At 43.7% G+C, this 72,089-nt stretch overlaps 1 protein-coding gene across 1 annotated transcript; it reads left to right on the top strand.

The window, feature by feature from the left end:
- The first annotated feature begins 26,740 nt into the window (after nucleotides 1-26,740).
- NUDCD3 (NudC domain containing 3) lies at nucleotides 26,741-71,464 on the top strand. Its single transcript, XM_082254899.1, has 7 exons — nucleotides 26,741-26,821; nucleotides 41,114-41,314; nucleotides 41,390-41,661; nucleotides 50,753-50,885; nucleotides 56,466-56,609; nucleotides 58,630-58,818; nucleotides 71,006-71,464. Exons 2-7 carry the CDS (start codon nucleotides 41,123-41,125, stop codon nucleotides 71,114-71,116), a joined length of 1,041 nt encoding a protein of 346 aa, XP_082111025.1. The 5' UTR covers nucleotides 26,741-26,821; nucleotides 41,114-41,122; the 3' UTR covers nucleotides 71,117-71,464.
- The last annotated feature ends 625 nt before the right edge of the window (nucleotides 71,465-72,089 follow it).

The following is a 72,089-nucleotide window of genomic DNA, read 5'->3' as shown; positions in this document are numbered from 1 at the left end:
GTGACATTTGGCTCCTCCCAGGAAGAAGCCTTTACCTCCATGGGACTTGAACTTGGTTCTGTCCGTGTTGCAGCGTGCTCCCTTTGAGAATATCCGGGAGATATTGTTGCCTCTGCTGTCTAAGAAGGTTGCCTTTTTAGTGGCGATCACTTCGGCTCACAGAGTTTCAGAGCTGGCGGCGTTGTCCTGCTGCTCTCCTTACTTTGTAATTCACAAGGATAAGGTGGTCTTGCGTCCACATTCCTCTTTTCTTCCTAAGGTGGTCTCTGAGTTTCACCTTAATGAGGACATTGTCCTGCCTTCGATTTGTACGAAGCCTAAGCATCCTAAGGAGGTTGCTTTGCATTCCTTGGATGTTGTCAGGGCGATCAGGGTTTACCTGTCGTCTACGGAATCCTTTCGTAGGACGGATTCCCTCTTTGTCCTTCCTGAGGGACCTCGGAAGGGCATGCCTGCGTCTGCAGCGACTATTGCCAAATGGATCAGACAGACCATTGAACAGGCTTATGCTTTGAAGGAACGGGTTCCACCCTCCCCTGTTAAGGCGCACTCTACCAGATCTTTGAGTGCGTCCTGGGCCTATTGGCATCGTGCCTCAGTGGCCCAGGTGTGCAAGGCTGCGACTTGGTCGTCGGTGCACACCTTTTCCAAATTCTACAAGGTAGATGTTCTGGCATCAGCTGATGCCTCCTTTGGCCGCAAAGTTCTCAGTGCGGCAGTGCCATGAAGGACCCTTGTGTTTTTTTGTGGGTCCCTGGCTGTTGGTGCTTGCTTTCCTGGGCTGTTGCTCCTGTTGAGCCTTGTTTTTTCTGTTACCCAGAAGGTTCCCTTACTATGCTGGTAAGGTTCCTTTCTCTGATGTGGGTACTGCGTTGCCTTTTCTACAGTTGCGTCTTCCACTCCTCATGTCTACACTGCTTTGGGACATCCCAATAGTGATGACTTAGAGGAGGCGGCGACTGTCGGAGGACGTAAGAGAAAACTGAATTTTTGTAAAATCTTACCTGTAAAATTCCTTTCTCTGAGTCCTCCGACAGTCGCCGCCCCCCCCCCTCTTTTGGGGTTGTGTTCTTATTACCTCCTGCTATGCTACCAAACTGAGTTGGGAGTGGTCAATGCAGGGGGGTATTGACCAGTGGGACAGCCCCCATGGGTGTGTATATGCAAATGCCTTTGTTCTTTTGACTAAGTCTTATGCCTAGCTACTCCTGTGGAGCGGAAGTCAATACCCAATAGTGATGACTTAGAGGAGGCGGCGACTGTCGGAGGACTCAGAGAAAGGAATTTTACAGGTAAGATTTTACAAAAATTCAGTTTTTCCATCCGTCCAGCGGATGGGATCGGATGAGAATGGACCAACGGTCCGTTCCCATCCGATTTCCCCCATAGAGATGCATGGGGAACTGACAGCTGGGTCTCCGCACACAGCGCGAAGAACAGCTGTCATCCCTCCTGCTTAGCGGGGGATCGGCGGATCGATCCCCCGCTGAGAAAAACGGACTCCGTCCGACGGACGGATAGTGTGAAAGGGGCCTTAGATACTATGAAGTCATTTAAACCCACATACCTTTAAATGCAAGAGAAAATGATCTACAAGTATAACATTTGTTTATGTCTGTGATTATTTTCATACCATAAATAGAGTAGCACAGTTTAAAATAGCAGCTTCAGTTCAGAGAAGGATGACAACCTACAAATAAAGGCTGCTTTCACACTGCTTCAATGAAGAAAACATTGTAAAAACACACACATTTTTTGTCACATTTTTAATGCATTTCTGCCATGTTTTCGGGACTGACTTCAATCATGAAACTTGAACTAAAAAAACGGTGGGTGCATTTTTGATGCGTTTTCCATAGGAATAAATGGGAGAAATGCGTTTTTGGTGTGCTTTTGAAATGTGCACCAAGATGCAGACCCCAGGACTTTCAAAAATGCACCGCACCTGCAGCGCACTATTGTAAAGAGTTCCATAGGATTTAAAAGGATACACTTTTAATGCATTTTTCTTCTGCTTCTCTTACCCTAAAAAAAAACATAAAAAAACAGATCAGTGTGAAAGGGCTCTCAGGCAACTGAAATATGTCCATTTACAAATTCCACCATTATGTCCTCCAACAGACGAGAGTAAAGAGAGTAACGGGTTATTATTTTCTGCTAAAAAGACATTAAACTTTCATACTGAGTAACTATATGCAAGTAATATATAATTTCAAATCAATATTACATTTTCAGAGAAATGTTATTATGTGTACATTGCAATTTTTCTGCATCCTATTGTTATCATGCTGTTATTTTTGTAATAAAATATTACAATTGTCTATAAAGAAATACAGTAAACATAATGAACCATGAAATGTGCTTTATATAAACACACACCTGTCTGTGCCTTTTGCCAGTATCCTTGATCTATTTAAATTAGCTGGCATGGACTTTGTTTATCAACCTGACTTATATATTATTTATTCACATGCTTTGGCAGCAACCAAGTTGAGTCAAACTGTACTTCCAACTGAATGTGATAGGATGTTCTGAAGATGTAATCAGATCCTAAATATTTGTTTACAATATGTAGCACCGCCCCCTTGAGGACTGCTGGATAACACACTCTCGGGTCCCCCTGGGTTACCGTTAGCAACACTGGCATCCACAGATTAACACTTTACTTCTTGGCTCAGTCAATGATCAGTCCAGGGGTATGTCGTTTTTTTGGTGTTTTATTTTAAATAGGGATGGGAGAAGGGAAGAGTGGGATACTCCAGATCAAACTATTTACAATGGATGAAGATGCAGCCAGGCTGCAGATTCACCTTGCCACTAGATAAATTTAGGTTAAGTCTCTGTCCAGACGACTTAGTTGGGTAGATTATCTTCAGGATAACCACCTAGTATCCCCTTTCACTCCACAGATTGACACCCGTCCTCTGACCATCCTACACCGGAGTGGCCCCCCTCAGGTCAGGCCCCTAGACACAATGGCACGAGGCAGCCACCACCCTCCCCTCGGGACTCTGCTCACCAGCCAAAGAGCCCGCAGCACATGTGCTCCTGGCTTTTATACAGTATCCCATAATGCACCGAGACAGCCAGTCTCTACCATACACCGGGACTGTATCAAAGCCTGTGTACCCATTGATCAGGTTTCCTCCCACTGTCCAACATGCCAGTGTGAAACACTATGGACCAGTGTGAAACACTATCTAGACCCAATGAATCACACACTGAGCAGACCTAACTCACAGATCCTGCTCTCTAGTAGGCAGAAAGCAATATAGATTCTCCTGCTGCTCCTCTGAAAGGCAGACATAGCCAAAACTATACTCTCTCACTAGCACCTACCTAGGAGGGTGCTACAAATATAAAGAAAGATATTTTATAATACCTGGAAGAACTGAAAGTTTATGATGGCAGTAGCTTTATGTCTACATTCATTTTCTAACCTATTCTTAATGCATTGTGCAAAAATGAAAATCAGCGCAATCGATAATTAATAAATTATATATAAAAACACTAAGCTGCTACACCAAAACTTTTTCACTAAAAAGTAAAGAGAATAATAGTACGCGGGGGTACAGCGCTAAAGTGAAATGTGCCTAAATATAATAAAGTGCTAATAAAGTGCCTAATAAATATATGACAACATCCAAAAATATTTGATGTAAAGTGACAGGTGCTATTTAAAGTGCTTGACCATAAAGATAGCAATATATCAAATAAACAAACAATATGAAGCTGCAATCAGTATATTCATAATGATGCACAATTAGGTGCAAGTGCAAAAAGGTGCCAAGAGTGAGAATAAATTAATATAAATATGACAAGTCCATACAAAAAAGGTGCAAAATAAGCAAGATGAAGTGCTTGTCCACTCTCAGTGCTCGTGTGTCCACCACCACATCTAATGGATAGCCTCTCACCTTCCCACAGGTTCAGAATGCAGTGGTAATACCGGTGGTAGTAATCCTTGGTGGGGATATCCTTATTGAACTACTCATCCAGCAGATAATCAATATTCCCATTTAGCAGATAATCAATATTCCCAGGGAATATTGATTATCTGCTGGATGAGTAGTTCAATAAGGATATCCCCACCAAGGATGTTGTCATATATTTATTAGGCACTTTATTAGCACTGTATTATATTTAGGCACATTTCACTTTAGCGCTGTACCCCCGCGTACTATTATTCTTAATGCATATCTCAGCCCAAAAAATAAAAAAGTAATATATTGCAACAAATTAGTCCTTATTGTGGATGCATTCGTTTTCATTTTCCGTTTCAAAAAATGTTCTGCAGCTACTAAAAAAATGACAGTTTATCTTTTATGTAAAAATGCAGTGTCTGTTACTTCCTATGAACTAAATTAAATGTACAAACAATGTTATCTTCCTTCTGTAAATTATTAATCCCCCACCCACTTTGTGTAAAGAAGAAAAAAAAAAGACATGTCTGAAATCCAGCCTGGAAGACAACCATGGCTCCCTCTATAATTACAGTGGAGTAAGCATAGCCACCCAGGGACAGGAATTGTGTTATTCATGTTATTACAAGGTAAAGAAACAACTTGAAACAAGAAAACTTACAGTATGCTGCCTCCTCATCTAAAAACTGGTAAACAGTAATGTATTCAAATGTTTTGGGTTTAGGATATGCTTTAAGATCTGACTCTTAAAGGAGAAATATGGCCAAAGCTGTTTTGACTATACAGGGAGTGCAGAATTATTAGGCAAATGAGTATTTTTGAGGATTAATTTTATTATTGAACAACAACCATGTTCTCAATGAACCCAAAAAACTCATTAATATCAAAGCTGACTATTTTTGGAAGTAGTTTTTAGTTTGTTTTTAGTTTTAGCTATTTTAGGGGGATATCTGTGTGTGCAGGTGACTATTACTGTGCATAATTATTAGGCAACTTAACAAAAATCAAATATACAGTATACCCATTTCAATTATTTATTTTTACCAGTGAAACCAATATAACATCTCAACATTCACAAATATACATTTCTGACATTCAAAAACAAAACAAAAACAAATCAGTGACCAATATAGCCACCTTTCTTTGCAAGGACACTCAAAAGACTGCCATCCATGGATTCTGTCAGTGTTTTGATCTGTTCACCATCAACATTGCGTGCAGCAGCAACCACAGCCTCCCAGACACTGTTCAGAGAGGTGTACTGTTTTCCCTCCTTGTAAATCTCACATTTGATGATGGACCACAGGTTCTCAATGGGGTTCAGATCAGGTGAACAAGGAGGCCATGTCATTAGCTTTTCTTCTTTTATACCCTTTCTTGCCAGCCACGCTGTGGAGTACGTGGACACGTGTGATGGAGCATTGTCCTGCATGAAAATCATGTTTTCTTGAAGGATGCAGACTTCTTCCTGTACCACTGCTTGAAGAAGGTGTCTTCCAGAAACTGGCAGTAGGACTGGGAGTTGAGCTTGACTCCATTGTCAACCCGAAAAGGCCACACAAGCTCATCTTTGATGATACCAGCCCAAACCAGTACTCCACCTCCATCTTGCTGGCGTCTGAGTCGGACTGGAGCTCTCTGCCCTTTACCAATCCAGCCACGGGCCCATCCATCTGGCCCATCAAGACTCACTCTCATTTCATCAGTCCATAAAACCTTTGAAAAATCAGTCTTAAGATATTTCTTGGCCCAGTCTTGACGTTTCAGCTTGTGTGTCTTGTTCAGTGGTGGTCATCTTTCAGCCTTTTTTACCTTGGCCATGTCTCTGAGTATTGCACACCTTGTGCTTTTGGGCACTCCAGTGATGTTGCAGCTCTGAAATATGGCCAAACTGGTGGCAAGTGGCATCTTGGCAGCTGCACGCTTGACTTTTCTCAGTTCATGGGCTGTTATTTTGCGCCTTGGTTTTTCCACACGCTTCTTGCGACCCTGTTGACTATTTTGAATGAAATGCTTGATTGTTCGATGATCACGCTTCAGAAGCTTTGCAATTTTAAGAGTGCTGCATCCCTCTGCAAGATATCTCACTATTTTTGACTTTTCTGAGCCTGTCAAGTCCTTCGTTTGACCCATTTTGCCCAAGGAAAGGAAGTTGCCTAATAATTATGCACACCTGATATAGGGTGTTGATGTCATTAGACCACACCCCTTCTCATTACAGGGATGCAAATCACCTAATATGCTTAATTGGTAGTAGGCTTTCGAGCCTATACAGCTTGGAGTAAGACAACATGCATAAAGAGGATGATGTGGTCAAAATACTCATTTGCCTAATAATTCTGCACTCCCTGTACTTCTGTGGGTCACAGGAGTGCAATTATGCTAAAGACTGCTGTAAGCTGACATCACAGAGTGTTCCAAGCTCAGGAAAGATCCCTACTTTGCAGTTGGAATCCGCCCAGATGCCTGGACGGGCAGCTGGCCTAGCCTCTTAGGGAGCCAGTGAGAGCCTAAGCCAGTCACTTCCACCCCCTGCACAGCTCAGCACTCCAGTGAGCACTGGAGGGGCAGAGCAGAGATCCAATGACTGACAGTCATCGGCTCTCTGCAGGTTAAGGACCCCGAGCTGAGCGATCAGCAGTGTTTGATCGCTCTGTTCTCAATCTTAGAGGTGGCAGGGGACAGCTACAGCCATCTAGGTGAGTATGATTTTTTTTTGAGATTCCTGAACTTCTCTTTTAAAATCTTAAACTTTTGTTGACTAGTTGTTATGGGCAATGCAGACACATTTATTTCCCCTAGTTTTTTTTAATAAAACACATGAGAAATCCTCACTATTTTTAATATGTGCAGTAGTGAATGAGAGTAAATATCAGTCTCCTACAGCACACACTACTCTTTAACTTGGTTTACTTACTGACAGTATTGGCCCTTGTTTATTAGTGTCTAAAATCATGTTGGAAATCAGTCAATTGTGATCTACTGATAGAACAGAAATAGTTAGGGCCCTTTCACACGGGCTTCCTGATCAGGTCCTTCTGTCAGTTTTCCAGATGCTCCATACACTCCTATGGAGCAGCGGATGTCAACGGTGACATGCCTGCTGACACCCGCTGCTATCCGATCCAATCCTGTCCATGAAATCCAGACGGATGGAAACCCTATTTTCCATCCATTTGGAGGATCGAATCGGTTAGGATCGGATGAAAACGGATAGGCGGTCTGTTATCATCCGATATCCCATAGAGGAGAGCGGGGATCTGACAGGTCTGTCTCTGCAAAGAAAGCGGAGACGGAGCTGTCATCTGCCTGCTCAGCGGTGATCGGCGGATCAATCCCCGCTGAGCAAAACGGAGTCCACCGGGTGGAAAGCCTGTGTGAAAGGACCCTAAAGCAGGGGCAGACAGGCAACTTTTGGCCCAGGGGGCAAGTACAAACCTGAGGCCCACGGTGCAGCGACTCGGCTCCCCTCCACTCTCCCTCTTCCCGTCCTCCTCCTGACCCCCATTCCAAGCTGAAACCCTGCTCCAGATACTTTTTACTTACGTACTGAATTCTGGGTTCCTGACCTGGCCAGCAGGGGGTGTTTGGGGGGAGCTGGGACAGCTTGGTCATGGCTGGCTGGGGAAGAAGTGTGAGGCATGAAACCGGCCTCTGCTCAGACACAATTTACACCATCCATGCTGGGGGGGGGGGGGGGGCTGCGCTCTGTCCTTGTCTTCAACCCGCACTCAGTAGGTCAGTGGCTGGGACTTTTTACTTCTCTTCACAAGGAATCCTTTAGGCATGTCTGTGGCAGAAGCAGTGCAGCCTTTTTACGGGGCATCAGAGCGGCCCAGGGGGCAATTGCCCCCTTGCCCAGTCCTCCCCTTACCCTAAGGTAGCATAACACAAGGCCTTGGGGAGTTTCAGAACAGGGAATTAGGTAATTAAGCATAAATAACATACAGGCACCATCCAGAGAAGGAATCTGACACTGCGGCTTACTGGAACTCAGGGAGCCAAAGTGTATTGGGAATAGGGGGATGAAAATAGCACGCACAACAGGGGCATTTGTCAGCACAGGCAACCACTGCTCTAAATATTTCCTTTTACAGATAGTTTTTGTACAGCCAATATTGACTCTTGCCTATTATCTGATTTATGCCTACTGGCTGCTGATTTTCACATACTTAATGCCCAGTTGATGCCCACCTTTGCCTTATAACTAATTTTTGTCTCCTACATATCAGTTTTATACAGTGACCTGTCCTGCTGATAATAATCTTTGCCTGATAACTGACTTGCATCTCCTGCCTGCCCAATTACCATATTGACTGCCCTGCTGATACCGACCTTTTCCTGATGACTGATTTACATCTACTAGATCATTTTTGTTTTCCTTTTCCGATTCCGCTTTCGACTTTTAAATACTTTGAAACAGACATTTTTATCATTGGAGTTCTTGGAATGCAACAAATTTCAAGCCAATTTTTCTTTTTTTAAATTGTTAAAGTTTTAATTTCTGTCTGTGACCCCATTGGGGAGATCTTCCCAGCTTTTTGTCCCTGTGAAGCCTGTAACTCCATGAAATGGGAAGTGTGATCCACACAGGGATAGGAAGGCATAGAGAGCAATGAAGATATTGTCAAAGATTCTAATCCTCCCCCACTCTACTATCAATTTGATATTGTTTTTGTCTTTGTCCCTATTGAAGAGATTTCCCGACATTTCCTGTCCTCACAGGAAGTGAGAGCTAATCTCCCCAGCAAGGACACATATAGCAATATAAACCTTAACCACTTCAATACCGGGCACTTTTACCCCCTTCCTGCCCAGGCCAATTTTCAGCTTTCAGTGCTGTCGTACTTTGAATGACAATTGCGCGGTCATGCAACACTGTACCCATATGATATTTTTATCATTTTTTTTTCACACAAATAGAGCTTTCTTTTGGTTGTATTTAATCACCACTGTTTTTATTTTTTGCTAAATAAATGAAAAAAGCTTGTTTTTCTTCCTTTCTGTTAATACAATTTTGCAAATAAATAATCTTTCTTCATAAATGTAGGCCAAAATGTATTCTGCTACATTTCTTTGGTGAAAATAACCCAAATCAGTGTATATTATTTAGTCTGTAGGAAAGTTATACAATCCACAAACTATAGTATATATTTTGTAAAATTGATCAATTCTGATGTACCAATACTGACGGCCTATCTCATTTATTGAGACCAAAAAATGCTAGGACAGTGCAAATCTGGACTAGACAGTCTAAGGTGTCTAGTAAGAGGCATGGCACATTTTTTTAAGTTGTCATTTTTTTGTCACAATTTTTTGGAAAATAAAGAAAAAAACATTTTTTTTCCACATTTTTGCAGTGCAGTATAGTGGTATCATATAATTGGTGTGGCGGTGACCAGGGACACTAACTGGTGACAGTATGTAAAAATTTTAAAAAAGTATAATTTTAATACATTTTTTATAAATATATATATATTTTTTTACATTTTTTTTTAACATATTGTAAACTGTGTGATCATAGTAACACTGTATCACTCTGGGGGGCTTGATCAGGATTTTTGTTTACATACTATGATTGCTTATAGCAGGGAATTTCACTGCTATAAGCAAATACTTTTTACTGAATGACAGTGTGTAGGCACTGTGTATTGTTGTGATTAGCTGTGATTGGCCCTGTCTGTACCGTGTGATCACTGTGACCAATCAGAGCTAGCAACCCAATTGTATACAATGAATGGCATGAAAGGAAGCCAATCATTGTTTATAACTGTCACGTGATCTGCTGTGATTTGTCACAGTGATCACATGGTACTGGCAGTGGGCCGGTATACTGATCACTCATCAGGGTGACAGATTGCGCTGGAGCGCAAGGCGCATTCTAAGGAGGATGTCATATGGCATCCTCCGAGAACAATAGGGTTCCTGCCCACCCGTCATTTTACAATGGCGCAGACAGGAAGCAGTTAAAGAGGGACAAAGAGGCTTATTTATTAGGGCCCTTTCACACGGGCGTTCCGCATGTGCGTAAAACATCCGATTTTCTTCCTTTCAGTTCTGTTCCGTTTTTTGTAACGGAACAGAACCCTATTTTTGTTCCGTTTAAAAAAACGGAACGGATGCAAAATCGGATGTCAGCGGTGTCATCCGCTGACATCCGCAATGCCCATAGACATACATTATGTCCGTATATCATCCGCAAATGGATGGGATGATATGCGGACATACGGAGCGGATGACACAAGTGTCATCCGCTCCGTGAAAAAAAAAAAGCACCGGAGCGGAAAAAAAAAAACTGAACGGCCGTGTGAAAGAGGCCTAACAGAGATTGGATTTCACTTACTCAGTTATACTTCACAGTTGTACTGCATTCTTGGACCTGCCTGTATCAAAAGGTGAAAAACAACAAAATTTATAATGTAGGTATACTGGACAGCCACTGAAATATCTTGAGAATATTTAAAATGAAAGCAGACACCAAGAGCAGTTTTTTAAAAAAGCATAAAACAAAACTTTACTGGACATCATAATACATAAAGCTTCCTTACACATAAAAGTTACTATTAACAAATACACAAAATACCACATCTTAAACATACAACCCTTGTCCCAAGAATATTGAATAAATACTTAGCTCTGGTGGTGGACTCAGCAGCTTCCAATGGATCTCTGCAACAACAGGACAAAGAGGTCTTGGGCGCATGTTTCTCCAACTCCAAACAGCCAACCTTCCAAACGAACTAACAAGCAAGGCATTCAGAACTCCTGGCTACATCATGGCTGTCCTACAGTTCAGCCTCACAGAGGAGAGGGTGGGAGAGGGAGCCCCTTTCTCGTGCTAATTACTCCTTTTTATAGTCCTGTATACAAAAGACCACCCACAGGATGTGGTCATTCCTTTTGACCACTCCTCACTCATTACTCACTCGTTGAGGTCATCAACACATGGCTGCACATCCCCCACAACCACATTGCTCATTGAGTATGCAGCAGCCATTTTTTATATAATCACCTGTGGGTGAGAGAGATTATTACACATGTATGGGAACATTTGTAAAAAATCTACAACTGTTACACTGCCCATTTATTAAATGTGGGCTGTGCTATGAAGCCTGTAGCATTCTACGGAGTTCTCTCTGCTTAAAGTGTCACTAAACCCACATCATAAAAAACTGTCAGTAAATTGTGCATTACATGCTTTTAATGCTCACTCAGTCACTATAAGATTTGTTTTCTGTATTCTGCAAAAAATCTGGTTGATCCTGCTGTTCTCTATCCCCACCTTCTTTTCATGTTCCCAATTCAGCTAAGGATTTTGCAGCTGTAGTGGCAACTCTGCACAGGTTCAGTTTTCAGTAAATTTCTATGCTGAGCAATTCCTCCCTATCACATCTGAGCAGCCCATGTGACTATAGAGTGTGGGTGTATAGACAGTGGTAAATGACAGCCTACTCCATCCCTCCTCTTCCATGCCCACTAACCAGCTAAACACAATCAGGGCAGGATATTACATGTAGATTAAAGGAGGCTTCATCTCCCTCTTATTCTAAGACACAAGCTGGAGCGGCGTGACATAGCCTATGACTGGCATAAATCCACCCACACCATGTTATTCCCAAAAATAATAAAGATTTAATTTTGAATATACTGTATGACAATTTAAAAACAGTTTATTGATTACCGTATTTATCGGCATATAACATGCACTTTATCCTCCTGAAAATGGAGTGCAAAACATGTGTGTGTCTTATGCGCCAGCATTAAAAAAAAAAAAAAGAAGCCAATTGGGGGAGGGCACCAGGCAGGGCCGATCCTGGGCAGGTGCACAGAGTGCGTCGCGCCCAGAAGCAAAGGGGGGCGGGCCAAGCTGAGGGGAAATGAAGGCGAGTGCCGCCGGATTACTCCCGCTTACTCAGCGGTCGCTGTCATATAAAGTTCCGCCTTCTATGATAGACGGCACACTGGCCCAATGCTGGGACGTGTGATGTCTATCATAGGCGCCGGTGCAGGAGGCGGGACTTCAGATGACAGAGACCGCAGGGTAAGCGGGGGATCCCTGCTCTGTGTAATCTTACCTGCGTAATGGGTACTGCATTGATGGACACTGCACTGGCGAGGCTGCATTTATGGGCACTGGTGAGGCTTCATATGATTAAAAAAAAGTTTTGAGTTCAAAGTTCTTTATTTCAAATTTAAGATTTTTTCGTGAAACTCCCCTTTTAAAATTGAGCTGCGTGTTATACGCCGATGCGTGTCATATGCCGATAAATACAGCATTTATTTTTACTCTGTATTCCAAAGGCTTTTTTTTAATATGTGACCAGCAGCAGAGGACTAGAAGCTCCTCCTGCTTATGTTTCCCTGCAGACAGAGTGGGAAAAAGCTGGGTCATGTGACAGCTGTATATTGATTAGGAAAAAGGTCCTTGGATCTTTTGATTTTTTAATTAAAATAATTACAGTCCTCATAGTGCTTGGATCACATCCCCCTCTCTCTCCTCCCTCCCCATACTTTAGCCCACCTACCCATGTTTACTGGTTATTGCATCGTTTTTCAGACTTTTACACGTTTGTCTGGTTATGACCATACTTTTGTTATGTAAGCACCCGGTGAGAGTTTCCTTTTTGCTCTACTCGATGAAAGCCCTCTTCAGATGCTTCAGATGAAGGTCATTCAGTGTTTCCTATGCTGCTTTTATAGGCATACTATTAAAATGTCATCCTATGCAAGCGTTAGACGATTGCCTGTCTCTCACCCCACTTATTAGGGTGATTATGCTCCTTTTTTTTCTACCTATTGAGGATTTACCGTGTAGTACTTTGACTTGCCTTATGTACTAGTATATACATACTGTTATTGATATACTGTATGTACTGTATTGTTTACAGATCTAAGCCTAAACCTTGTGAACCTTCTGTTATCCTCTTTTTTGTTCCTTTTGTACTTGTATAACATTAAAAAACCCAAAAAACAACGATTAAACATAAAATAATTGCAGTACCAGCATCCATATACAGAAATAGAAGGGACAATGTTCAGATGAAGTGTTGACAATGAAAACTTTTGGCAGGGTGCTGTGAACTTTTCAGTTATTAAAATATGGAAGATTTATTTAAGATTTACATACGATTTAAAAAAAAATTGGAGAAAAGCATTAATATATGTGTATCTTGCATGAAAAATGCATTGCAACAGAAGAACATACAATAGTCACTTATCTTTGTAAAGTAAAATTTGTAAAAACATTACCTGTGAATGCCCTGGCTTTGAGAAAATGCCAAATTAATAAGACCTCCCATAACTGGTTGGTAATGCAGTTTCTTTTTTTTTTTTAACAGAAACGTTTTTATTTATGCGAAAAACATAGGACATACAGAAACAAGGTACATCCAATCAAAAACAAAACACAAACTTCGGGGTTAGAAAATCAAAAGGTGCTGGAACAAAGGTAATAAACAATTATTCACTGAAGCGTATCAAGATTCAAATACATCAGTAGTGCAACCATTGCATGTCACAGTGCTGAGAAGGAGGGGGGGGGGAGGGGAGCGGGAGGGGGGGGGGGAAGGTCGAGGCAGTGAAGAGGTGGCACACACAAGGCAACGAGTAGGTAGAGCGAGGGCATCGGGGAAGAGCAGAAAAGAAGGGGGGGGGAGGAGGAGGGTGGAGGGGAAAGGAGGGGAAGAGAGGGGCCAGAGAGAGACAGGGATAAGGGTCAGAGGGCCAAACAGGTCTAGCGATCCAGCCAGGGTGCCCAGATCCTATCAAACTTAGTTGGACATTTTCTGGACATATAGGTCAGTTTATATAGGGGAAGGACCGCATCCACCACCTGCCGCCATTGGGACGGTCAGGTGGTGGATGCGGTCCTTCCCCTATATGTCCCCTTCCCTGGATCCTCCAGTGGGAGAATCAGCCTTTTTCCAGTTGGCAAGTAGAGTTTTCCTTGCATAAAAAGCAGCGTAAAAACCCAAAAGTTTAGCATGTTTCCCCGTAGGGAGGTCATCGGTAATACCCAGGAGGAAAACCTTAGGGTCCAACGGGACATCTAGGGATAACATAGCGGACAGCTCCCCAGCAACCACCCTCCAGAAGTCCTGGATCAAAGGGCAAGACCAAGTTACATGGATAAAAGAGCCTAAGGCCTTCTGGCACTTGGGGCAACGGTCAGACCTAGAGGGATATATCCGGGCTAGCTTTTGCGGGGTATAGTACACACTATGCAGGAAGCAGAGTTGTGTGTAACGATCCCTAGCTGAAATGACCAGCGGAATGTAATTCCGCAGGCCTTCCTCCCAGTCATCCGACGACAAGGAAGGAATGTCCCCCCGCCAGGCATCGAAGAGTCGGGTCAAGGCTACAGGGTCATGGGTCGATATTCTGAGGTATATGGAGGAAAGCAGCCTATCTGCATTCTTGGTAATAAGAAAACGTTCCACCGTATGAGGAACTACCTGGGGTGGAGTGGGAAATTGCTGCAGGTAAGCATGTCGAAGCTGAAGAAAGCGGAAAAACATAGACGTGGGAAGTGCAAAGGTGGACTTAAGGTCATCAAACGAGCGCAGAGTACCGTCCGGCATAACATGTTCCAATTTCTTAATTCCATACCTGGCCCAAAGAGCTGGATCAGGAATGGAATGAAAATGAGGGAGACGAGGGTTACCCCAGAGGGGAGTGTGGGGGGAGACATCCCCAGTGCCTGAAACCACCTCCGACACCTGCCTCCAGACCAGAACCGTGGTGTGCATCGGGACAATCACATTAGGGTGTGCCTTAGGGCCTCTATATACCAGGTTACTGAGCGCCGCATAGGAGCCCAGGATGACCGCCTCGAGGTTGACAGACGGGTTGGAGTGAGTTTGGGCAAACCACCATCGCACCGTCACCAGGACCACCGCCCAGTAGTACTGGCGGAACGAGGGCAACGGCAATCCCCCCTGCAGTTTCTAATAAAGGCTTACATTACAGCAAATCCTCTTGAATCAGCCGAAATTCGAAATATGGTTGGTGCTGTCAAGGAGTCAGATGGAAAACTGTCAGGCAAGATAGTTGTGAGATATTAGCAATCTTCCTCCTCTGAGCCCACAGAAATCTTTGTGTCTGACGTCTCAGAGGCAGCAAGGTCAACATGAAACATTGAAGAATTTCTATGCACTTTTTGGAAATGGAAATGTGGCAGAATACAATGTAACACAAAATCCAAACATCGGGGTAGATTTACTAAAGACAATTAGACTGTGCCCTTTCCAAGTGCAGTTTTGTTTATTTTCCCACAGCTTAGTGAATGTTGTGAAGCTTCACTTTGCAAAGCATACCCAATCAGGTGCAAGGAAAATAAAAAATAAAAAAATTGGATTTTTGTCTTACCGTAAAATTATTTTCTCTGAAGTTCATTGATGGACGCAGTCTCCGATTTCCATATCAGTACGGTTATGCTGCCCCCTACAGGAATAGGACACTAGGCAGAAAAAAGTTCTGGCTACGCATCTTAGCAGTCCCAGGGGATATACCCTGTGCCTTTCTGCTATAGGATGTCAGTTTTGTATCAAAGCAGTGTCAGAGAAAAATAATACCAACCCAACTCAAAATAGAGGGGAGGGTACTACGTCCGTCAATGAACTTCAGAGAAAAGAATTTTACGGTAAGACAAAAATCCAATTTTCTCTATCGTTCATAGACAGACACAGTCTCTGATCTCCATATCAGTAGGGACGTCCCAAAGCAGTGTCATAAAATGAAGGGTGGGAACAGCAGAACAATAAGTCCCCAAGGCCAAACATAGCCAACCAGGCAACATAGGACTCATTAGAGCAATAAGAGGAGGTCCACCTAAAAAAAAACATTAAACACCCTCAAGGAAGGCTAAGAAGCCCCCTAAACAACAGCCTGCAAAACTTTGTTTCCAAAAGAGGCATCTGCAGATGCCAGCACATCCACCTTATAAAATTTTGTGAAGGTATGAACAGATGACCAGGTAGCATCTTGCAATCCTGAAGCACAGATGCCTGATGGCGAAAAGCCCAGGAAGCACTAAGCGCCTGAGTAGAATGCTCCTTAACAGGGAAAGGAGGAACCTGACCCTTAATGGAATAAGCCTGCACAACCGTCTGTCTGATCCATCTGGAAATAGTCGTAGCAGATGCAGGCAGCCCTTTCTTAGGGCCATTCTGTGAGTATAAAGAGCGAATCTGACTTCCGAAATGACTCAGTAGTCGCCAAGTACACCCTGATTGCCCGAACCACATCCAGAGTATGCAGTGCAAATTCCTTAGGATGTTTTGGCTTAGGACACAAAGAGGGTAACACAATGTCCTCATTTAAGTGAAAACTGGAAACCACCTTTGGAAGGAAGGATGGATCTGGATGAAGTACCACTTTATCCCTGTGAACCACGAGATAGGGAGAACGACAGGACAACGCCGCCAGTTCCGACACCCTGCGCGCAGAAGTGATAGCCACCAAGAAGGCCACCTTCTGGGATAAGGTAAGCAGAGGATTCGCCCAAATACTTTCAAAAGGAGGTTTCTGAAGAACTAAATTAAGGTCCCAAGGTGGCAACGGAGGATGTACAGAAGGTACCAAGTCTCGCACCCCCTGGATGAAGTTATGCACCAGGTAATGGGTGATTAATGGCCTTTGGAAAAAAATTGCCAAGGCCAGGATCTGACACTTGATAGTACTCAAGACCAACTTTTGGTCAACACCTCGTTGAAGGAAAGCCAAGATCCGAGCCACCGAGTAAGAGCGCGGGGGAGCCCCAAGAGACTCACACCATACAATGTACGACTTCCACATACGATGATAGATCTTCCTAGAAGTCGCTTTCCTCGCTCTAAGCAGAGTGGGAATAACTGAAGCACACAAACCTCTGTCCTTCAGCACCTGGCTTTCAACAGCCAAGCCGTCAAAGCCAGCGACCGTAAAGCAGGATGGAAGATTGGCCCCTGAGACAGTAAATCCTCCCTGAGAGGAAGTCTCCAAGGAGCGTCTGCGACCAGCCTGATCAGGTCGGTGTACCAAGCTCGGCGAGGGCCAGTATGGAGCCACAAGAATGACCGGAATCCCTTCCGCCTCGATCCTGTGAGGAGGTCTTGGCAGTAACTTGAGAGGAGGAAAGGCATTTATCAGCGGATACTGACCCCACGGGGCCACCAGCGCGTCTGTGGCATCTGCCAGAGGGTCCCGGGAGCGGGCCACAAACCTCTGCACTTTCCTGTTGATCCAAGACGCCAATAGATCAACATCTGGAGTGCCCCAACAAAGGCACAACTGCTGGAACACCTCCGGATGGAGGGACCATTCCCCTGCATCCAATGCCTGTCGACTGAGGTAATCCGCCTGCCAATTTTACAATCCTGGAATGTGAACAGCGGAGAGAGCTGGAACAAAGCGTTCTGCCCATCGAAGGATGCCTGCCACTTCCAAGGCCACAAGGACACTTTTGGTGCCCCCTTGGTGATTGACATAAGCCATAGCCATGGCATTGTCCGATTGAATGCGCACTCGACTACCCTGCAGGTCCAGTGGACTAGGCAAAGCCGGATTGCTTTCAGCTCCAGAACATTGATCGGTAACCTGGATTCCTCCGGGGACCAGACTCCTTGAGCAAACAACCTGCAGAGAAAACCTCCCCACCCGGACAGACTTGCATCCATGGTGACAATTAGGGATGTACCGAAATTTCGGCCACCGAAATTATCGGCCGAAAATGAGCCTCTCTCATTTCGGCCGATAATGGGTTAACGGTGCCGAAATTAATATGGCCGCCGTGAGGAAGGAGGAGGGCGCAGCGCAGGGCAGGTTTTAAAAGCCCCGCCTCTGGCCGGCCTCCCGCCTCTCAATGACGTCCCTGTTACTATGATCTCTGCATTAGTGAATGGACATACCAGGCAGGAGGGCGGGGCGAGCGGCCGTTAATACATAGTACTATGTGATCCTTCCTGTCAGCTCAGCGGGACTATGACTATGTGTGAATGAGATCTGATCTGACCTGACACCGGGCGGGGGGGCGGGTTGGAGCGGCCGCTATTAGCTGTAACTATGTGAGCCTTTCACTTCCTTGTCAGCGGAGATACATGCCTGACAAGGAAGTGAAGCGCTTGCATAGTTACAGCTAATAGCGGACGCTCTAACCCGCCCCCCCGCCCGGTGTCAGGTCAGATCAGATCTCATTCACACATAGTCATAGTCCCGCTGAGCTGACAGGAAGGATCACATAGTACTATGTATTAGCGGCCGCCCGGACTGTCAGGGAATTGAAGAGAAGTGAACGGCTCATAGTGACAGCTATTAGAGGCCGCTCGCCCGCCCGGTGTGTCAGTTCATTCATGGACAGATCCTAGTAGTAGTGACATCACCGGGAGGCGGGCGGCCGGCCAGAGGCGGGACTTTTGAATAATGGACACAGTGACCGGAGGAGCTGAGTGAGTTGGAGAGGGACGCTGAGGCTGAGAGAGGAGGGGGGAGGGAGGAGGGAGGAGGGGGGAGGGGGGGGTGATAGCTGAGGCAGCTTACCATTGGTATTTGTATTAATTATGCAGCATGAGGGGGTTAATGTATTGTCACTGATGCATTAGTGACCGACCAGTGGCAGTTAATTAACCCCTTTGTGCTGCATTAGTGCAACCAGTATCAGTGCAACCAGTGTTAATTAACACTGATAATGGTTGCACTAATGCAGCACAAAAGGGTTAATTACCTGCCACTGGTCGGTCACTAATGCATCAGTGACAATACATTAACCCCCTCATGCTGCATAATACAAATACCATTGGTAATTAAATGAACCTCTTGCCAACCCGTCACAGTACATATACTGTGACAGGGTGGCAGCGACAGGTGTACGTTGCTGCCTGTTTTTTGGTGTATGCCCCTGTTCTATCTATTTTAATTTTTTTGGGGGGAAAGTCATTTTCGGTTTCGGTTTTCGGCCAATGGCATCCTGCATTTTCGGTTTCGATTTCGGCCCAAAATTTTCATTTCGGTGCATCCCTAGTGACAATTGTCCAATATATAGGGAGGAAGGATTTCCCTTGCTTGAGCATTAGAGACCGAAGCCACCAGATCAGGGACTCCCTGGTCACCTGGCTCAGCTGGATCTGATTGTCCAGGGAATTTGGATTCTTTTTCCATTTGAGAAGGATTTCCTTTTGGAGGATCCTAGTGTGGAATTGAGCGAGAGGGACTGCCTCGAAGGACAACACCATCAGTCCCAGGACTCTCATACAGGTCCGAAGGGATGACCATTTGCTGGACAGCAACAGCTGAATCACAGTCTGAAGTTTTTGGAGTTTTTCCGGAGGGAGACACATGAGTCCAAAGTCAGGCCCAGGTAGTCCAGTCTCATGGAAGGGACCAGGGACAACTTCTGAAGGTTCAGAATCCATCCAAACTCCTCCAGAGTTCTCATGGTGATTTCCAGATTTGTCACCAACACCCTGGGAGACTCCGCACGTAGAAGCAGATCATCCAGGTAATCCAGGACCGAAATCCCCCGCTGCCGTAACATCACCAGGAGTGGAGCCAACACCTTTGTGAAGACCCGAGGAGCAGAGGCGAGACCAAAGGGCAACGCCACAAACTGATAGTGATCCTCTCTCACTGCAAAACGGAGAAACCGTTGGTGTCCTGCACAGATTGGGATGTGAAGGTAGGCATCTGTGATGTCTATGGAGGCCAGGAAATCCCCCTGATGTATGGAGGCCACCACCATGCGAGCAGATTCCATCTTAAATATTTGAACTCGCACGAAGTAATTCAGTGCTTTCAGGTCCAGGATCGGACGCACCTTGCCTTCCTTCCTGGGAACCAGGAACAGGTTTGAATAAAAGCCCTGAACACGTTCCGCACACCGGAACTATTACTCCCTGTTGTTCCAGGTCCTGTATTGCCCCAGAGAGTGCCAGCAAGCGATCCGGGGACATTCGCACATTGGAAGGGAAAAGCCTTACCGGCGGGATGGATCGAAACTCGATCTTGTAACCGTACCGTATGGCCTCTTGAACTCATTTGTCCGGTATTCGAGACAGAGACAGGTTTGGGAACCGACAAAGACATCCCCCCACCCCAGATACGGGTGAGGGCGCACCTTCAGGCTGAAGTGGCCTTGTCCTCAGGTCTGGAGAAACTAGATTTCTGTTTACCAGACCAGGGTAGCTTGGAACCACCCGAGGGAGTCTTGAAGGGCTTTGCCTCATCGACTCACCCTAAGGGACGAAAAAAACTTCTTGTGTGCTGAAAAGGAGGGACCCCGTCTGCGACGAGGGTCCTTACCCTTGTTAGCCTGCGGGAGAGAGGTACGCTTACCCCCTATGAGACCTTTGATAATGTCATCCTGGATAGCCCCAAACAGGCGATCTCCTTGAAAAGGTAAATTAGTCAAGTCCTTCTTTGAAGTCTGATCCGCAGACCAGCACTTCAACCAAAGTATACGCTGGAGTACCACTGCCAAAACCGACAGTCGGCCCAAGATGGGAGCAGTATCCAGCGCAGCATCACAAAAAAATTGCAGCCCCTGCACCAGTTGGTCCAACAGCTCCTCAAAGGCAGGAGGGAGACGTTTCCCCTATAATGTTTGCGAGACCAGGGCAACTGTAAACACCGGTCTGAGTGCAGACCCCGCCAGGGAGTACATATTGCAGGCCACAGACTCCGCCTTTCTATCCGCCAGATCCTTAAAGGATGGGGAATCCTCCACTGGGATCATAGTAGCTTTATTCAGTCTTGAGACGGGAGGTTCCACCGTAGGTGGCACAGTCCACTTCTTTACAAGGGACCCTTCAAAAGGGTAGCCTCTAGCAATCCGCTTAGGCACCCCAGGGTAGCGCTTTGGGCGGTCCCATTCTTTTTTGAGCATGGTGTCAAAATACGTGGTAAAGGGAAAAACTTTTGCCGCTCTGGATGGCTTGTGAGTGCCAAACGTAACTTGCGCCTCAGTCACAGTCATATCAGATATCAGATGAGGCAGGGGTAGGCGGAGGGCGTTTCTTAGCACCTTGCCCTTTAAAGGCCACCTCCAGTCGGGACACAAACGATTCCAGGACCGCTGAAAGTGCATCTATTGACAGCTGGGATCTGGAGGACCCTGCAGCTTCCCTGCGGGAGTCAGGTGGGGGCACATGGTCTGCAGGGTCCATGTTACACCAGGGGAACCGAACCCGTCAGCAAAAAGTTGACCACTGTGATATAACGCCCCCAAGAGGTCAGGCAGAGCGCACTAGAGACCCCCAGCAGAAAGAGATAGAGAGAGACCCCCCAGACTCACCACCCTACACCAAAGATGCACCAGGAGGCCCAGAAATACTGCACAGCACGTGTCAGCAGCGATCTCGATCCAAAATGGAGATCTGAAGATTAGCATCAGGGTATCAGGGGGAGCTCCACCTACAAAAAACACCACCAGGAACTCCCATTCAGTGATTCCTATTAGAAAAAACACAGAAAAATGGTGCCGGGTGTACCAAGATGGCCGCCGCTTCATGCAGAGCACACGGGCTACAAGAAAATGGCAGCCCCGTGTGGCCTGCAGAGCTACTGAGGACCCTCGTGGGGACCCCCCTGGCTCCTGAACGGGATTGATTGGTAGCCAGAACTTTTTTCTGCCTAGTGTCCTACTCCTGTAGGGATCAGCATAACCCTACTAATATGGAGATCAGATACTGCGTCCGTCAATGAACGATAGAGAAATGGCATTTTTGTATGCACATGATTGGATGATGAAAATCAGCATAGCTTCACCACAATCACCAAGTTCTGGGGAAAATGAGTGCAACTGCACATGTAAACTGCACAGTCTATTTTCGTTTAATAAATCCACCTCATTGTGTGGACCAAACAGTGACCCTGATTTGTAACTATAGTATATTAAACACAAAAGGAATAATCTACAGAAAGTATTTTTTTAATGTGACTATAATTCAAGGTTCTCACATGCAATATAATATTGTGATGGGTTCATATGTATTTCTCAACACATATATAAATGTTGCTGTTTGTTTGGAAATAAAGATTACAATTTTATTTTGTACCGACGGGAGAAAGTTGATTAATTATTTGTCATAAATGTATTTGTATATTTAGTCACTAAAATCTCATATAAACTTTAAGATGTATACAGAGTTTAAAAAGTCATTTTAAATAGTATTATAATACCTGATGATCCTGCCATGCAAGTCCTCGTTCAGGTTCTTGCTATTATAGGGTGACCACATTCAGTCCTTGTCTCTCAGTGCTCCTGCATTGTCACCCTGTCATATGGGAAGATTGGAGGGGGGTAGTGACAGTGTACTGTGGCCCCATGGGGGCTCATCATGGACTGGTCAGATATAAAGAGGTGCTTTAAGTGCAGGATTCAGTTGTAAATAATGGCAAATTTAGAGGTCATTACTATGTACAGTATCTCACTGTAGACAAGACACACTTATCTTTGTACTCCTCACCTAGTTGCAGCCACAAACGCTTGACACCATCTAAACCAAATACGTTTATCTTGGTCCCATCAGACCACAGGAAATGGTTCCAGTAACCCATGTCCTTAGTCTGCTTGTCTTCAGCAAACTGTTTGCAGCCTTTCTTGTGCATCATCTTTAGAAGAGGCTTCCTTCTGGGATGACAGACATGCAGACCAATTTGATGCAGTGTGCGGCGTATGGTCTGAGCACTGACAGGCTGACCTCCTTCCCCTGCAACCTCTGCAGCAATGCTAGCAGCACTCAACCATCTATACCCCAAAGACAACCTCTGGATATGACGCTGAGCACGTGAACTCAACTCCTTTGGTCGACCATGGCTGTTCTGAGTGGAACCTGTCCTGTTAAACTGCTGTATGGTCTTGGCCACCATGCTGCAGCTCAGTTTCAGGGTTTTGGCAATCTTCTTACAGCCCAGGCCATCTTTATGTAGCGCAACAATTTTTTTTTTCAGGTCCTCAGAGAGTTCTTTGCCATGAGGTGCCATGTTGAACTTCCAGTGACCATTATGAGAGAGTGAGAGTGATAACACCAAATTTAACACACCTGCTCCCCATTCACAGTTGAGACCTTGTAACACTAATGAGTCACATGACATGAGGAGGGAAAATAGCTAATTGGGCCCAATTTGGACATTTTTACCTAGGGGTGTACTCACTTTTGTTGAGGGCAGTTTAGACATTAATGGCTGTGTGTTGAGTTATTTTGAGGGGACAGCAAATTTACACTGTTAAACAATCTGTACACTCACTACATTACATTGTAGCAAAGTGTCATTTCTTCAGTGTTGTCACAATGAAAATATATTATAAAATTTTTACAAAAAATGTGAGGGGTGTACTCACTTTTGTGAGATACTGTATCATATGCAGGGGCAAGAGTAAGTAATGCAGAGGTCAGTACTATATAACAGAGAGTTCACAGACCAGTAGTAAGCAACACAGAGTGTACAGATCAGTAGTAAGCAATGCAGAGTTCAGGGATCAGTATATGTAAAGCAGAGTTTAGGGATCAGTATTAAAATGAAGTTCATGGAACACTATTAATGCAGAGCACAGGAATCAGTAGTGAGTAATGCAGAGTTCAGGGATCAGTAGTAAGAAACTTAAAGTTCAGGGATCAGTAGTAAATAGCACAACATTCAGGAATCAGTAGTAAATAGCACAACGTTCAGGGATCAGTAGTAACACAGAGTGCTGGCACCAGCAGTAAATAACAGAATGTAGGAGTCAAGGAGCCTCTAGCAAAGAGTGCAGAGGCCATTAGTATGTAGTGCAGAGTGTTGAGATTAGTAGTTAGTAACACAGAGTGCAGATGGCAGTAGTAAGACAAAGGTCAGTAGTAAGTTAGTGGCCAGAGGTCAGTTGAAAGAAATGCAGAGGTCACTAGTAGGTAAGGCAGAGGATGCAGTTCATTGGGAAGTAATGAACAGAACAGCAGTGGTCTGTAGTAAAGCAGAGGGCAGCAGAGATTATTACTAAGTAAGGCAGGGGGCAGCAGAGGTCTGTAGTAAGTATAGCAGAGGGCAGAGATCAGTAGTAGGGCAGAGGTTAGTAGTAAATAAGGCAGAGGATATAGGTAAGTAGTAAGTAAGGCAGAGGACAGCATAGGGCAGTAGTAAGGCAGAGGGAAGCAGAGGGCAGTAGTAAGGCAAAGTACAGCAGAGGGCAGTAGTAAGGCAGAGGGCAGCATAAGGCAGTAGTAAGGCCGAGGAGAGCAGAGGGCAGTAGTAAGGCAGAGTACAGCAGAGGGCAGTAGTAAGGCAGAGGATGGCATAGGGCAATAGTAAGGCAGAGGAGAGCAGAGGGTGGATGTAAGGCAGAGGACAGCAAATGGCAGTAGTAAGGCAGAGGAGAGCAGAGGGCGGATGTAAGGCAGAGAAAAGCATAGGTCAGTAGTAAGGCAGAGGACAGCATAGGTCAGTAGTAAGGCAGAGGACAGCATAGGTCAGTAGTAAGGCAGAGGACAGCATAGGTCAGAAGTAAGGCAGAGGACAGCATAGGGCAGTAGTAAGGCAGAGGACAGCAGTAGGGATGCACCGAAATTTCAGCCACCGAAATTATCGGCCGAAAATTAGCCTATCTCATTTCGGCCGATAATGGGTTAACAGTGCCGAAATTAATATGGCCGCCGTGAGGAAGGAGGAGGGCGCAGCGTAGCGCAGGGCAGGTTTTAAAAGTCCCGCCTTTGGCCGCCCGCCCGCCTCTCAATGACGTCCCTAATACGATCTGTGCATTAATCCAGGGACATACCAGGCGGGAGGGCGGGGCGAGCGGCCGCTAATAGATAGAACTATGTGATCCTTCCCTGTCAGCTCAGCAGGACTGTGTGTGAATGAGATCTGATCTGACACCGGGCGGGGGGGGGGGGCGGGGCCGCTAATAGCTGTAACTATGAGAGCGCTTCACTTCCCTGTCAGTGGAGATACAGGCTCACATAGTTACAGCTATTAGCGGCCGCTCTCCCCGCCCCCCTGCCCGGTGTCAGGTCAGATCAGATCTCATTCACACACAGTCACAGTCCCGCTGAGCTCACAGGGAAGGATCACATAGTTCTATCTATTAGCGGCCGCTCGCCCCGCCCGGACTGTCAGGGAATTGAAGAGAAGTGAAGGGCTCACATAGTGACAGATATTAGCGGCCGCTCGCCCGCCCGGTGTGCCAGTTCATTCATGGACAGATCGTAGTAGTGACATCACCGGGAGGCGGGCGGCCAGCCAGAGGCGGGACTTTTGAATAATGGACACCGTGACCGGAGGAGCTGAGTGAGTAGGAGAGGGACGCTGAGGCTGATGCGGGGGGGGGGGGGAGATAGCTGAGGCAGCTTACCATTGGTATTTGTATTAATTATGCAGCATGAGGGGGTTAATGTATTGTCACTGCTGCATTAGTGACCGACCAGTGGCAGTTAATTAACCCCTTTGTGCTGCATTAGTGCAACCAGTATCAGTGCAACCAGTGTTAATTAACACTGATACTGGTTGCACTAATGCAGCACAAAGGGGTTAATTAACTGCCACTGGTCGGTCACTAATGCATCAGTGACAATACATTAACCCCCTCATGCTGCATAATACAAATACCATTGGTAATTAACCTATTGCCAACCCGTCACAGTACACATACTGTGACAGGGTGGCAGCGACAGGTGTGCGTCGCTGCCTGTTTTTTGGCGTATGCCCCTGTTCTATCAATTTTAAAATTATTTGGGGGAAAAAGTAATTTTCGGTTTCGGTTTTCGGCCACTGGCATCCTGCATTTTCGGTTTCGGCCCAAAATTTTCATTTCGGTGCATCCCTAGACAGTAGTGTTGATGTCAGAGATCACTGCCCAGCACACAGTCACTGGCAGCACATGGGCACTGGTATCTTGTCCATCCTTAGGTACATTAGTTCTGGTGACACAACGAGCATTCTCTCATTTTGAGGGATTTCCTCTTACTTCCTGTTATGGATAAGTGACAGGAAGTGAAGAGAAATCTCCCCAATGGGACACAGAGGGCAGGAAACAAACTCACTGGGGTTATAACCCTCCCCTACTCTCTCCAGAATAAAAAACTAAGTGCTATCTTTAGTTCTGCCTAAAGCGGAGTTCCAGCCATTTTGTGTTTATTAAAAGTCAGCAGCTTCCAAAGTGTATCTGCTGACTTTTAATAAACACACACCCCCTGTCCCATGGTCCAGGGATGCGTGGGTAGGAGCCTCGGTTCTCTCCCTCTTCTCCCCACGGCGCTGGCATCACTAGTGTGGGCACCCGGCTGAGACAGCTTGCGACTTCACAGCCGGTTGCGCACTGCGCATGCGCGAGTCGAGCTGTGCTCCCTTGGAGGAAGAGCAATGTTCTTGATTCTGAGACGTGTCCCAGAAGATTGCAGGGAGGGAGGGGGAGAGAACTATTGCTCGAGCCGCCTAGGTTGTCCGAGCGGAAGTAAGAGCAGGTACTTGACAAAACTAGGTACCCACCCCCCCCCCCAAAAAAAAAAAAATGACATGCCAAATGTGGTATGTCAGGGGGTCAGGAGGCCTAAAAGCAGAAGTTCAATTTTTGGGGGAACTCCGCTTTAAATTGTACTCCATGCCCAAAGCTGGATGGCACCCAGTCACAGGGCAGAGTTTGTTCCCCTGTAGCCTCCTCATCCCGCTATAATGAAGAGATCTCCCCTATAACATGGCGGAATACACTGACATCCAGCTGAGTGCAAAGAAGATGAGTTCACCTCAGCAGTGACAGAAGACAAAGGCCATTCATCTCCCGCCCTCCCCATTGTTTCCACCTCTCTCTCTCTCTGTATTTCATTATCAGCACATCTCCATAGCAACAGCCGCTATGAATCTGGAAAATTCTCTCCATACTAGCAACAGAGTAAACCGGAAGCGGAAGTGCAACCTCGCCGGAAGTTTTTCTGTAGAGGAGAGAGCGGAGAGTGAAAACAGTGAGTGTCGGGAGGAATCCCATGTGATTTGTGGTGGTGGAGATCGGGCGGTATGTGGTGTGCTGTGACCGGGTATAGGAGGCAGTTCTCCTCTATGGTGCTCAGTGACACGAATACACAGCTGTGGAGTGTCCCCAGTAGGCTGAAAACGGCTGATGACAATATCTCTGACTACTCCTGAATGTGTATTTCTGTCTATGACAGGAGGGGTGATATGATGATAGGGGTGATGGGATGACAGGAGGGGTGATATGATGATAGGGGTGATGGGATGGCAGGAGGGGTGAGGGGATGACAGGAGGGGTGATATGATGATAGGGGGTGAGGGCATGACAGGAGGGGTGATGGGATGACACGGGGGGGGGGGGGGGTGATGGGATGACAGGAGGGATGATGGGATGACAGGGGGGGGTGATGGGATGACAGGGGGGGTTGATGGGATGACAGTAGGGGGTGATGGGATGACAGGGGGGGTGATGGGATGACAGGAGGGGGTGATGGGATGACAGGAGGGGGTGATGGGATGACAGGAGGGGGTGATGGGATGACAGGAGGGGGTGGTGGGATGACAGGAGGGGGTGATGGGATGACAGGAGGGGGTGGTGGGATGACAGGGGGGGGTGATGGGATGACAGGAGGGGGTGATGGGATGACAGGAGGGGGTGATGGGGTGACAGGAGGGGGTGGTGGGGTGACAGGAGGGGGTGGTGGGATGACAGGAGGGGGTGGTGGGATGACAGGAGGGATGATGGGATGACAGGGGGGGGTGATGGGATGACAGGGGGGGTTGATGGGATGACAGTAGGGGGTGATGGGATGACAGGGGGGGTGATGGGATGACAGGGGGGGTGATGGGATGACAGGAGGGGGTGATGGGATGACAGGAGGGGGTGATGGGGTGACAGGAGGGGGTGGTGGGATGACAGGAGGGGGTGGTGGGATGACAGGAGGGGGTGATGGGATGACAGTAGGGGGTGATGGGATGACAGGGGGGGTGATGGGATGACAGGAGGGGGTGATGGGATGACAGGAGGGGGTGATGGGATGACAGGAGGGGGTGATGGGGTGACAGGAGGGGGTGGTGGGATGACAGGAGGGGGTGATGGGATGACAGGAGGGATGATGGGATGACAGGGGGGGGTGATGGGATGACAGGGGGGGTTGATGGGATGACAGTAGGGGGTGATGGGATGACAGGGGGGGTGATGGGATGACAGGAGGGGGTGATGGGATGACAGGAGGGGGTGATGGGATGACAGGAGGGGGTGATGGGATGACAGGAGGGGGTGGTGGGATGACAGGAGGGGGTGATGGGATGACAGGAGGGGGTGGTGGGATGACAGGAGGGGGTGATGGGATGACAGGAGGGATGATGGGATGACAGGGGGGGGGTGATGGGATGACAGGGGGGGTTGATGGGATGACAGTAGGGGGTGATGGGATGAGGGGGTGGTGGGATGACAGGGGGGGGGGGGTTGGTAGGATGACAGGAGGGGGTGGTGGGATGAGAGGAGGGGGTGATATGGTGACAGGGTCTGGAGAACAAATGGCTGTAAAGCCTGCGACATACGACGAGAATATCGGACGAATGATTGATTGTTGTTGTTTTTTTTTTTCACATGCTAGTCTCATATGGAAAATAAATAGGTTACAGAGGTAAGACAGAATACTACCTCCCTCCTGCAATTATGTAATGTATTCTTTCATTTCCGAGCATGAACGTTCGTGGTCGCTCAATTTTTTTTCGGATGAATACTGTGTTGATTAAACAAAAATGATTTGTTCTGTTGTACAAGAAAAATGTTTTTGTTTGTCCCTTCTAAAATTTCACATGAAACTGTCATATTCGGCTCTGGAAAGCTGTGTACTAATGATCAGATTATCGGACAATCGCTCCAAAAGCGTTTTTTTTCCTCCGATTTTCTCATGGTGTGTACTACGCATCCTACAAACAAATGATTTCAGTTTAATCAGAACAGTATTTGTCCGTAAAATAAAAAAACAAGTCATCAGGACCACACATGCTTGGAAAAGAAAGAATACAATACAAGGTGGTATCAGAAGTTTTGAGACAAGCTCTGTTTACTAGAAAGTACTTAATGTATCTATATATACACACACACTATCACCTTCAAAATAGTCCCCTTGCACAGCAAAAAAGCCCTCCCAGCATTACTGCCACCCACTTCTGGAATGTGTCCTGGAAGTCTTCTTTTCCTTATGCTAATCACATTGGATCTCCACAATTGTATCAAAATTGGACCTTTGAGCTGGATCTTTAACGCATTGCAGCATCGCTGTAAACGTGCCAAGTCATGTCAAACGTTCACATTTGCTCTTTGTTCTAACTTGCCGTCTATGATGAAATAGCAAAGTGGTAAAGCACATGGTCAGAATAGCCCCAGTTGCACAGCTCCCAATGTACACAGGACGATGTCTTTTGGCACACTGACTTAGGTTGGTGCGGCCATCTGTTGGAGTGTTAAGCTGGATACACACTATCCAACTTTTGTGGTTAGATTTCCTTCAGATTTACCTTTTCTATGTAGTGCAAGGGCCTGCCAGATTGCATACATATTGAAAGTGTTTAGGTTTGACCTCATATTATATGGTTTTGGTAAGTCTAAAGGAAAAAGTCTTCAGAAAATCTTATAGTGTGTATGGCCCATTACAAAACTAGTCTGTAAACTTTTTGATACCACCTCGTACATTACAGTCAGGTCCATAAATATTGGGACATCAACATAATTCTAATCTTTTTGGCTCTATGCACCACCACAATTGATTTGAAATGAAAAAAACAAGATGTGCTTTAATTTGAGGGTATTTACATCCAAATCAGGTGAACGGTGTAGGAATTACAACAGTTTGTATATGTGCCTCCCACTTTTGAAGGGACCAAAAGTAATGGGACAGATTAACAATCCTAAATCAAACTTTCACTTTTTAATACTTGGTTGCAAATCCTTTGCAGTCAATTACAGCCTGAAGTCTGGAACACATAGACATCACCAGACGCTGGGTTTCATCCCTGGTGATGCTCTGCCAGGCCTCTACTGCAACTGTCTTCAGTTCCTGCTTGTTCTTGGGGCATTTTCCCTTCAGTTTTGTCTTCAGCAAATGAAATGCATGCTCAACCGGATTCAGGTCAGGTGATTGACTTGGCCATTGCATAACATTCCACTTCTTTCCCTTAAAAAGCTCTTTGGTTGCTTTCGCAGTATGCTTCGGGTCATTGTCCATCTGCACTGTGAAGCGCCGTCCAATGAGTTCTGAAGCATTTGGCTGAATATGAGCAGATAATATTGCCCGAAACACTTCAGAATTCATCCTGCTGCTTTTGTCAGCAGTCACATCATCAATAAATACAAGAGAACCAGTTCCATTGGCAGCCATACATGCCTACGCCATGACACTACCACCACCATGCTTCACTGATGAGGTGGTATGCTTTGGATCATGAGCAGTTCATTCTCCATACTCTTCTCTTCCCATCACTCTGGTACAAGTTGATCTTGGTCTCATCTGTCCATAGGATGTTGTTCCAGAACTGTGAAGGCTTTTTTAGATGTTGTTTGGCAAACTCTAATCTGACCTTCCTGTTTTTGAGGCTCACCAATGGTTTACATCTTGTGGTGAACCCTCTGTAGTCACTCTGGTGAAGTCTTCTCTTGATTGTTGACTTTGACACACATACACCTACCTCCCGGAGAGTGTTCTTGATCTGGCCAACTGTTGTGAAGGGTATTGCTGAGCTAACCGGTGCGTTCTTTCTTTTTAACCACTTGCCGACCGCCGCAAGTACATATACTGCGGCGGTCAGCCCCTCACAGGCAAAGTGGCGTATGGGTACGTCACTAGCCTGGGAGGCTCTGGGGAGCAAGCGCGCACCGCCAAATGCGCGCTCCCGCTCGGTCACGGACCCCCCCCCCCTCGCGCGTGTGCCCGGCGGACCTGATGTCCGCCGGGCACTCGCGATCGTCCATTAGAGCGGGTGAAAGGCAGGCGGCTAATGTAAACACAACTGCCTGTCATTCTCCCCTGTGTAAGAATAGTGATCATATGGTTCTACTATGTAGGACCATTGATCACTGTTCCTACACCTCAAGCCACAGCCAATCATAGTTAGAAGCACGCCCCTAGGGACACACTTAACCCCTGCCTCTCAAAAAAAAAAGTTAACCCCTTCACTGCCAGTGTCATTTTACAGTAACAGTGCATATGTATAGCACTGATTACTGTAGTAATGACACTGGTAACCCCAAAAGTGTCAAAAATGTCAGTCAAGGGTCCGATCTGTCCACCACAATGTCGCAGTCCCACAAAAAAAATCGCAGATCGCCGCCATTACTCGTTAAAAAAAAAAAAACAACAAAAATTACAAAAATCTTTCCCTTAGTTAGTAAACGCAATAACTTTTGCGTAAACCAATCAAAATACGCCTTTTGCAATTTATTTTTTACCAAAAATATGTAGCATAAAATAAATTGGCCTAAAATGTTAAACAATTTTGATTTTTACATTTTTTTGGGGGGGAATTTCGTATAAAAAAAATGTGAAAAATATTGTTATTTTTGCAAAATTGACGCTCTTTTTTTGTTTATAGCGCATGATCAAAAAATCGCACAGGTGATCAAATACCACCAAAAGAAAGCTCTGTTTGTGGAAAAAAAAGGACGTCAAATTAATTTAGGTACAGCGTCGCACGACCGCGTAATTGTCCGTTAAAGTCACACAGTGCCGAAACGCAAAATAGGCCCTGGTCAGGAAGGACAGTTGATTTGGCCACACCTAATGTTTTTGCTATCTCTCTGATGGGTTTGTTTTGTTTTTTTCAGCCTAATGATGGCTTGCTTCACTGATAGTGACAGCTCTTTGGATCTCATATTGAGAGTTGACAGCAAGAGATTTCCAAATGCAAATAGCACACTTGAAATTAACTCTGGACCTTCTATCTGCTCCTTGTAAATGGGATAATGAGGGAATAACACACACCTGGCCATGGAACAGCTGAGCAGCCAATTGTCCCATTACTTTTGTTCCCTAAAAAGTGGGAGGCACATATACAAACTGTTGTAATTCCTACACCTTTCACCTGATTTGGATGTAAATACCCTCAAATTAAAGCTGAAAGTCTGTAGTTAAAGCACATCTTATTTGTTTAATTTCAAATCCATTGTGGTGGTGTATAGAGCCAAAAAGATTAGAATTGTGTCGATGTCCCAATATTTATGGACCTGACTGTACATCACTTCCAAAGTTGTATATTCAGTCGTACGAGAATTTTCCTAAGTTTAGTAAACTCTTCATTTTCCATAGACTAGCATGCAAAAAAAAAAAAACGAACAAACATAGGTCTGATATTCTCATTGTGTGTACCAGGCATTAGGCCCTGTTCACACCTGTGCACTTGTGTCGCTCTAAAACGCACCTTCCCAGCGCGTCAAAAGTGCATGAAAAAGAGTCCACTTTAAAGCAGTAGTAAAGCGCAACCTATTCTATCTTTTTATTTATTTATTTATTTTTCCCATCCTCCAGGACGGTCACATGAGAGATAGGCTCCTCCTCCTGCAGGAAACACAAGCACAGATCGGTTTAAAAAGGCCATCCACCGGCTGCCCCTCAGTTTTTGTATTTCCTATCCTGCAAGCATGAGCTCTGAAGATGACATTCATCCCCCGTTTGTTATTTTTTTACCTTGTCCCTTGCAGGCGTCCCTTGATACCTCCCTCCCTCTGCCTGTATCCAACTGGTGAGGCAGCCAGTTCCAGGCTCCCTTGGGGGAGTGATGGAGGATACCCAGGGGAGAGCTCTGTGGTTTCCACAGGGCTCCCCCTCTCTTCTTTGGATTCCTCCTTGCCATTCCTGCACCAGGAGGTGTAGTAGTAGTGCTAGGCGAAAGTGGTGCTTGGCTACCCCTCAATGTTTTTTTCCACTCACCCCTACTTCAGACCAAGTGTGGAAGTGTGAAGAGCCCAGAGGCACTTACCAGCAAGCCGGAAGGTCCTGTGTTAGGCTGTCCGCCACACATCCTACTCGGGCTCGCATGAGGGGCTCCAGGGAGCTGGGTTTCTCTTGTGCAGCATGCCAGCATGTTGCCTTCCAATCAGCACAGTGGAATTGTTTTCAAGATGGCGCCACTACCGGATGTAATTCTGCGGCCATCTTGAGTAAGGGAAGAAGCCATGGACAGCATTGGGGAAGCTTCCCTTGCAGGGGTTTGCTGGTGGCTGAGTGAGGGGCGGATTGGGTCCCATCCCTCCATCTCTACTTCCACCTTCTATTGTTTATATAGGCCGTCCCCAGAATGGCGGCGGCGCTTTTCAGGAGGGGCTGGCGTGCTCCCTTCTCTCCAGGATCCTTATGGTGGAGGACTTAGCCCCCCTACCAGAGGCTGCAGAACAAGGCCCCAGACTTGCAGTGGTAAGTGTAAGGAATGATGTGGGTGAAGTGCTGCCTTTGGTGGGCAGCTGCTTCGGGGGGGGGGCCTTCCATGCATGTCTTAAGTCTGATAGATCCTCCCCTCTGTCTGTTTTTGTTTCTTGCTCTCAGTCCAAAACACAGGAAGCTGCAGAGGCGGTAGACAAAACAAAAAAGGAATACTGCCGCACTTGTGGCGTAAAGATCCCGCCCGGATACCGACAAGCTGTTGTGCCAAAGATGCTTAAAAAAGATTATCGAGGAGACTAAGTTATTGACAAAAGATTTCCTAGATTTCAAGAAGGAAATTACATCCACTCTAAAATCCCTTCAGGTATCCATTAGCGAAATCAAGAGTGCGTATCAACCATCAACATCATCCGCTAACCTAAGGAGTGCACTTCGAGAGAAGACTCGGAGATCTCCAGCTGCCCCTCAACCACAGTTGACCTCCTCTGACTCTGAAGAGCTAGGGGAGCTCCTCTTTCAAGATAGCTCTGATTCCGATGGTGAACCAGACCGGGCAGAGCCCCAAAAGATACCTAAACACCTGTTCCCAGCAGAAGAAATGGAGGAACTCCTTAACTATCTACATAATAGAGGATCTGCAGAAAGTTCAGACCACCGATTCCGTTTGTGACTGGTTATATAGGAGGGCTTACGAGGCAGGGGCGGCAGGATTTCAGCCTAACATGGCCAATACTTGTGTAGCCAGGAATGTGGCATTCTGGCTTGAACAACTCCGTGATCATCTAAAAAAAAGTCCCTGGCATGGAGGAAGCACTGGATTTCTTACTCTTGATAGAAAAGGGAGTGGAGTATATGGCTGACGCCTCTGCAGAAGTTGTTAGGGTTTCAGCTCGCACCACAGGCCCAATTAACGCGGCAAGAAGAGCCCTCTGGCTGAAGACCTTGGACAGGGACTACGCGTCAAAGAATAAGTTATGTCCCTTTGACTGTAGCTTACTGTTCGGTCCGGAGCTCGACAAAGTGTTGGCCAGGTCAGCTGACCTGTCCTAAGGATTCCCGTCCTAAAGAAAAGGGAAGCCGAAAAAGTTTTCACCCTAGAGGAGAAGCTCAATCCAAAGGGGAAAAGACAAATCATCAATGAAGATTGGTCTTTAACAAAAACAAGGGGAAGTCGAACATCCTCTTCCCCCAATTCCGGGCCCCACAGTAATGAACCCCAATGACACCAGCCTACCGGTGGGAGGAAGATTACAGCATTTTTTTCCATCAATGGCAAAGTTTCTGTGCAAACCCTTTCATCCTGCAAATAATCAAGGAAGGATACAGGATAGAATTCATGACAAAGCCACCAACCAGCTTCCGTGTCACATCTCTCCCAGATTCACTACACCTAAGGAAAGCCGTGGAGGTAGCTGTCACGGAGCTGCTAGAAGAAAGAGTGATCATAGAACTACATCCTTCTTGGCAAGTGTCGGGTTTCTACTCCCAAGTTTTGCTCAGGACAAAACCCAAACATTGCCTAATCCTAAACCTGAAGGGCCTCAACCGATCGATCCAATATAGGAAGTTCAAGATGGAAACCATCTTCACAGTGAGATCCTTACTTCAAGAGGCGGCCTTGCTGGTAACCCTCGACCTGAAGGACGCTTACCTCCATGTCCTGATCCATCCCAGCCATCTGAGATTTCTGAGGTTTGCTATCTGAGTGAAAAGGCAAACCAGTCTCTTCCAGTACCAGGCTCTTTCTTTTGGAATCTTGTCAGCTCCTCGCATATTCACAAAAATCGTGACGGAAGTCATGCAGGAGCTCAGATTTAAAGGAGTCCAGATAGCACCATATCTGGACAACTTTCTAATCTATAGTCAGACAAAAGCAGAAGTGTTGGCAAACCTTCAAACCACCAAAACTTTCCTTACCTCATTAGGCTGGAAAATCAACATACAAAAAAATCAAACAGAATCCCATCCAAGACAGTGGTATTTCTGGGTTACACTATCGATTCAGTAGCCCAAAGGATCTTCTTGCCGCAGGACAAAATAATAAAACTGATCAATGTGTCAAAACAGCTGATCACCGCAACCAGAGCGACAAGAAGGAACATAATGGTCCTCCTAGGCCTCATGTCGGCTTCCATTCCAGCAATTCAATGGGGCCAACTTGGCATGAGAGCACTACAGTGCATCTCATAAGCCATTGGGTTGGCAAGACAACCTTGCTGGAGAAGGAGATCTCCATCCCTCTTATCAGAAAGTTCTTAGCTTGGTGGCTAAAAAAGGACTCGCTGACAAAGGGAAGGCTCTGGTTTCCGCCTATCCAGGTCAAAGTCACCATGGACGCAAGTGCCCAAGGTTAGAGAGCCCACATAGGCCACCAGGTAAGACAGGGAGCCTGGAACTATACTGGGCCAGAAGTTTCCTCCAATTTAAGGGAGCTCGTGGCAGTATGGGAATCCCTGCACGCTTTCCAGAAAGAAACTACGACAGACACATCCAGGTGCTATTGGACAATGTCACGACGGTGGTGTACATCAACCACCAAGGGGGCATGCATTCAAAACCTCTCATGAGGGGGGGCTCACGGCCTACTATCTTGGGCAGAAACTCATCTGCTCTCCCTTTCAGCAGTCCACATAAAGGGGATGGTCAACTTTCTGGCAGCTCTTCTAAGTCACAGACAGCTGGATGCAACAGAATGGGAGCTGAACCTCAATCTTCTCAGAACTCACTCTAAGATGGGTTTTCCCAAAAGTGGACCTGTTCGCCACAACGAGCAACAAGAAAGTAGCAAATTGTCTCTAAAACGAGAAAAGGATTCTTTAGGGATAGGCTCCTTGGGATTTCCTTAGCGATACAACCTCGCCTACGAATTTCCACCAATTCCAAAGACAATTGTGGAGATAAGTGTGATTCTTCTAGCGCCTTACTGGCCAAAAAGGGCATGGTTCACGCCTCTGAAAAAGATGGCGGAAGAGGACCCTTGGGTCCCACCGAGCCAGAACGATCTATATCACAATCAGGAGCTTATCACCAACAAATCCAAACCTTGAAACTTTCAGCATGGATCCTGTATTGAGCACGCTGCTAGATACCGGACTCGCAACCAAGGTGGTAGATACCCTACTACATAGTAGGAAGCAAGTAACCTGAAAGATTAATGGCAAAGTGTGGACAGAAGAGATATACTTAAAAAAAAAAAATGCGGTCCAAAAATAGAATTCTGCAGAGCACAAGTACCATTCTAGACTTCCTCCTGAAGGGTGCAGAAGCCTGGCTAGCTGTGAGTACCCTCAAGGTTCAGGCGGCAGCGCTATCAGTATTCCTTGACATGCCGATCAACAGTAATCCGTTAGTCAAAAGACTTTTCAAATCCATCGAGAGAACCCATCCTAGCAAGTGCCTGAGGGAAGCCCCCTGGGACCTCTCATTGGTGCTCAAGGCCCTCACTGTAGACCCTTTTGAACCTCTCGCGGAAGCATCCCTTAGATCCCCTCACCCTAAATGTAGCATTACTGGTTGCCATCACATTGGTCAGGTGTGTAAGTGAGCTGCAAAAAAATAACCTTTCCTCGCGATCTTTCCAGATAAGCTGGCTCATCAGCATTTCATCGATCACAGGAGTCCTTATAACCAGGGAGAAGAAGTTTTTTGCTACACTGGATGTCAGGAGATGCGCCCTACGTTATTTGGAGGTCACTAAACCCTTCAGGGAGGCGTCCAACCTCTTCATATTGTGCATAGGCACTCACAGGGGAAAATCGGCATCTAAAAGTTCTATAGCTTGATTGATCAAGATGGCGAAAGATACAGCCTACTCGACCCAAATCCAGACCAGTCATCCAGATGTGAAGGCTCACTCCACTCGCTCTGTAGCTACTTACTGGGTGGAAAAGGCTGGGGCATCCATTTGAGCAAATTTGCCCAGCAGTCACCTGGTCCAGTGACTCCACTTTCATGAGACACTACAGGATTGTTCTGGTCTCTGCCCAAAATCTGACCTTTGGTCGTGAGATCTTGTAAGAGGTAGTCCCACCCTAGGTATGCATCGATGGGGTCTCATGTGACCGTCCTGGAGGACGACTTGGGAGTTATTACCTGATAATTCCCTCTCCAGGAATCCTCCAGGACGGTGGACCCCCCACCCTTACTACAGTAATAGGAAATTGTTAACTAGATATATCAGGCTATTATCCTTTGCTGGTGGGTGGCCATTTTAAATCTGTGCTTGTGTTTCCTGCAGGAGGAGGAGCCTATCTCTCATGTGACCGTCCTGCAGGATTCCTGGAAAGGGAGGTATCGGGTAATAACTCCGAATTTTTAACCTACAAGGTAAAGGCATAATGTGCTAGTATGCATCGCATACTAGCACATTATGAAATGCTTATCTTAGAATAAGGCCCTCCAGCAGCAAACTGTCACCGCTGTCACAAGGCTTCCATCTTCACCCGGTCTTCCTTCCGGGTACGCGTCCTGTGGCCTTCTGATTGGCCTTGCCGCAATGGCATCACCCCCACGCATGCACGCAGGAGTCACGGACTGCGGCCTGAAGCTCTGAAGGGACAGCACAGGTATGTTGTCCCTTCAGATCGCATGCGTCTGTGACGTCACCGGCTGCATGCAATGGGAATATCTCCTAAACTATGCAGGTTTAAGAGATATTCACTGTACCTACAGGTAAGCCGCCTTATAGGCTTACCAGTAGGTACAAGTTCAAAAACAGGGTTTACTTCCACTTTAACAGATTGTGGTGTAAATGAGCTCCTAATCCTATCTAACTGTTCAAATTGGAGGGCTGCATATTTAATATTTTTTTAAAGTGTGCTGCACTTTTGAAAAGTTCTACTTGTAGCATGTTCAGTGCCTTGCTTGAAAAACACACCTTCCATTATAGTGAATAGAAGCGTACCAAAAACGCACCGCACATTTATTTTATTTTTTTTGAGGCACGTGTCTATTTTGCTCAGGTAACCAGGAGGGAAAACGCATGTAAAATGTTTTATGGTCAAGACAGGAAGCGAGAAGAAATCCCTCCACAGTGAGCTAATCCTAGATTGTCACTGGAACCAGTGTCCCCATTGGAAGATTTCCCTTTTATTACTGTTCTGGCATCAACCCTAAATTTGGTATTTTCTTTTACCTTCAATGATACTGGTAAACAGGACAAATAGGGGGAATCTCCCTAATGGGGACAAAACCTGTTCTAATCCCTCCACTCTATCTAAAAATTTAAAAAAAAGGTTGCCTTTAACCCTGGTCCCATCAGGGCGCCTTTGAAATCGTGCTACTTTATGGGTATTTGGTTTTGACAGGTACCCGCTCCTGCCTCTGCCCAGATTGACTAGGCGATCTGAGCAGAAGTTTGGCCCCCTTCCCTCGCCCCCCAATCGCACCGGCCCTAGAAGGCTGCGAGACCATGCACACTGCGCAGTGGGAAGCCTGCTGTGAGGCTGCAAGGAGTCCTAACTGGCGTTCCACAGTTGGCATGGCAGCGCCGGGGACCCGAGCGCCGGCAAAGAACCGACCTGGGCGAAGACAACACTGGATCCCTGAACAGGTAAGTGTCCTTTTTATTAAAAGTCCGCAGCTACAGTATTTGTAGCTACTGACTTTTATTCATTTATGCCAGCATTGTCCTTGCGCGATACTCTGCTGGCCATGTCCTGTGCTGCCATCCTTCCTTCTTACATCATTGGGAGCTGAATGTCTTCAGGTTCTTGCAGTTGCCTTTGATGACGCATTGGCAAGTTTTTTTTTTTTGTAACGCAATGCACATTAGTGCATGATTATATGTTCTAGTGTGCTGTGGCGTACATCCATTGGAAACGTTTGTTATTGTGCCATTAAGAATGAATGGCATTGAAGCACACACAGCGCTACTGTGTGAACCCAGCCATAAAGTACCCCTTGCTTGTTTTTACTAGGTGATTAGTTCAGGAATTCTGATACTTGTTTACAGAATGTTTCCTCCTGGTCAATGACTGTAAAGTATGTGAAGCCATACATAGGCAGGCAAGTACCAAATTCATAAAAAAAGCAGTAAGTGCCGGTACACACGTATGTGATTCGCACTTCAATGCTATAAAAAAATCGATGTCTGTGCAATGCAAATTCAGCCATACAGATTGCATGGCTGAATTTGCATTGCATTTGGACCAAAGTCGCGCAGGACCCTTTTTTTGGGTCCGCACCAGAATTGGATCGCATGGGTGTGCACATCTATGCGATCCGATTCATGCCCGGACTGACCATTCGCACTGCGATATGTGAACCGATCTGGTGTTGTTAACTTTGTATTGATACTCCCAGCAGTTCGCATATGGCAGTGTGTGAACTGCCTGCGAGTCGGGTGCAATGCTGGAACCTGCGTTGGATTCGCAGGGTTCCCACATTGCACCAATGTCACCTGGCAGGCTGGCACTAATGGTCCGAGGACTCCCTACCTATGGGGCCAGTCTCTAAACAGTGCTGGCACGGTGGTGTGGGAGGATGGAGAATGTATCGCATGCTCCTTTATACATTAGGTTTGTAACTTTTTATTTTTCCATGTGAAGGAGTGTAGAAAAAGCATTAAGAAGCTTAGTAGAAGTACCTACAGACAGGGGCCAGAGTGGACGTCAACCTGTTGCTTTGCTCTGCAAGAGCAAAGCAGCATACCAAATCCCTCAAAAACTTCTTTTTTTTTTCTCTGGCTCATAAACATGGCCACATTTAGGCTCCTTTCACACTTGTACGACTCCAAAGTTGCACCGACTTTGGTGCAACTTTGATGCATCTTTGACGCAACTTTGGATGGGTGCAACATGGATACGACTTTGGCTTTGACCAGTTTTAATGGACAACTGTTGCACACAAGTTGCATAGTATAACAATTTGGTATGACTTTCATGCAACTTCTGAGGGTTAACATGGAAGTCTATGGCCCTGAAGTTGCATGAAAGTCAGACCAAAGTAGTGCGTGAACTACTTTGAAGTTGCTGCAACTTTAAGTTGCGCATATATGAATGGTTATTATTGGAAAACATGGGGAACGACATGTCGTGCAACTCTGATGTCCAAAGTTGCATGACAAGTTACACAAGTGTGAAAGGGGCCTTAGTGTTTAATGTAACATTCTGGCCTTTTTTTGCATATGGGAGGCCCGTGTGCTGCGTCCACCTGCCCATAGATATGAATAGCTCTGTGTAGGTATACACTGGTACTCACAAATATATACCAGCATATCCACTTGCTGACCAGGCCTTTTCTGTAACTTTTTGTTTTATATATATATATATATATATATATATATATATATATATATATATATATATATATATATATGTATATATTTTTTTTTTTTTTTTTTAGCAGAGTACCTACAATATAAAATGGCTATCGTTGCAATGTTTTATGTCACACTGTATTTGCGCAGTGGTCTTTCAGGTTTTTTTTTTTGGAAAAATACACTTCAATGAATTAAAACAAAACACAAAAGTTACCCCAATTTTTTTGTATAATGTGAATGATAATGTTACGCCAAGTAAATAGATATTTAACATCTCATACTTTAAAATTGCTCACGCTCCTGCAATTGCGACAAACTACGGTACTTAAAAATCTCCATAGGAGATGGTGTAAAAATGTTTTACAGGTTACCTGTTTAGAGCTACAGAGGAGGTCTAGCACTAGAATTATTGTTCTCATTCTAACAATCGCAGCAATACCTCTCACATGTGTGATTTGAACACCGTTTACATATGCGGGCATGACTTGCATATGCGTGCGTTCGTTTGTTCCTACAAAAGACGAGAGTTCTTAAGTGCTGGATAAATATGAGATCTCACATTTTCCTTTTTAAAATAAATGACAATATGTCTGCTGAGAAACACTGCAATGTAACCCCACCCCGTTACATTCTATCTGCAGGGTGCTGTCATGGAGTTGGAGATGTCAGACCGTTATGACCATGCTTTGCTGGGTATCCTGCAGCATGTGGGGAACATCCAGGAGTTTTTAAATGTTTACTTTGGGTTCCTGTACCGCAAGACAGACTTTTACCGGCTGTTACTGAGCCCTCAAGAGCGGATGGGTTTCCCCCCGGGTGTTGCCCAGAACATGGTGCTGCAGGTGAGTATTTGGCTTTTACAGTGTGCAGTACCGTGTAGACCGTGCTGGAGGTGAATCACACTTGTCCTCTCTCAGACATTCAAAAACTACGAGCAACTGGCCTTGAAGGACCATGAGCAGAGGGTGCGGGACTTGGAGGAGAAAATGAAGAAGCAGGACGAGAAGTTGGCTGAGATTGGCGAGGCACCTATGGCAACAGAAGAAATTGTATTGGAGACACCGGCAGATGAGTCACCTGGGGAGCAGGAGAAGTCAGAGGATCAGCCAGAAAATTCTGATTCACCAGAAAAATCTGCAGAGGCGGAGGCCAGCACCAGCAGTATGGACAGCTCAGCTTCTGCATCCAGGTAAATTGATCAATAAATTAGACACAGATGAAGTATTCTTTACTATGACCTTTGTTTGTTTGTCTACAAGAGGTATTTTATATATGGAAATTGGAAGAAAGTAAAATTTAAAGCTTTCTCCATAGCAACCAATCAGATTAGCTGTCATTTTTTAAAATCCATTTAGAGACACAAAGCTAGACATTACCCAGTCAAGTGTAGCATCTATTTCACATTTCAGGTGGAAGTCTAATGTGTCAATATTTTTTTATTAATTATGATGCAGAAGTGAGAGCATTATTATTATTATTTATTTATTTTTTATTATTATTATTTTTTTTTTATTAGGGGGGGACGTGACCGAATGCAGTGTTTTTTTTTTTGCATGAAAGTGCATTTATGCTTTAAATGAACTCGCCAGGGAAATCATTTTGCAAATGTTTGCCACTACAGACTCTATTCATTCAGCAACTGTATTTTCACGAAATACAAAGCTTTAGCTATATAAAATAAGCACTCATTCTTTTTTGTCACTGCTGATTTTACAGGTTTAAAAAATATAGAGATATTTGAGCGCACATTGACTTCCTGAACCCCTTCATGACAGAGGGTAAAACGCCTGAACACAATTTTGCTACTTTGACGTGTTTGTAAAACTGTACACATCATCAAAACTACTTTGTATACCTAGGTGAATTATACCGTGTTTTTTTCAGGACAAATTGGGCTTTCGTTTGGTGGTAAATGGTAATAGATATCTCCTACAGTGGGTACGGAAAGTATTCAGACCCCCTTAAATTTTTCACTCTTTGTTATATTGCAGCCATTTGCTAAAATCATTTAGGTTCATTCTTCTTCCTCATGAATGTACACATAGCACCCCATACTGACAGAAAAACACAGAATTGTTGACATTGTTGCAGATTTATTAAAAAAGAAAAACTGAAATATCACACGGTCCTAAGTATTCAGACCCTTTGCTGTGACACTCATATATTTAACTCAGGTGCTTTCCATTTCTTCTGATCATCCTTGAGATGGTTCTACACCTTCATTTGAGTCCAGCTGTGTTTGATTATACTGATTGGACTTGATTAGGAAAGCCACACATCTGTCTATACAAGACCTTCCAGATCACAATGCATGTCAGAGCAAATGAGAATCATGAGGTCAAAGGAACTGCCTGAAGAGCTCAGAGACAGAATTGTGGCAAGGCACAGATCTGGCCAAGGTTACAAAAAGATTTCTGCTGCACTTAAGGTTACTAAGAGCACAGTGGCCTCCATAATCCTCAAATGGAAGACGTTTGGGACGACCAGAACCCTTCCTAGAGCTGGCCGTCCGGCCAAACTGAGCTATCGGGGGAGAAGAGCCTTGGTGAGAGAGGTAAAGAAGAACCCAAAGATCACTGTGGCTGAGCTCCAGAGATGCAGTCAGGAGATGGGAGAAAGTTGTAGAAAGTCAACCATCACTGCAGCCCTCCACCAGTCGGGGCTTTATGGCAGAGTGGCCCGACGGAAGCCTCTCCTCAGTGTAAGACACATGAAAGCCTGCATGGAGTTTGCTAAAAAAACACCTGAAGGACTCCAAGATGGTGAGAAATAAGATTCTCTGGTCTGATGAGACCAAAATAGAACTTTTTGGCCTTAATTCTAAGCGGTATGTGTGGAGAAAACTAGGCACTGCTCATCACCTGTCCAATACAGTCCCAACAGTGGTGGTGCTGGCAGCATCATGCTGTGGGGGTGTTTTTCAGCTGAAGGGACAGGACGACTGGTTGCAATCGAGGGAAAGATGAATGCGGCCAAGTACAGGCATATCCTGGACAAAAACCTTCTCCAGAGTGCTCTGGACCTCAGACTGGGCCGAAGGTTTACCTTCCAACAAGACAATGATCCTAAGCACACAGCTAAAATAACGAAGGAGTGGCTTCACAACAACTCCGTGACTGTTCTTGAATGGCCCAGCCAGAGCCCTGACTTAAACCCAATTGAGCATCTCTGGAGAGACCTAAAAATGGCTGTCCACCAACGTTTACCATCCAACCTGACAGAACTGGAGAGGATCTGCAAGGAGGAATGGCAGAGGATCCCCAAATCCAGGTGTGAAAGACTTGTTGCATCTTTCCCAAAAAGACTCCTGGCTGTATTAGATCAAAAGGGGGCTTCTACTAAATACTGAGCAAAGGGTCTGAATACTTAGGACCATGTGATATTTCAGTTTTTCTTTTTTAATAAATCTGCAACAATGTCAACAATTCTGTGTTTTTCTGTCAGTATGGGGTGCTATGTGTACATTCATGAGGAAGAAGAAGGAACTTAAATGATTTTAGCAAATGGCTGCAATATAACAAAGAGTGAAAAATTTAAGGGGGTCTGAATACTTTCCATACCCACTGTATTTCTATTACCAAAGGAAAGCCAGACCAACATAGTAAAAAAAAAAAAAATTATTAAATTTAGCTGTATTTTTTTTTTTTTTTTATTTTGCTACTATAATAACCTAACAGCAAAGAACAACCCAAAATAAATTCTCCTGCTCCTGTTGATCTCAGTGATACCACATATGTGTGTTTTTTGTTGTTTGTACCTGTATTCCGGCCCAGAATCAATAGTGCTGCTTTTTATTTTTATTTTTTATCCTAATTAAAATTCTAACTTCAAATTCTAATCCTAACCAAAATATTTTGGATAATCCTACCCAAAATATACTGACGGTGACCTTTGACCCAGACCATTGACTCTGACTTTGACCCTAAGGCTCAGTTCACATATATGTAAATTGAATGTGTTTTGAACCCCATCAGATTCGTATGACATATAAAATAACATTGAGTTCTGAGCAAGACGGTGTGGTTCAGGTGCGAATTCCAGGTTAATTGAGTTCTATGGGAACGCTTCTGAATCGCACAATCATGTTCAGTTGTGTTCAGGATTCAAGCAGATTTCTCTCTTACTGCAGGAGTTGACACCCTTTATCTACTATGCATTGGCCAGCACTGAAACCGCAGCTGTGACAAAAATCCAGTCCTGAGCCTTGCAAATTTGCATCAGAATCGCACCTGAACCGCTCAACAAATGCTTTTTTTATTCACAGTGAAAATGAACGTACAATTTGCAGCAGACATGTGTGAGCCCAGCCTTACATGAGTCAGGCTTTACAGTGAGTGATTACTGTGACAGCCAATCAGAGGCTATCCTAGTGATCAGGTGATTGGAACCCGGGCTTCCTGGTTTCCGATTGTTCTTACGGGACCCGGGGCTCTCAGTGCCTGTGCTGAAAGCACACACAAACACGTACGCATATATGCGGCTTCACGGAAGAAGACCCACTTCAGTGAGGCTGCAATTACTGTATGTGTACAGTCGCAAGGGGTTAAACAGTATAAAAAAAACAGGCCCATTGATAGAAACTGAGTGTAATTTCACGTTTCGGATTCGAATATGAATAAAAATTAGCTTTTATGCAAAGGTGGGATATAATTGTACAAGGAAAGAGATTTTTTTAGGACACTATATGTTGACATGGAGAGAAATGTTTTAATTCTGGCCACTACAGAGCTCTGGTGCAGAGTAGGTGTTACCCAGTGTAGGTGCATGGAAAGGCTAGCGGTTAGCAATTTGCAGAGAGAGATTTACTGTGTTGATAAGGCAGTGCAGTTGTGCAATGCTAGACAGATACAGAGTGACTATATTGGAAAGGTAAAAGGTATCATGGTCCCTCTGTTCCAAGTAGTGATTGAGAGGAAGAGCAGGAAAAATCCCTTAGTGATATTACATTCAAGACAGATGATGCCACACTGATCAAAATAAAGAGGCAATATAAATAAACACTCTATATATAGAGTCGTACCGCTTATTCATGACGCAAGATATCATCTGTAAGAAATATATGTGTAGGATGGAATCAATTCTTCTCTTACACAGTTTTATAGCAGACCCCTAAGAACTAACAAGTGCGCTCATACGGGTATCTTGGCGTTTTGAATGCTTTTAAGTGCAGAGGAGGGGTTTGGGGTCTTATATACCCCAGATGCCTCCATCAAGAGTACCTGCTACTGCCTATTACTGTCAAAGGGATGTTTACATACCTCGTGACAAAAATACAAGTGATCAAAAAAAATTCAAAAGGACAGTGTAAAAATAAAAACTTTTCCTTTACAAAATTGTCCTATTTTGTGATCACCATATCTTTGCATGGTAAAGCTATATTTTGAATCTGGGGGGTAGTAAAACAAATGTTAACTTCTGGGTGGTTTTTGATATAGTATTATGCTGTGGAGGGGTTTTATAAGGGTTGTGTTTAAATGCTTCAAATGTTTTGTACAATGAAGGGGAAAGTATAAACTTGACATGGGACAGGTAACAAAGGAGTAAATACAATGGAACCATATATAAAAATATAGTACCATGTTTATTACGTAGTTGCATAATGACAACTACATACATGTGTACATAAAAATAGAAATAATTGGGTCCCTAAATGTACATAAAGGGGATATTGGGACTTTGCATGAGGCAATTGACAATAAATGAATCAAAATAGGTTACAACATGTTTATTACATAATTACATAAGTTATACCAACAATATACATGTGTAGAAAAAATATTTTAATTTATATATGTACATGGATAAGGGACACTTCATATATATAACACTTACAATACCTCTGCAGTACACTCCAGTATCCAATATATCAATGGGTAAACCATAAATGGTGATATTATATGAAATACAGTAGTTAAAGATGAAAATAAATAAAAACTGTAAATATGATATAAAAACATAGCTGCATCTTGAAAAACTCTACTTGTTTCATGATAAAATAACCACTTCTATAAATACATATAAGTACTGATATAAGCTTGTATAGTGACTCAACCATCAAAGAGCAAGTTAAATAGAAAAGGACGGGACTAGCCAGTCCAATGTACTTACATCAAATTAAAATACAAGCAGCATGCGGTGTTGCCAGACCTGGGCCACTGGGATAGTCTGAACGTCTGTATTACATATAATATCACCATTTATGGTTTACCTATTGATATATTGGGTACTGGATATGTACATATATGAATTATAATATTTTTATCTACACATGTATATTGTTGGTATAACTTATGTATATATAAAGGTGTGACAGAATCACTAATAAATAGATCAAACCTGTAACACTAGCAGTGCTAACACAAGACCAATAATCATAAAATTATCAGTAATCAATACAACATAAATATGTGGTATAGTAGATAATTCATAGAGTCCACAGAGAACAGCATGCAAACAAATGGAAATAAGCAAGCACACGACCCAATATTAGATGCAAATAGTCCAATTCCAGGTGTAGAGATCAAAAATTGGTGAGATAGATGTGCAGCTATCTGTAAATCAGTGCAACTCCACCATCCAGACGTGACACCCCCTCAAAATGGACACTCGCCAAACAGACGATCATTAAAAGCCTGTATACGCCAGATGGAATCTCCACCTATGGATCAGTGTGCAGCTGCGGCTTGGCTCACCAAAAGGACTCTGTCTCTCTAAAGGCAATCAGCTCATGCCCAAAACATCAAGCAAGTGAAAGCATATAACGGGGACACATAGTGTAATTCCGTACACTTTATTGTAAATATACATCAAGATCCCCGCTCCCATTAAAATGCTACTCACAAGCTAAGAAATTCAGGCGTTGCAAATGCATAGAAGAAAAATGCACATCCACCGCTGTCATCACGCGCCGACCGCCCGGTACCTAGCAAGCCGGAACTGGCAACGTGGCGTCTTGCGTTGCTATGGCGACCGCATACTCACGCTCTGACGCGTTTCGTCATCACAGACTTCAACTGAGGGCGTGAGTGCGCACGGTCATCCTATCTTGTACCTCCCCGGGCGCAGGCGCAGCTGATCACGCTCTGCAATTAAGAGAACGAAGAACAGCCAATACTTCCGCCCCTTACTACCCGGAGGAATCCGTTAGCCTATATGCAGCCTCTTCCATCAACGAGTAAGCCAATCATTGCACATACATGCAAAAACGAAAGGCTAACAAAGTTTCAAGTCATTAGAGGAATATCTTATCTACACAAAGCCTGTGCACATCCGAACCAAATTAATTTAGGCTATGCATTAGCACATGCCAGCATCTCCTAAATATAAAATATTGATAATCAATTAAACCAATATATACACAATATAGCTCATAACCGTACACATCTCTGCTTAACAGAAAATCATGCATAAGTATATTATGTAGGTATATTACCCATGCATAAGCACATAATGTGCACATCAAAAATAAAATATATCCAATACCTGTATGTAGGAAAATACGTTTGTATCAGATACAAATTTAAATATGTATTAAAATAATTTTATAATAAAAATAATTTAATCTACTAATTGTCAATAAATAAATAAATTAATTGCAAGTGAACTAGTATCAATGATAAGCATCAATTATGACCCCAATGAATTCGGAGAGTCTAGGTAAATAACAAACACCGTAAATGGCAACACAATCCAAACAAGATAAAATATAGATACACATATGAATATATGAAAAAAAAAAAAAATATATATATATATATAAAACCAGATTGAATAAATAGATACAAAATCAATAATTGCTGATAAAACAGTTATATCCAAGTCAATATTTAACCCTTTGGGATGTAAAGAGTCAGTCAGAAATATCCAATATGTCTCTCGTTTGGAGAGTTCCCTGACTCTATTAGACCCCCTCCATACAGGGTCTACCCTCTCTATACCCCAAAACTTGAGGTGAGAGGGGTCCCTATTATGGTATTTATGAAAGTGCAGGGATACGTTGTGACCTTTTGAAACCCTTTCGTAGCATCTTAGGGCCGCTGGTTGGCAGTCTGATTGATAGAGATGAATGGAGGTGATCACTAACCAACACTTCACTAAACCAACAGATGCCAAAGTGCAAGTGGAAATCCTCATCATGCCACATGCGCGTATGAGGACATTACCGCTGATTGCATTTTGGCCTAATGCCTCCATGAGCTCCTGCACTTTCTGAACTAAAGTGAACAAAAATAATAATACAAAGGAGGCTTCTGTCTCCAGTCATTGTCATGTCACATTAGTAACTCTGTTGCTGGCAGAAAACCGACAGTGACAGAATTGCTAAGAGTCCACTCCCTTTTCTCCGGTAATGTTGATCTTTTGCTGATAGGACCAGGGAGTTGGCAGCTCCTTTGCTGTGTTTTTTTTTTTTGGGGGGGGAGGCCCACAGTGTGCAAAAACAAAACACCAAAGTGACCCAAAAAACTTGAACACACACAAAACCTTCACTAGGGCTGCAGGCGGGGGCAAGGCATACTTTGGTCTTCCTAGCCAAAATGCATGAACCCCAGACCCCACTTCTCATGAACAGTAGAAACCAATCAAGTACTAGGTGGGGGCTCTCCCAAAGAGAGTCCATCCCAAGGCAGTGGAGAAAAGAACCTAATGGCCACATATCCTCCTGCTAGACTTTAGGGTAGACTTAAAGACCCACACCCCACTATCCATGAGTAAAGGAAACCAAATATAAATTGCAGTGAGAAAACATCTGGAGAGAATAAATAAGCAGGAAAAAAAATGTTCAAGACAATGGCTAGGCCTTGTGGCCTGGTAATAAAAACTGCCCCTGTCTCAGTCAAAAGGTCTAGGCAAGTGATGGTGAATCTTGGCACCCCAGATGTTTTGGAACTACATTTCCCGTGATGCTCATGCACTCTGCAGTGTAGTTGAGCATCATGGGAAGTGTAGTTCCAAAACATCTGGGGTGCCAAGGTTCGCCATCACTGGTCTAGGCTATGGTGCGATGTGCAGAAAAAATTAGGTGGTGTTTTGGCCGAGTGCTCCTTCTCACAGTGGGGTTCCAAACCCATGATAATACTAAGGGCACTCCTCTGTTGCCATTCCCAGGGGGCACTTAACACTGCAGGTTCTCTGCCTCCCTCACCCCTGGCTAAGCAAGGCAGCACCACTTGAATTAGGAGGCACTTGCCACCTCAGAATCCTCCACACCAGGGAAATATTCCTGACCTCCACCTTTATCCAGTAGATGTATATTCAGTTTCTTTCCATAGGGAAGATCCTTTGCTATTGCACACTAGCAATTGGGATTATACGGTGTTCCAGCCACTGAGGGAGCAATGTCTTTTAGGTATAGCAGAGTTTTACTTTAGCAATTCTGCTGCTGGCGAGGTGATTGGCAATTCTGCCGCTAGCAACAATGTAACATCAGCCTTCTAATGCCTCGTACACATGCATCGATTATTGGCCGGGAATTTTCAGCCAACGTCCGATCGGCCGATTTTCGGCTTGTTAGTATGATGCTTTCAACAACCGACTCCTACTTTTCGGCCGAATAAAATCTGGTGTGCAGGCTATAAAATTTTTGTTGGCCGTCAACAGAACGGCCGATTTTCCGTCAGTCAGTACAGATTTCGGCAGACAAAAATCTGATGAGCAAGACTGGGCATGCTCAGAGAAGAAAAAACACACGGAAAGTAAACCAGCACATGACATCACTTCTGAAGTAGATTTTTGTTGGCCGAGAAAATTCGTGTGCAGCCTAGAGCACATTCCAACCAACACAACAACACTGGACAAAAGACGGCCGATCGGTCGGCCGATAATCGTTGCGTGTGTACGAGGCATTAGACTTCAGCCTTCTGGTCCAAAATGGGTGTTGGCTGGGATCTGGACAGCAGTAATGTTCTGCTGGCAGGTGCCTTTTTAAATACAATTTAGATGTTAGGTTTTGAAAAATATCCTTAGTCAAACATGTGTAAGAGCTGCAGCAATGTTGAGTCATACTACTGAGTCACAAGCATAATGTATAATGTGATGAGGAAGGTTCAGTAAATGAGAGTAATCAATATAGCCTTCAAATACACTGGAGCTGAGCCCTACGGAATACATACAGAATAAAGAGTCTAAAACTAGGATTCCTAGTAGAAAATTTAGAAATGGGTTACGTTGTCTATAGTAACCATTCATTTGCTTGATTTAATTTTTGCTTTTAAACTTGACAAATGATAGCTCGAATCTGATTGGGCTAGTTTGTTTTTTCTAATGATTGTGTTTCAAATCAGGAGCCAGGATGATTCCCAGATGGACCCAGACAGTTACAATGGTGCGGTGAGGAAAAACTACATATGGTCCCAGGATTACAGTGACTTAGAAATTAAAGTACCAGTCTCCAAGGACGTGGTGAAAGGCAAACAGGTAACCAGGACTCATTACATAATACATAGTCTGTCAATTAAATGCATAAAGCTTGGATACATGAAGTAGAGTGTGTTTGGTATGCTAGGCTCCCAGCAGAGGGCATAGTTTACTAATTTAGTAAATAAATAAAAAGGAACTGGCTTTATCAGACACACAAGGAATATGAACAGTCTAATGGCTCGTTTCCACTGAGCTTTCTGGTACTGTTCGGTTCGGTACGGTACGCTATTTATGCCGTTTCCATTATGAATGGTACCCTAATTCCGAACCGTACCGTACCACTTTTTTGGTACCCTTTAGTTGGGGTACCAAGCACATTAGTACTGTACCAACAGGGTGGAGCTACACTCTGCAGAACTTTGATTGGTTGACAGAGAATCGTATATCACAGCTTTCCTGCTACACCACGCCTATAATGAAAGGGTACTATTGGCAGTGGAAACGCAATGTGTACCGTTCCGAACCGTACCGTACCACTCAGTGGAAACGAGGCATAAGTGGCCTGTGTGCTACTGCAGCTATTTAAATTGAACACATCCTACTTTGTAGTTTTGAAAGTGACTGCAAGAGGAACATTTGTATTTGTTTCTTCCGGTATTGAAGCTGACTCTTGCTTTTATTCGCCCAGAGGTGGAAATGCCGGAAAGTGTAGTTGCTACGAGCAATAAAAACTTTTCTTCCTTCAGATGCAACTAAAAATAAAAATGGAGCAGGAGATGGGGTGCCCTAAAATATGTTAGCAGTGCATTTTTTTTCCTCCCCGTTAATGAGTCACTGTGCCCCAAATAAGGTTTGATTTATAAAATGGCTTTGCAAACAATATTTTACCAAAATTTACAGATGTCTGTAAAACTTTCAGAAAATGATGACTGAGAGCCCATTCACGCCAGTCAGGTTTGCTTTGGTCTGTTAAATGTTGCATGTTAACCTGCATTGCATTAAAACATTTTAACTGACCAAAAATCGTGCATGCAGCATTTTCGGTAGAACACCACGAAAAATGAATGGCACCAAATCACACCACTGTGCGTTACCATCCCACACTGGTATGAACGGGACCTGAAACCAAGGTGGCATAGCGGGGAAATTTTTTTCCTACACACAGATGACTTCCTTCTAATCACATAGAAGTTAACCGCTGTAATTATGTTGGTTGTATTGAAGACTTGCATAAACCAATAAGCTGTGTAGGAAAGTAAAATATATCCATAAAGAAAAAACTCACAGTGCTATCCTAAAACTATGCACTGGAATAAATGGGTGAATTAATATGTTATTAAAATATTTTCTCGGTTATATATTCAAGTGCACAGTTTTAGGATAGCACTGTAAAAGGTTTTTTCTGTATTTGTTAAAGGGATATAATATCTTTGTAACAGCAGCTGCCCAAATAGGGGAACTTATTTGATTATACACTACAGTTAAACATACTTATATTTGAGTTTTAGCCCCGATTCACGTGTAATTCGGAGCGCACTGCTCCCAAATAACATGCGATCTCACGTGCGGTGCAAATTTCAGCCATACAGTTTGTATGGCTGAATTTGCACCGCATCCACACTAAACTCGCACCCGACTTTTTTTTTTTTTCGCAGCAGAATGGGATCGCATAGTGGTTCACACTAGTGCGATCCAATTCTGTACGAACTTGCAGATCGCACTGCGATATGCGATTGCAACTGGGGGTTGTCGTTAACTTTTGACACCCCCTGCGTACTGCATATGGCAGTGTGAACTGCCAGGGGTGCGGATGCGATGCGGGATCACGCTGCATATTCGCAGCGTTCCCGCATCGCACAAGTGTGAACCGGGACTTGCGGTATATCCATGTTTTGATATCTGTGCAAGTTTAGGAGCTTTATGTCAGAAAATGAAAATGTTATTAGTAGCTCTCTTGCACAACCCTTGTGACAACTTTGTCTAAAAGAATGTATGCTGACTGCATACATCAAACGTGTAAACTGAAGTGTATGTAATTTCTAAACAAATCTTTTTTTGGTGTCTGTGCCCTGTTAAGGAGATCTCTCTTCCCTTCCTGTCCCAGGGACACAGTAGGAAGTAGGAAAAAATGTATTAGAGGGGATATCTCCTCGTACACTATTGTCACCAGATACCTGGTGTTACCTTTTGGGAGACCCCCCCCCCCCCTCTCACGTTCCTGTGTTTAGTCAGAACTTTTGTATTTCCCATGACTTTCTCTACCAGAGACAAATAGAGAGATAATTGCAAGTTCTGACTTTTTATACAACCTCAGAAGCTTAGCCCTCATCTCTATCTATGACCATGCCCCCTTGGCGTAGATGTATGACAAATGGCAGTAATAAAAAAAAAAAAAAAAAGGCATTAGTGTCTTAGACATGTGGGCTTTGATTGACAACCTTTTTATCGACTTTTACCTTCTTTTTTTACTGCTTCTAAGCAAGAGGCAAGACAGCAGCTCCAAGGTAAAAGTAAAAGGGTCTTAGGATCCCTTCACATATAGGCGTTTCGGATCGTGGGCAGAATCACCACGATTTTGCCCGCAATCCCGAATCATTGCAAATTGCGGGACGCCCGTGCGATTCCCGTGACTTGCAATGGCACCCCAAACTTGACATGATTTTGCAGCGATTGTCGCCCGGCGAATCACAGTAAAATCGCACAAACAGATTAGCAGCACGCCTGTCGCCCAAAAGAAGTTCTTGTACTTTTTTTTTGGGGGGCGACAGGCATCCCGCGTTACTGTTTGCCCGATTTTACCGCGATTTGTCGGGCGACAATCGAGCCACATTTGGGGTTCCGTTGCAAGTCACGGGAATCGCATGGGCGGCCGACGGTTTGCAATGATTCGGGATTGCAGGCAGATTTTCGGCGATTCTGCTTCGGATCCAATACAGACTGGAGAAGAGTTTATATCCTGATTATGCATTTGTGTATTTTTCTTTTTAATATATTCATACATTGCAACAATGTATACCGTTTTCTAAACATTGGCAAATAGAAGGGTTACTTTAACAATGAGTATTACCTGTGTTTCTTGACCAATGTTCTGCATTTGCAAATTGAGAAAATGATGTAATAGTCCTCATGCTGTGGATGAGTGATATGGCATCTGTGGGGAAACTGCTTTGCCATATTGATCTGTCAGTGTTGCCAACCTACCGGATGGCAGTTTACTGACATGACACCCAAAATTTACTGGCATTTCCAAAAGTTACAAAATTGCAGTTTTAAGTGCAAATTTCTGTATTTAGGCTACAAACAAGTACAATATGCAATAGCTATGTGATTTAAGGTAGATGTTAAGGCAAAATCCATATTTCTTGTTTTATTTTCAATATACAAAGTAAGTAGCTCAGGGATAGGACTCAGGAGGGCAAGAAATTAAAATTGGCAGACACGTACACATGAAATTGGCTTTCACATTGACACTGACAGCAGTGTGCAGCAGCATTGAGTCACAGTGACAGTCTCTCTCCACGCCAGGTGGTCGGTTCAGTCCACTCCAGTCCAAACCACTGACAGTACCACACACGAGGCTCTGGCCGCTCGGCTCCCTTGCAATATGACATCAGATGACGCGCTCAGGCACCACCTTCGCCAGATCTGCCTCCTGCTGGTGCCACCCAAACACACTATACAGGTCCCTCTCAAAAAATTAGCATATTGTGATAAAGTTCATTATTTTCTGTAATGTACTGATAAACATTACTTTCATATATTTTAGATTCATTACACACAACTGAAGTAGTGCAAGCCTTTTATTGTTTTTAATATTGATGATTTTGGCATACAGCTCATGAAAAACCAAAATTCCTATCTCAAAAAATTAGCATATTTCATCCGACCAATAAAAGAAAAAGTGTTTTTAATACAAAAAAGTTAACCTTCAAATAATTATGTTCAGTTATGCACTCAATACTTGGTCGGGAATCCTTTTGCAGAAATGACTGCTTCAATGCGGCGTGGCATGGAGGCAATCAGCCTGTGGCACTGCTGAGGTGTTATGGAGGCCCAGGATGCTTCGATAGCGGCCTTGAGCTCATCCAGAGTGTTGGGTCTTGCGTCTCTCAACTTTCTCTCTTCACAACATCCCACAGATTCTCTATGGGGTTCAGGTCAGGAGAGTTGGCAGGCTAATTGAGCACAGTAATACCATGGTCAGTAAACCATTTACTAGTGGTTTTGGCACTGTGAGCAGGTGCCGGGTCGTGCTGAAAAATGAAATCTTCATCTCCATAAAGCTTTTCAGCAGATGGAAGCATGAAGTGCACCAAAATCTCCTGATAGCTAGCTGCATTGACCCTGCCCTTGATAAAACACAGTGGACCAACACCAGCAGCTGACATGGCACACCAGACCATCACTGACTGTGGGTACTTGACACTGGACTTCAGGCATTTTGGCATTTCCCTCTCCCCAGTCTTCCTCCAGACTCTGGCACCTTGATTTCCGAATGACATGCAAAATTTTGCTTTCATCCGAAAAAAGTACTTTGGACCACTGAGCAACAGTCCAGTGCTGCTTCTCTGTAGCCCAGGTCAGGCGCTTCTGCCGCTGTTTCTGGTTCAAAAGTGTCTTGACCTGGGGAATGTGGCACCTGTAGCCCATTTCCTGCACACGCCTGTACACGGTGGCTCTAGATGTTTCTACTCCAGACTCAGTCCACTGCTTCCGCAGGTCCCCCAAGGTCTGGAATCGGTCCTTCTCCACAATCTTCCTCAGGGTCCGGTCACCTCTTCTCGTTGTGCAGCGTTTTCTGCCACACTTTTTCCTTCCCACAGACTTCCCACTGAGGTGCCTTGATACAGCACTCTGGGAACAGCCTATTCGTTCAGAAATTTATTTCTGTGTCTTACCCTCTTGCTTGAGGGTGTCAATGATGGCCTTCTGGACAGCAGTCAGGTCGGCAGTCTTACCCATGATTGCGGTTTTGAGTAATGAACCAGGCTGGGAGTTTTTAAAAGCCTCAGGAATCTTTTGCAGGTGTTTAGAGTTAATTAGTTGATTCAGATGATTAGGTTATAGCTCGTTTAGAGAACCTTTTCATGATATGCTAATTTTTTGAGATAGGAATTTTGGTTTTTCATGAGCTGTATGCCAAAATCATCAATATTAAAACAATAAAAGGCTTGCACTACTTCAGTTGTGTGTAATGAATCTAAAATATATGAATGTCTAATGTTTATCAGTACATTACAGAAAATAATGAACTTTATCACAATATGCTAATTTTTTGAGAGGGACCTGTACGCAGACACTTGGATAGTCTAGGCCGGCTCTGGACTGGAACTGTGGATGCGCGGTTCCGAGCCGAACGTCTTAGCCATTCTTTTTGCTGGCAACCTTTTCCTGTCACTGGCATTTACTGGCACGAGAAAAGTGCTGTTTTTTACTGGCTGCCAGTAAAAATACTGATGGTTGTCAACACTGATCTCTGTCTAGATTTTGGACTTGCAAAGTCTCCTTTGAACGTTAACATGTTTCTAATGCAGATCTAGTATCTGCATAATCTGTGGAGTAAAAGATTTTTAAAGGTACATCAGTGTATGCCATAGATTTGTGCCTTAAACCTATGCTTCTCTTCACTATTTCCAGGTGTCCGTGGACCTACGGAATACATATATCCGTGTGGCAGTGAGGGACAGTCGAGGAGAATGTGTCTTGATGGATGGAAACTTTACTCACAAAATAAATGCGGAGACATCTTTATGGAGCCTGGAGCCTGGGAAATGTATCTCGGTAATAGGATAGAGGAGGGCCCATATGTAGCTCATTATTTCCTTGCAGCAGGTGCAAGCTTAGTCTTTATATAGTAGGCACTGTATAGCGCATTCTTAAAGATCAACTCCAGACAGCTAGTAAAGTAAATAAACTGCCAAGCCTTTGCCGGAAAAGTTGCAGGGTTGCAATCTTTAGAAAATCTAGTCAACACAATTTTCTTATTCAGTGGGGGAAACAGGAGGGCTATGGGGTCTAAATTACTGTTTTTTTAACAGACGTTCTTCATTACATTTTATATAAGCAATGCAATGATTATGTGCAGCACATACAAGAAAGCAAAAAGTAAAAGTAAAGCATCACATGCAAAAGATATACATACAGTCCGCAAAAGGGTATATAGTCCTTTGCAAAAGAATACATATAGTCCAGGTGTTGGAACATCAATATATTAAGATAGTCACTTAGGTATCATTGCATAGTATCCAACAATAAAAAATATCCTAAATGAGAGGAGGGGGGGGTAGATAGGAAAAGGGGAGAAAAGACAGTGAGGGGAGAGGAGGGGTAGGAGTTAAGAGCAGAAAACGTAGTGGAAAATAGACCAAATTCTTGTACTTGTTGTCATTTGTAAAGCATTGGCCTGGGTAAGATTGAAGCTACTAAATGATAAATAAAGGTTATACCGTATCTTAGTATTAAACCTCTGGCATGCACCCAGGCCGCCCCAAATTTTATTGAATGTCTTAGGCCAATTATGTCCCATGTACATTAGTTTATAGAAAGATAGAACAGCATTCACAGTGGATCTCCACATATGAATGATAGGGGATAAGACCATTTCCATTTAGAAGGCACCATAGAAAAGGAACAACCGCTTAAGAGAAGTCGTAGCAATATTATCACATATATCCAGCGAAGAATCAAGGGGTTCACAGTAATTGTGAACCTACTAATTGCATTAGGATCCCTAATTACATTATGGCAACACTGTTTTTTATATAGGGGCAGGTTCAGACCATATGTTTATCAATAAACTCTGTGTAGAAATTGTGATTGGATAAACCTGTATCTGGCCAGGATCATAAGGGCAGGTATTGTTGCACTCTCTCGTCCCAGGCACCATCACTTAAAGTCAGAATATCCCATTGCCAGGAGCAAAATAATTGAGAATCCTTACACATGAGACGAAGATACAAGGACGAAAGGACTCTATCCACATAATAGGAAATTAGAAACTTTACCACAGAATGAGAGACCAGGACAATAGGCATAGGGAATTGGGCTTATGCTGCATGTAGGAGAAACCTAAAGAACATCCAGGTAGGAAGGTGAAATAGAGCTCTCAGTCTATCAAAGGTAAGAAGATGATCCTCAGGCATTATATGTTGTATGATTTTCAATCCCAAACCCAGCCCAAACATTAGGATCAGGTATATAGCAGAGGTAGGGAAGAGTTGGGCTTCCCCACAAAGGTGTGTAGGGGATATATAATTTGCCTCACTAATATTCACACTCATCTGCCTCCAAACCATAGCTGTACTCCTCCAGAAGAATCCCTCATCAGACCAGGATGGGTATAAAACAGGGTTCCTCAACTCCCGGGTCGGGAACCGGTGCTGGACCGGCTGGGGGTGTGCGGCAGGCGGGCTAACTAGCACAACCTGCACTGCCACCCTCCTACCACCAGAGGGCACCCACTTCCCTTCTTCTAGCACCACTACTCCCTTTCCTCTCTGTGGTTACCTTACCTACGGAGGAAAGGGGGAGAAGAAGAGCCGGGCCGACCCGGAGGTGATAGGCTGCACACGCCCACATCCTCCCAAGGTGACAGGTTGCGCCAACACACGCCCCCCCATCCAGGTGACAGCCTGAACACACTCCCCCACACTTGTAACCAAGTTTTGAAGGTTTGGGTGGAGTTGGTTTACGGTTGCCAAGATGGGGGGCGGGGGGTATTTGAACTGTTCTACCACCACTTTTATCTTGCAAAAAAAAAAATTACTGCATAATTGTGCCTTTTTTTTTTTTCCTCCCATAGATCAGCTTGAGCAAGTGTGGCGAGTATTGGTGGAATGCAGTCTTGGAAGGGGAAGAAAAAATAGATATAGACAAAATTAACAAAGAGCGCAGTATGGCAACAGTGGATGAGGAGGAGCATGCCGTATTGGACCGACTTACTTTTGATTACCATCAAAAACTACAGGGGAAACCACAGAGTCATGAAATGGTAAGTTCAGCAAAGGATTTCTTGTACAAAAGTTTTTATTTTAAGAAAAGGCATAAAGATACATCAAAACAAGGCATATGTGTACACTATAGAAATCAGCAAAGGATTTCACCACTTAAGGTGAATGCTTTGCCCTTGCAGGGCAAATAAACAATTTTATTGTATAGCCAACCCGCGCAGCATCTTATACTTAAGCTTTCCAAACATTGTTAGATTTCTTTAGTTCAGTCTGCGGGCTGATTGAAAGAAATGTAGTAGATTTATACATGCTAAACAGCACAGATGGATAAATTCCATGTTGGGCTATTGTATTCTGACAGGCACTGGTGGTCCTGTCAGAATACTCAAACAGCCACTACATCCCCAGCCTCCCCTGTATACTTACTGCATCCTGATCTCGAATTAGCACTGTGCCCGTGAGCAGCAGCACTGCTGTCTCTCTCCCTCCTCACAGGACTCAGATGCAGCAGAACTCAGATGCTGTCAATCACAGCTTGTGAGGGAGAGCTGGGGGTGAGCAGGGCCAAGTACACAGTGCAGATAAAGATCAAGCCCACACAGTTGCTCCCATTGCATGGGACTTGCTATGGGGGGACTCTGAAGGCAGGAGGAGCCAGGAGCACTGGCGAGGGACCCCAGAAATGGAGGATCGGGGCTGCTCTGTTCAAAACATTTTCACAAAGCAGGTAAGTAAGATATGTTTGTTATTTTAAAAAAGTCCAACATTTACAATCATGTTAAGGGCTCTTTATAGGAAAGATCAGCATCTGAACCCAAAGAAGCTGAATAGATGGTAAATTGGGGGCATTACAATTAAATTTAGCCCTGGTTCACACTGATGCGATGTGGGAAACGCAGTGAATCCTGTGCGTTTCCTGCGTCGCATTTCAATCCTACGGCATCCATGTGATCTGCTGGGGGTGTCGATGTTAAATTAACGACACCCAGAAACAGCTTGCAAAACGTTGTGCGATTACCAGAATGAGTGTTTACACCCATGCAGGAAAAAAGGGTCCTGCACCATTTTTAAAATGCAATGCGATTTTAGCTCAAATCACACCACACAGACATTGCATGTGATGTGCACAGGAATGTGGTGTAATTTCTGTGCGAATCACATGCGGTCTCCCACAATGCGCAAGTGTGAACCCAGGCTCAAATAAACGGTAACCAGTATTATGCATTATATTTAAAAATGATACTACTTTTATATGAAAGATTTATAGTCCACCAGGTCATAGATCTATTTTTAGATCCTACTCTCAACTGTTTGAACATCTGGGACCAGTATCTAAAAATAGATCTATGACCTGAAAATAGATCGAACAGTTGAGACCAGGATCTAAAAATAGATCCTTGATCTAAAAATAGACTGAACATCTGGGACCAGTATCTAAAAATAAATCTATGACCTAAAAATAGATTGGTCTGTTTTTAGATCAAGGATCTATTTTTAGATCCTGGTCTCAACTGTTAGATCTATTTTTAAATCCTGGTCTCAACTGTTCGATCTATTTTTAGATAAGGATCTATTTTTAGATCCTGGTCTCAACTGTTAGATCTATTTTTCGATCCTGGTCTCCGCTGTTAGATCTATTTTTAGATCCTGGTCTCAGCTGTTAGATCTATTTTTAGATCCTGGTCTCAACTGTTCGATCTTTTTTTAGATCCTGGTCTCCACTGTTTGATCTATTTTTTTTTTTTTCTCCTTTTTGCTTCCTTCATCCTTACTTGATCTGCCTTTACTGCGTCCACTATCGCTTTCCTGTCTCTGAAAGCCTGCTCCATCGTCATTTTTACCAATCAGATCTCTTCTCACAATGAATTCTAAATCTAACTATATAAAACAACTTTTCAAACTCTTCAAATGTCTCAATAAACTCCAACTCTCCGAACTCAGAATAATTCTAGAATTCCTTCTCTCTCCAACCTCCAGACACTTCTTTTTTTTTTTTACCTCCACTGTTTGATCTATTTTTAGATCCTGGTCTCAACTGTTCGATCTATTTTTAGATCCTGGTCTCAACTGTTAGATCTATTTTTAGGTCAAGGATCTATTTGTAGACCCTGGTCTCAACTGTTCGATCTATTTTTAGATCAAGGATCTATTTTTAGATTCTGGTCTCAGCTGTTCGATCTATTTTTAGATCAACGATCTATTTTTAGATCCTGGTCTCAACTGTTAGATCTATTTTTAGATCAAGGATCTATTTTTAGATCCTGGTCTCAGCTGTTCGATCTATTTTTAGATCAAGGATCTATTTTTAGATCCTGGTCTCAGCTGTTCGATCTATTTTTAGATCAACGATCTATTTTTAGGTCCTGGTCTCAACTGTTAGATTTATTTTTAGATCACAGATCTATTTTTAGATTTTGATCTCAGATGTTCAATATATTTTTAGATCAAAGTTCTATTTTTAGACCCTAGTCTCAACTGTTAGATCTATTTTTAGATCCTGGTCTCAACTGTTATTTTTAGATCAAGGATCTATTTTTAGACCCTGGTCTCTTGTTAGATCTTTTTTTAGACCGAGCGTCTATTTTTAGACCCTGGTCTCAACTGTTAGATCTATTTTTAAATCAAGGATCTATTTTTAGATCCTGGTCTCAACTGTCAGATTTATTTTTAGATCAAAGATCTATTTTTAGATCAAGAATCTCTTTTTAGATTGAGATGCAATGGAGATATAGCCGCTCAGGTGAATATAATCAAACAATCAGAAGTTGGGTGCACATCAGATCTGCAGTCCAGGCAATGAATCACAAAGGAAAATAGACCGAACTCCGACATGAAAGAATCAATCGATTTATCCACATAAAGACTAACGTGGCAGTCATAGGAAATCATAGACAGGTCGACAAACAAAGAAGCAGTTGACGCGTTTCACGAATTGCATTCGCTTAATCATAACTAAAGACACACACATGGATAGACTGCATAAATAGGGACAGAACAGCTAAATGTCCTTAATATAATTGAGAGGAAGACCAATTAATGCTGTGTTCCCTTTGGGCAGTTAAAGCCATTGAAGCAAAGCTCCCTTCTCTATCTACTTAGAAACACAAAATATTAATGAAATAATGGTTCAACAGCCAAAGAAAAAAACATACTATGTGGAAAAAAAGAAGAAAAGAGAAGAAGCCAGCAAAATATATAAATAATAATGAAAAAATAAAATCATGAATGACAGAAAATATTTTGCTGAAACAAAGTAATTGGAGGGTATAAAAAGAGAAAAAAAAGAAATATTGTACATGTAAAACAATTTTGCATATATAGAATAAAATATCTATATCGTTGCAATTAAGTACTAATTCAATCAATATATATTATATATTAGATATATATATATCTCATAATCCAGATACATATTTAATAATGCATGTTAAGAGTGATCATGTATTCTCCATTTAGGACATTAAAGTCGGACAATACATTTTCATGGAGCTCAGAAAAGAAAAGAAAAGCAATCTAGGAAAAATGAAATAAAGATTTATAGTTTAATATATTTTATGAGTATAAACATCTTCCCAAAGTTCATAAAGGGACCAATCCAGTCCCAGGAAGACCTTTTGTCTCTGGAATTGGATCCCTAAATGAACATTTGGGAGAATGGGTTGATGGCCAGCCTCTTGTACAAACCCTACCTGGCTACCTTAGAGACACCAATCATATTTTAGACATTATGGATACCTTTGAGTGGAGTGAACATTTTGTTTGGATTACATGTGATGTTTCTAGCCTATATTCTTCCATACTTCATGATCTGGCTTTAGAAGCCATTCAGTACTCACTGAAACAGTATACATGCTTACCTGAAAGTTTACAAAATTTCACTATAGAAATTCTGGAATATCTTCTGGGACACAATTCTTTTCTCTTTGATGGAGTATTATATCTCCAGAGATGTGGGGCAGCCATGGGAGACAAGTTCTCACCCTCTCTTGCTAACCTATATATGGGTTGGTGGGAGAGGTCCCACGTCTATGGAGACAAGAACCCCTTCAGGGATCAGATCGCTCTGTATTTTCCCCTACATTGACAATCTGATTTTTGCGTGCCATCAAAATGTCAATTTAGGTCCTTTTTTGGATTATTTAAAAAAAAATAGATACAACCTCAAATTTAGAGGCCACAGGGATGTCAATAAAGTGCATTTTTTGGATGTCACACTGGAACATAGTGCCAATAAAGTAGTTACCCGACTATATAGAAAGCCTTTGGCAGGCAATAGTCTTTTGCATGCTAGTTCCAGTAATCCCTTTCATACCATAAAGGGCATCCCTGTTGGACAATTTCTTAGACTACGTAGGATTTGAAGTGATGTGTCAACTTTCAATAAGGAATCTGGTCTCCTTTATAATAGCTTTTTGGCACGGGGCTAACCAAGATGGTCTCTGGACAGAGCATATCATATAGCCCTTAAAAGAGACAGAGGAAGCCTTTTGACTACTAAAAATATAAACTTGAATATGAATGAGAATGAACACACTTGCAAACACATGAGCAAAATAAAAGTAAAAACAAAGATAGATATAAATTGAACAAAACTACAGATACCTCCATGACACTGGCCATTCTTTTTAGTTTAGAATTTCAGCAGATAAAACAGATTGTCCTAAAACACTTACCTATTTTATATAATGATAATATATGTGCCAAGGTTTTGGAGAAAGGTGTAAATGTGGTGGCCAAACGGGCCAAGACACTTTTTGTCTCCTAGTTTCTTTGCATCTCGGTACTGGAGATTGTTTATGTTGCCCACATGTCTTGCAATGAAATACATTTTATTCCTCAGTTTGTGATAGAACCTATGATATTGAAAGATTCTTCAATTGTAATACCAATTTTTGGATTTACCTTATTACCTGCAAGGCATGTTCGGTACAATATATAGGTAGAACTACTCGCAAGCTTAAGGAAAGGTTTCGTGAACATCTTAGCGACATCAGAGGATGCAAGTCCACAAATGACGCTTGTCATTTCAATCAGGAATATGGGGGGGACCTTTGTTTGGTTCTAGTACAAGTCATAGAACGGGTAAGGGCACCTTGTAGGGGGGAGATGCCCTTACCCATTCTACCCTCCGTTTATACCCTCTGATTCCTTTTTTGTTTCAGCAAAATATTTTCTTTCATTCATAATTTTATTTTGTCATTATTATTTATATATATTTTGCTGGCTTCTTCCCTTTTCTTCTTTTTTTCCACATAGTATGTTTTTTTTCTTTGGCTGTTGAACCATTATTTCTCTAATATTTTGTGTTTCTAAGTAGATAGAGAAGGGAGCTTTGCTTCAATGGATTTTACTGCCCAAAGGGGACACGGCATTAATTGGTCTTCCTCTCAATTATATTAAGGACATTTAGCTGTTCTGTCCCTATTTATGCAGTCTATCCATGTGTATGTCTTTAGTTATGATTAAGCGAATGTAATTTGTGAAGCGCGTCAACTGCTTCTTTGTTTGTTGAGCTGTCTATGATGTCCTATGACTGCCACGTTGGAATTTTTTTTTATGTGGATAAATCAATTGATTCTTTCATGTCGGAGTGCGGTCTATTTTCCTTTGTGATTCTACATTGCCTCTGGACTGCGGTTCTCTTTTTAGACTCTAGTCTCAACTGTTAGATCTCTTTTTAGATCACAGATCTATTTTTAGATCTTGGTCTCAGATGTTCAATATATATTTAGATCAAGGATCTATTTCTAGATCCTGGTCTCAACTGTTAGATCTATTTATAGATCAAGGATCTATTTTTAGATCCTGGTCTCAACTGTTCGATCTATTTTTAGATCAAGGATCTATTTTTAGATCCTGATCTCAACTGTTCGATCTATTTTTAGATCAAGGATCTATTTTTAGATCCTGATCTCAACTGTTTGATCTATTTTTAGATCAAGGATCTATTTTTAGATCCTGATCTCAACTGTTCGATCTATTTTTAGATCAAGGATCTATTTTTAAACCCTGGTCTCCACTGTTAGATCTATTTTTATATCAAGGATCTATTTTTAGATCCTGATCTCAACTGTTCGATCTATTTTTAGATCAAGGATCTATTTTTAGATCCTGATCTCAACTGTTTGATCTATTTTTAGATCAAGGATCTATTTTTAGATCCTGGTCTCAACTGTTTGATCTATTTTTAGATCTAAGTCTCCTATAACTATGGTGGACCCGGCAGGCATATCGTATAAAAATTGCCTTATTTTCAGACCACATCTTGCTACCTAATTTTTTTCTCTTCCAACAGTCCTACTGCGTTTTTGCCTCCTTATCTGGCCTCCACGTAAACCAAGCAAAATCACAAGCAATTTATGTGTGCTTGACAGAGAACATGTCAAAAAACAAACAATAATATCCAGCTCTCTTACCAGCCAGCCTGCAACATACCAAACTGGCCATGTCTAACAGTTCACATTACAAACAACGGGTTTCATTTGCACACATTTGCAAATAAATGCGTAAGCTGCAGTAGACCCGCCATGGCACCCCAGTGTACTGCAGTCCTAACTCTATAATTTTGAGAGTCTCCCAAGTTGGGAGCAGGTATATAATAATGAATAGTGTGCCTGGAGGGAGCCCACCCCTTAAAGTTTCAGGGACGCACTGGACAGCCAGCAAAGGTACAATGGCAGCTGAAGGTATACAGTGCATCTCCGCACCAATTTACCAACTTTACAAACAAATGGCAACTACCCCAACCAATAACCTCTTTGTGCTGCATTAGTGGTACCAGTGTCAGTGTTTGTTAACCCCCCCCCCCCTCGCTGCAGCATAAAGGGGTTAATTAATACTGACGCAGATGCCACTAATGCAGCACAAAGGGGTTAATTAACTGCCACTGGTCATGAAAGCATCATGCCTTCATTCTATATATTGCTAAAAGCAATTAATTACCCCCCTCCTCCCAAAGAGTTAACCACTCAGGCAGCTTACAGGAAAAACCAGACATCATTACACTGTCAATGTGGATAGAAAATTAGGAAGGAGGATCTGATCTGCCAGACCACTGCTTTTGTCTAGGTTCACACTGAATGCGGTGTTGAAATTGTGTGACTTCACTTAAAATCGCACGGTTTCAAAACCACATGTCAGTGCGACTTCAGATGCTACTTGGCTTACATCTGTGCCTTTTTATTTTTATTATGTATTTTTCACCTTGTGGATGCCTCTTGGCCCATTTTATTCTATTTTTTTAGGGTACCAGCACATTGGTGCTAGTTGCACTGTCTTCTTGACTGCATTGTCCCGCTGGTTCAACAAGGGTTCAAAAGCAGTTGTCGGGAGGCCATTTCTCAGCAATGACAGAGAGGAGGGGATCAAGGAGTGGGGGGGTTCCCAAAATCCCTCATCAGGCAGGGAGTAACCTTAATTTACCTCCCCTTGCAAAATATTCCCTGGCTATCAGTTGTTTCAGTGAGGGTCTGACTCCCTCCACTTGTCTGATCTTTCCACTACCTCCGAAGCACGTTCCTCCAGTTCCTTTTTGTCTGGGGAGGAATTCTCATCTCCTGTTGCTAGAATGCAACACCAGCTTTCCAAAACCCTTTCTGGTTTGGACCATCTCAGTAGCAATTGGAAAGGTTCCACCTCCCCTCCTACCTCCCTTATTGACAACGGAAGAACATGCTGAGGAAAAGGTGCAGGGAGATGTGGAGGACTCCTAATTTGAGGAATCTACTCCTGAGAAATCCCAGGGCCAGGGTTTTATCTCAGACCCAAAAGGCCTTTGTGGGCTTTCTTGCGAAAGTGGTCCAGACCAATTTAAAGCTACTGCTTCCTGAGTCCTCCTCGCTCAAAGGTTTCAGGATTTAGATCATAGTGCCTGCCACAGCATCCTCAATCTTTTCCGGTACAGCATGATTTAAAGGATGTATTATATGCGGATTGGGCCCACCCTGACAAGGTGTTTATTGCACCAAATAGTTTTACTCAACATTGCCACATGAAAAGTGAGTTCACCAAGTAATGAAGTATGCCTTCCATAGACAGCTGTTTCCTATCTAAAGAAAACCCTCAGGGTTCCAGCGGACAATGACCCGGTATTTAATGATTCTTCAGACAAAAGTCTAGAGAACTTATTTAAAGCTTCCGATTTAAGCCTGTCAAATGATCATCAGGTGCCTTAAAGGATTGTGTCCAAAAACTTTCCCAGCTGGGCATTTTGTTGGTGCACATGCGCAGGATCTTTTGACTGAAGTGCTGATCAGGGGAGTTGCTTTGTGAGAAGCATGTTGAATGCTTGCCCTTTCAAGGGGCATTTTTGTTTGGTCCTGCTCTGGATGATTACATCCAGAATGTAACTGGTTAAGAGTACCCCGTTGCTGCTTAAAAAGAAGCTGAAGCCTGTAGTAAAAAAACCTGCCACTACTACTTCCAAAAAAAATGCCTTTTTTAGCCACCACCGTCTCGGGCTTCAATTTCAAACCCAATTCCTGCAAGAAGACATGGACACCAAAGCCCTTTAAGCCAGGAGAGAGGTCCACCCCCCAATGAAGGGGGTGTGACATTGTAGGAAGAATGTGAATGCTTAGGTCAAGGTTACAAGCTTGTACTTCAGAGCCTTCTCTCTCTGGTCTTTATGCTTTCAAATGTTTCTTTTAAATTCACAAAAAAGGACTTTTTTTTTTTTTTTTCCAAGCTGTCAATCACCTACTATCATAAGGAGCGATCACCCTGGACCAAGAGAGGGAAAAGGTTTCATAGTTTTTACTCAAACCCCTGGATCTCAAGAGGCTCAACAAGTTTCTCCAAATTTTGACTCTCCATATGGAATTGGTGCGAACAGTGGTTGCACATCCAATCTTCTTACCTCACCAAAGGTTTCTGTGGTTTGAAGACCACCACATTGTTTGTGGTGCTGCCATTCAGCCTGTCCGATTCTCTGAAAAATTGAACTAAGGTGTTAGCCCTGGGTTTGTGGCTCTTATGTATTTAGGGTATTCCTGTCATATGTTACCTGGATGACTTGCTTTTTAGGGAGCAGCCTGCTCCACTGCTGATGTTCAATGTGAAGCGAACAATGCTGACTCTGAAAAGGTTTGAATGGGTTCTGAATTTTTCAGGAGATGGCCTTAGATATTTAGGTACAATTTTGGACATGGTCCAGTCAAGAGTGCTCCTACCTCGGAACAAATGTCTTGCTCCATGAACTCTGGTGGAAATGCTACAAACTCTGCCAACCCCATAATTCAGCTTTGCATGAGGGTTCTGGGGAAAATGGTAGCCTCCTTCAAGGCAGTTCCTTCTGCCCAGTTTCATTCCAGACTCCAACTGAATGTCTTGTAAACATGGGGCAGGAGGATACAGTTGTTGGACTTTCTGATGCAGTTACACCCCAGAACGAGACCCCTGACTGGTGTATCTCTTCCAGCCTGTTGGGCAGGAGTGGAGATCTTGACAATCTATCAGGGACTTATTTACTGCACAAGAGGTATTGGACCATCCGCATCCTGTAATTGAGGGCAATTGCATCTTTCCCTGCTGCATTGGTCAGTGCTGGAGAGCCTCCCTGTAAGGTTCCAGTTGGACAACGCCATAGTGGTGGTGTACATAAATCATCAGGGAGGCACCAGAAGTTGGGCTGCTCAGAAGGAAGCAGATCTCTTCCTGTCTTGGGCAGACTTTCATGTCCTCCACCCTGTCTGCCATCCAGATTCCTGGCACAGAAAACTGGCAGGCAGATTTTCTCTGACTGACTGACTGCCTTGGGGGAGTGGGCGATCTACCGAGAGGTGTTCAAGGAACTCTGCTGAACATGGGGATCCCCAGATGTGGATCTTCTTGCATCCAGGTTCAGTGCAAACCTGGACAGATTCATATTCAGGACAAGGGACCCCTGAGTGTTTGCAGTGGATATGCTAGTGCCATAGTATTAGTTCTGTCAAAATGATGCTTTCCTATCATTACAGCTTCTACATTGCTTCGTGAGATTTGGGCAGGAGGCATTCAGGTCATCCTGACTGTCCCAGCCTGACCCAGGAAAACTCTGACATAAAATTGTCAGTGGGAGAACCATGGATCCTACCAGATCACCCTAAAATCCTGTTACAAGGTCTGATCTTCCATCCTTCTGTACAGTTGCTGACTGAAACTAGTTGGCTTTTGAAGGCTAGGAAGGCGACTGCCAGGAAGATTTACCACAGAACTTGGAATTCATATTTTTGCTGGTGAAAAGCTCGGGGACTTCATCCTTGTGTGTTGTGGACTGCATCCTGCTGTTTCTACAATCAGGGATTGATCCGGGGCTGTCCTTGAGTACAATCAAGGGTCAGATTTTAGCCTTGGCTGTCCTTTTTCAGAGACCAGTTGCTTTGCATTCCTTGGTGTGTGCCTTTGTACAAGGGGTCACATGTATTGTTCCACTGGTTAACTGGTTAAAGTGGGACCTCAACATGGTATTTTCTGTATTTCACCCAAATTCATCCTGGACATTCCCCTGAAATTAGTCTGGTTAACTTGAAGGTTATTTTTCTGGTTGTCATTACTTTGGCCAGAATTATCTGCTCTTGCTTGTAAGGAACCGTTCTCAGTGATCCATCGTGACAGTGAAAGTGTTTTTTGCAGCCTTGGCAATCTTTTCTTCCCTTTTTTTTTTAAACCTAAGGTGGTCTCTTCATTCCATCGTAACTAAGACATTGTGTTACCTTCCTTCTGTCTTGGGCCTCAGATGCTGAATGACAAGTCTCAATATACATTTTAATGTGGTTCATGCAGTCAAGATTTACCTGAAGGAGACTGCAGGAATTTGTTGGTCTGATTTCATTTTTGTGCTTCCTGAAGGCCTTAGGAAGGGTCACATAGCTTCCAAATGTATCATTTCTCAAGGGATCTATGAGCTTATTTCTCAAACTTACAGTCCAAAGGGCAAAATTCCACCATTTTCAGCGATGGCTCATTCTACCAGGAGTATTGGTGTTTCCAGCATCAGGCTTCGGTAGCACAAGTTTATAGAGCTGCTAACTAGTCTTCAATTCATGCTTTTTATAAGGTTTTAACAAGTGAATGTTCAAGCCTCTGAATACACAATCTTTGGTCATCAGGTCTTGCAGGCTTCTGAATAAGGTTCCAAACTGGTCTGTTTTAGTTGTTTGGGACTTGTTGCACTCCTCTCATATTCAGTACTTTGGGACCTCCCTGTCGTAATAGATCTGAAGATACCTGATGTACGATAAAGAAAATGGGATTTTTGGTTTACCTGCAAAATCTTTTTTGGAGAGTACATAACAGGACACAGGGATCCCACCCATCTTCTTTTGTTGATTCACGATTTGCTAAAAAGCTGAAGCTATGTCTAGCTGGGAGGGGTTATGCCTGGGAGGGGATTTCCTGTTTTTTTTGCCAGTGTCCAGCTGAAGATGGCAGTATAATTCTATCGTAATGAATATGAAGATACCCTGTGTACTGTGATGTACTCCAAGAAAAGGATTTTACAGGTAAACCAAAGCTCCCATTTTCATTAAGTGTATGCCCAGCCTTTCCATACTGCTCTGTTCCCTGCCAGCAGCCAGGAGAAGAAGCCTTGTGTAAACTTTCTTTGTTATAAGTTTACAGCAGGATATAGACACTCTGACGCATCTTGCCAGATAATGGACTGTAATTTCTACCCCAGGCCAGTGGTCCTCAACCCTGGCCTACAGGGCCCACTAACAGGCCAGATTTTAGGTATTACCTTGGGGAGATGCAGACTAGAGTACTGCAATCACTGAGCAGCAAATGATATCACCTGGGATTTATTTCAGTTATCTTGCAAATCTGGCCTGTTAGTGGGCCCTGTAGGCCAGGGTTGAGGACCACTGCCCTAGGCAGTATCTTCTACACCTGATAGCCCCACTGGCGTTTTCCCTGTAGTTTCTCATTTCCTGCAGAAATGCACACAAGCATTTAATTTGCCAAACTCTCTGCAGCCAATTTAATCTAAATATGGAAAGTTTTACCTGGTGATTGGTAGGCAAGATTGGTAGCTCCTAAAACTGTGCAGTCGCAGTGTGCTAGTGATTGTGAAGACCTCACTGACTTCTAAGTGAAATAAAAGGGTTTCCTAATTATCACAAACTGCATTCTAAACACCTCTGATTGTAGCAATTCCTTACTTTGGTCTCTCCTTAAAGTTTTATGACTGGAGTGGTTAACGCTTTGCCCATCTGTGCCACTTTGTGACCATACTGTTTTCTTTTTTCACAGAAAGTCCATGACATGCTGAAGAAAGGATGGGATGCAGAGGGATCGCCATTCAAGGGGCAGAAGTTTGACCCTTCCATATTTAATATTTCCCCAGGTGCTGTGCAGTTTTGAGAAGAAGGGTATACACAGGACTATTTATTTTTCTGTCCCTGCAGAGGTTGACGTTTACACTGCTCCATCTTAAAGGCCAAAGCTGCTTCTCTAAACCATTACAATACACACTTGTGTATAACAATGTGGTGATTAAAATCTGGCTTGTAATCATGTTCAACTGGGACTTGGTAGGGACTGGATTTTTACACATATTTTGTGAAGTGTTGAAATGAGTTGTTCTTTCCATCATTGTGCTGAGTTTATAGGGAAGTCACTGCAATTGATCACTTGCCCATGTATCACAAATATTCATATGTCTGCAGCTGGTTTTGTTTACACGAGGTTTCTAGTTTAAAAGGGAATCCCTATTGTGCTCCTGGTAGTTACATGCTCTACCCTTTACTAATACTTTAGTTTGAATTCATATGCAATGGCAAAAGCTGGTGTCCTATGGTACTGCACCATATACAAATGTGCCAATCACTTCACAGGGAAAAAAAAAAAAAACAGCCAAACGTGGAGAGGAACCTTTTGTGTGCCTCTATAGACTGGTGAGGAACAGACAGAAATATCAGTTTAAATTGCAAATCTTTTTTAACTATGCAGTAAAAAACAGGCATTTTAGGCCAGAAGCTTTAGTAGTAATATACATCTAAAAAGAAGAGCCATTTTGTGTTCTCAGAGATATTCAGGATTGATGCATTTATGTCACATTTATTCCCTAATGCAGCATTGTTTTCTTTAGAAAAGCATATTTATATGACCTGTTGACATTGGCTTTATATTAAGAAAAACAAAAAATAGCAATTTTTGACTTGCATGTAAATGACTTAACTTTAAGTACAGTACAGGACACAGAACTTGTATTTTTAGACCATAGGTTTTACACCGACTACATTCAGGTGATTGCAGTCACCTGAAGGTATAGCCAACACATAACCCATGGTATACAAATACAAGTCCTGTCCTGTACTGTATTTTAGGAACTAAT

Source organism: Pelophylax lessonae (genome assembly GCF_965119305.1).
Source record: "Pelophylax lessonae genome assembly, chromosome: 4".
Lineage (NCBI taxonomy): Eukaryota > Metazoa > Chordata > Amphibia > Anura > Ranidae > Pelophylax > Pelophylax lessonae.
This window is presented reverse-complemented; position numbering and strand designations above follow the sequence as displayed.

Bases quoted from the DNA above. Each gene is read 5' to 3' on its own strand.
- NUDCD3 (XM_082254899.1), top strand. From the start codon at position 41,123: ATGGAGTTGGAGATGTCAGACCGTTATGACCATGCTTTGCTGGGTATC. The intron at 50,886-56,465 runs GTAACCAGGACT...CACTATTTCCAG, and splicing joins ACGTGGTGAAAGGCAAACAG to GTGTCCGTGGACCTACGGAA. The intron at 56,610-58,629 runs GTAATAGGATAG...TTCCTCCCATAG, and splicing joins AGCCTGGGAAATGTATCTCG to ATCAGCTTGAGCAAGTGTGG.